The sequence below is a fragment of the Pelophylax lessonae genome, assembly GCF_965119305.1.
Source record: "Pelophylax lessonae genome assembly, chromosome: 6".
NCBI lineage: Eukaryota > Metazoa > Chordata > Amphibia > Anura > Ranidae > Pelophylax > Pelophylax lessonae.
Window position 1 is genome coordinate 246,468,182 of NC_138773.1, and position 72,089 is coordinate 246,540,270.

The following is a 72,089-nucleotide window of genomic DNA, read 5'->3' on the forward strand; positions in this document are numbered from 1 at the left end:
TCAAAATGTGAGAGCGCTGAAAACTGAAAATTGGCCTGGGCAGGAAGGGGGTGAAAGTGCACTGTATTGAAGCGGTTAATTACCACCAAAAGAAAGCTCTAGTTGTGTGAACAAAATGATAACAATTGAGTTTGGGTACAGTGTTGCATGACCACGCCATTGTCATTCAAGGTGCGACAGTGCTGAAAGCAGAAAATTGGCCTGGGCAGGAAAGGGGTAAAAGTGCCTAGTACTGAAGTTGTAAAAATGTGAATTTCACAACAAAAATAAATTTAAAGAAAGACTCCAATAATCACTAAAGTAAGCAATGGACAGAAAATATACCCTATTTTCTCTTTAAATATTTTTTCCTGGTTTTGGAAGTTTCATGCCATAAGAGCACAAAGCTGGCGGGTTTTATCCAACATATATACTAAAGTTCTTACAAGGTTGAACTATTTATGGAAATGCCTTTTTGTTTTTTCAAAAAGACAAATAATTATATTGCGAGAAATAAATGAGTAGAGGCAATAGTTAAAAGTTCATCTATTAGACATGTGCAGTTTGAGAGTCAGCAGTATGCACAGTACTTGAACCAGCAGGAAACCATTTCTGTTATAGCGAGTTTTATTTATGGACATTCCACTTACACACCCCCTGACGCTACGCAATTTAATTTCATAACAGGACCAGAATAAACAACTGACTTCTTCACATTTAACATGTATGTATATTTTTCCAGGTAGAGATTCATCGTCAACTTAATTTATTCTTTCTTGATTATTCACAGCATGAACCAAAGAGATGTCCATCCATAAGGAGTAATGAAATATTCGACAAACAAGGCATTTTAATCTGTACCTCTGACTGTAAGTTGAACAAATAGGTAGCTGTGTATTTTAACATCTTGTTCTTTGCTTATTAAAGTGGACTGGGTAAAAATCGACGCAAGTGATTGTAAGTGAACTGCTATTAGAAATGCTTAGAAACATTTTATTAAATAATATTAATAATATGGTGCAAGTTATTAAAGTTCCTGATATATTTAAAATAAAATAAAATAAAAAAAAGGTTGATTTCAGAGATACCTCTTTCAACAGGAACTGCTGGCTAAAAGTCAGGCTTTACCTATGCTTACTCAAAATATAACTCCACTTTGTTGGGGGAAAAAAAAGCAAATAAAGAAAAAATAATATAGCGTATACAGTTGAGACAAGTCATATTGTAATAAAATGTTATTTAAAATTACCTTCACTTTTCTATCTGCAGTCACTGTAATATTCTGAAAATGCAAGGCAATATGGCTACCAGGAGTTGTTCTGTACTCAAAATATGTACCGAACACACCCCGAAACCCTCATTTCCTGCTTGTGTGAGTGGCTCACCCATTTTTCCAGATATAAGTCAGATTTCAGGCATCCCCTGGAACAAAAATTTCATTTTTGGTGAGATACTTCCAATAGGAACACGTCTAAAGGGATGTAGGCCCAGCAGATTTCTTCATTAGTGCTCTGCAGGTGCCACAGCTGATTGATAATTATGAAACCACTCCCATTAGATTCATTTTCCCACAGGGGCACAGAGAAACGCAGAGGGATTTCTTCAGAATAACAAAAGGTAGGAATCTGCAACAAAAGTTGTTATAATCCTTGCAATGTACTATAGACCACCCAGAGGGGAATGCTTTTTCCTCAACAAAAGTGTTGCTTTAAGAGCTGGTTTACAACTGTACACATGTACGCAATTCTGTATCTTGGCTTTGGCCAACAAGGCCCAGGCCTAGGGCGGTACTTTGCAGGAGGGCAGCAAAAAAGCACAGAAAAAAAATAGCCTCCTTCCGGCTCCCGCACGAAAATGGTCCCCTCCGGCTTGCGCTACACTTTTAGTGTAGTGCCAGTCTCACGGGACGAACTCGGCCAGAGGGTAGGGTCTAGGAGGCAAATCAGTCTGGCACCCCCATAAAGCGGTCGCACTGCTGCCTGCTGGCATGATAATACCGGCCGGTCAGGACATTTGGACAGACCGCAGGCCACCAACTACACATAATACAACTGGCCCAATGCTAATAAGTGTGGCACTGCAGCCTAATGCTCCGCCTACCCTCCTCCGCTCCCAGGTATGGCAGGCATCATGTTAAATATAATTTCATTTCTTTAAACATCCTTGTCCTTGAGCGAGCATATTGAATTGCAGCATATACTATTAAGACTTTTAATTGTATATGATGGCGATAATATTTTGGACCTGCTCACCTCATATGTGTTATTGCTATATGTATACAGGATTAGTAAGATTACTCCTATCTTAGAAGATATTTGGACTTGTGTTTGCTGCCACTGATTATTTCACTTATTTGTATAATGACTATGGACTTTATAATCATTATACAAATAAGTGAAATAATCCAATGATTACAATCAGGGGCAGCAAACACAAGTCCAAATATCTTACAAGATAGGAGTAATTTTAATAATCCAGTGACATAAGGCTGCACTAATGGGCACAGATAAGGTTGCACTGATGGCCACTGATGAGGTGGCACTGAAAAGGCAGCACTGATATGCTGCACTGATTGGCACTGATATGCTGCACTGATGGGCACTAATAGGCTGCACTGATGGACCCTGATGAGGCGGCAATGGTGGGTACTGATAAACTGCACTGATGGGCACTAATGAGGCTGCAACGATGAGGCTGCACTGATGGGCACTGATGAGGCTGCACTGATGGGCACGAGGCGGCACTGATAACTTGCACTGATATTCTGCCCTGATGAGCACTGATATGATTCACTGATGGGCACTGATAGGCTGCACTGGTGGCCATGGATGGGGCTGCACTGATGGCCATTGATGAGGCCGCACTGATATGCTGCACTTATGAGGCTGCACTAATGGGCTGTGATGAGGCTGCTGTGATTGGCACTGATAAGGCTGCACTAATGGGCACAGATGAGGCTGCACTGATGGGCACTGATAGACTGTGGTTGTGGTCTGTGGTTTACAGATGACAGGCAGGTCATAAACAGGAAGGGGTGTGGCCTTTACAGGAAGGGGTGGGTGATATTTAAATTAGGGGGTGCACCTGTTGTGGTGCATGGTACTTTTCTGTATGCTACCCCCTTTTCTATGTTTTACTATTGTACTGTTTTGTTTAAACTCAATAAAAAACTATTGAATACTAAATTAGGGGGTGCACAAGTTTAGCCAGGCCTAGGGCAGCACAAAACCTAAATACACCACTGCATGTAGGTGCATGATAACATGCATTAAAGATAAAGAAAAAAAATGTGTTTTATATAATGTATAAATTGCTACCCCATCATTAGTGCACCTTTCAAAGATTGGTTCCGCAAGCCATAAGACAATCTCTTGGGGAATCTGCATCAGCCTGGTGAAAACACTAAGATTGCCATCTTAGCTACCATGCTTGCTCCTATGGAGACCACTTTCTAAAAATCATCATTCTGCCAAAGTGATTGCCCTTTGGGGCTGTTAAGCTCCTAATTAGAATGCTGTAGAGTCTGCCAGTGTCCCTAGAAAATTACTTGTAGGGATTCCCACTCCTAGATCTGTTCGCAGTCCTCTGCAGGTCAGTCATGTGACCTCTGTTACAGGTTACAAGAAAATGACAGCTCCTATTCGCCTCCCATGGGAAACTGGTTCTCTGTTGTTCCATGCCAGAATCTTCTCTGTCAGAGGCTTTATTGCTAAAATAGGAAAAAGTGTTGCTCACAGGCATGCTGGCAGAACGCCTTTGAAGTCATCAAATGGACGCCTAAATTCTCCTCTTTATATTGTATCATTCCCTGAGAAAAGATTCCTGTTGGTCCTTATGAATCAGTGTTATCCACTATTCTGCTATTGCGGGTGCCCCACCTGCTTGGATCTTGGCCTTTTTTCAGATGGCAATCTAGCTTGATTTTTTTAAGTTGCCTATCAACTGTCACCAGTGGGCAAACTCTGCTAAATACTGAATGTTATGCAGCTATATCTATACCTTCTGGGGATTACTAGCAAGGGCCTGGCACTCCCTAGATGCCACAGTTCTGCAGAGCCCATGTCTACCACTGTGGAAGAAGGTATACCTTATATGCACAGCTCCATCCTGGATGCCCTGTAAAAATAATGGGATCACCCTGTTGGGCAATTGTTCCCTACCATCAGAAACAGAAGAATTCAGAAGGATGTATTTTGATAAGGGAGACTGCACTCCATAGGATAACTCAATAAAGTATATCTTAAATTTTCTTTTCAATCAAATATGGAATAAATAAGACACTTTTTTTTTTGCTCTCACTACTGTATTTAAATAGGGAGTTTCTTTTTCATCTTCTGTCTTAGAACCCAACTGGGCATGAGAACAGAGAAAGAGAAAATCCTCTCTTAAGCTGGTAATAGAGCGTTAATTTTTGTAGCCAGTGGGCTGAATTAAAAAACACTAACAGATTCATCAATCTTCAGAAACAAGGTGGATGGAGTAAATTCCCTACTAGGACATTGTATTCTGACAGCGGCACCTGTTTCCAACACATGTGCCGATCAAACAATCAAATTCTGTTAAGTGGGGACGAACATACACTAATTGAAAATTCAACTGGTCCCTGCTGAACCAGCTAAATTTCAATCAGTGTATGGCCAGATTTACACAGTTGTCACCAGAACAAGTGTCCAAATTGGATGATTTCACCTCCCCCCTGTTCCAGTCAAAACTCAGTCTAGGTCATAATTGCCAACAGGACAAGCAGAAAGGAATGTCTGCAGAAGGCACACAGATGGTAAAAAAAAACTAACAGAGATTCCAACCCTTGCCTACTGAACTGAAAAAAAATACCTTCCAAGGTCTTGGACGATGTCTAGCTAAAGCCCCGTACACACGCACAGATTGTTGGCCGTAAATTGTCGGCCAACGTCCGATTGGCCAATTGTAGGCTTGTTAGTATGATGCTTCCGACAACCAACTGCGACTTTTTGGCCAAAAAAAAATCTGGTGTGCAGGCTATAAATTTGTTGGCCAACAACAGAACGGCCGATTGTTCCTCAGTCAGTACAGATTTCGGCAGACAAAAATCAGATGAGCAAGACTGGGCATGCTCAGAGAAGAAAAAACACACGGAAAGTAAACCATCACATGACATCACTTCTGAAGTTGGTTTTTGTTGGCCAACAAAAGTCCAATGCAAGTCTAGAGCACATTTCAACCAACAAACAACACTGGACAAAAGATGGCCGATCGGTCGGTCAACAATCTGTGCGTGTGTACGGGGCTTTAAAGCGGAACTTTACACATAACAACTTGATAAAAAAGCCAGGAACATTCAATCCTTATTAATAATTATGCTATCAAAATTAGTGTGTGCTGTAAATTGCCTCCAGCATTACTCCTGATTCTTCTTGCTGGAGGCTGCCATTTTGCTGAAGCCTAAATCCCCTGAACAGCAGTAAATCATAAAGTGAAACTAAACACATTGATTTAACAGTTCCAAATGTCAGGATTGCATATTTGCTTGTGTCCTCAACCAAACTGTCAAACCATCAAATGGTCGGTGCCATAACTAATCACATGTACATCACCATGGCAGTTGCAGATCAAACATAAGCAGCTTCGTTGGTTGCAAAGGAGGGTATTGCATCTTCTATACCTAAGCCACCTGGATACTGCTGGGCGTAGTCTTGGGATGCTAGTCAAGCAGGATTATCCAGCAGGGTGTGTATAACAGAGGGCATAATTTCACTTTAAGGCCCCTTTCACACACGGAGTCCGTTCAGATCCGCCTGTCAGTTTTTTTGACGGATCTAAATGGACGCCCCATGCTTCTCTATGGGGCATCGGATGTCAGCGGAGACATGTCTGCTGACATCCAATCCGATCCATCAAAACCGGACGGATTGAAACCCTATTTTCCATCTGTCTGCCGGATCGGATCGGATGAGAACGGACAGACGATCCGTTCCCATCCGATTCCCCCATAGAAATGCATGGGGACCTGACAGCTGTGTCAGCTGTGTCTCCGCACCGTATTTTCCATCCGTCTGGCAGATCGGATCGGATGAGAACGGGCAGACGGTCAGTTTCCATCCGATTTCCCCATAGAGATGCATGGGGACCTGACAGCTGTGTCTCCGCACCTTATTTTCCATCCGTCTGGCAGATCGGATCGGATGAGAACGGGCAGACGGTCAGTTTCCATCTGATTCCCCCATAGAGATGCATGGGGACCTGACAGCTGTGTCTCCGCACACAGCGCGGAGACACAGCTGTCATCTGCCTGCTCAGCGGGGGATCGGCTGATCGATCCCCCGCTGAGAAAAACTGAGTCTGCCTGACGGACTCTGTGTGTGAAAGGGGCCTAAGGCTTTTAGCCGATCAGCCTCTACAAATTCGGCAGTGCCTAAAAATAAAGAGCAACTGAGAATGTGCAAAGCAGAGTAAGACAGTGCATTACTGGATTTTTAACAATATAGACATTTATTTTTAATGTTTTACATAGCCATACCTGCAAAAGGGATAAGCCTGAATTAATCTAGCAGGACTTAGTTTTCTGACTAAAGTTCCACTTTAAGAAAGAGGAAACTAGGTGGATATGTACTGTTCATTGATTGGTGCGGTTTCAGAAGCAAAAATCTTTGCGTATTGTAGCAATAGAGTCAAGCTATGTTCTGCAAATGATCGCTTATACTGTGTTCTGTTGAGTTCTCAGCAGTTGCTCCAGAGATCAGCAGGAGTAACATTACTGTCTGCATGATACAGTAATGATCTTCTAAATGAGCTGATATCATTAACCATTATTGTCCAGGAATTTACTGCTAGGAAAGGTTATCGTAATTATAAAAAAAAGAAATCCAGACTGTCCAATTATTGCAGCAGAGCTGCACAGATGTCCTTCTAATGAACTTTCTCCAAATAATTTATAGTACAACATACAGTTTTGTTATACATTATGGGCAGTAGCTGTACATAAGAAGGGTGATCATACATAATTAACATTGCAGGGCTTTACCGCTTCTTATGTATTGCCACAAAAATATAGTGATCTGCATTTCTGCATTTCATGAGAGGCCTGGTCTGCCAGCAAGGAACTGATACCCTTCAAACTATGTTCACCAATTGAGACAAAATGTTTCCAACCCCAACATTTCATATTTCTGATATGTTTCCCTTGTACAATGTATTTATATGAGAAAGTATCCTGTTCTCCTTGTATTGCTTTCTTTATGTGAAATCCCTGTTGTTCCTGCCAGCTCTTCTGCTTTCCTATTAGAAACTGACAACACTAGGCATTAGAGCACAGCATAGTCAGTTCTCCAGCCTGCTTTCCTCCAATCATGAGACTTGTCATGCACAGCCATTCACTGGGAAGTTCAGTGTGCTGTTGCTTCTCCTCCCCCTAGCTCTTATGCAGCTGAGAACAGAAGGAACAGAGGGAATGTGATCGCGTATAAATAAAGAGAATATAAATAGTTATTTATAATTTTTTTTTTTTTTTTTTTATCTATACAGAAATGTTTGGTCTTTCATTCCACTTTAAAACTGAATGGGTTGTTCTACAAGGTGATCGTTTACAGTCACTTAAAACAAAATCGCCATGTGAGCCTAAAAGGTATAATGTCAGAGTGATTTAGAAATTGTATTGTTTTTATTGTGGGTTTGTTCTGAACCATATCCAGTAAAAGTTCAAGAAAAGTCAGAAATCCTAAATAGCATACTTGTTTCTAGTTAGTGCTTCAAAGTATAGAAACCATATGGTCAAGATGGCAGCCAGGTAACCAGGATTTTTTAAAAAGGTAAAAAAAAAACGCTTCTCTCATGACAGGTTCTGTTTATCAAAATTCCAAGCAAGTTTAGAATCATTCCTAAGCTCCACCTTCGAATTCAAATTTAAAGAATAGAAAACCTTGCAGCAGCTCTTTAGGTGGCCTCAGGTGATGGCACAATATCCAAATATTCCTCCATCCAACAGTACACCTATCAAAAGTGGCGTAGATTACTATGTTATGCACAGTTTATCATGAGGACGTGAAGGTATGCTTTGTATGGCTCCACCCACTTCTTTTAGTGTTGCCATAGTAACATGCAAACACCATGGAGGCACACAGGAACCAAGTAGGCCTTAAAGTGAATGTAAACCCTCTCCTATACCCAGTGAAGTGAACAGCCTCAGATGATACACAGACATGAAACAAATCCTACATAAGTTTTACATGTATATCTGCGGTCTTCAGCTTTCTAGACTCTTTAGAAAGTGCACATCGTGTTAGAAATTGTGTTCCTGTTTCAGCAGTGGGAGGGGGGTCAGGGCATACACTGTGTCTGAGCTGATTGGAGGAAAGGCAAATGCCCCTTCTCCACATAAGGAACTAAGAAAACTGCAGAGCTGTGCTGTGAGTAGACAAGCTCTCTGCTTATCTGTCTCTAAGTTCCCTACCCAACACAAATTTTCAGTTGCTTTTATCTTCTGTGTTGGAGAACTTGTCAGAAATTATCATGCTGATAACAGAGAAATTGAGCAGGGGACTTAAGTGGGGTACACACTAGTAGAAAATCTGCCGAAAACTGCCGTCTGAGGTAAAATCGTACGATTTTCGGCTACTGTGTACACAACTTTCAGCAGCCGATACCAACATTTTCAACGGAAAAAAAACGGAGGGACAAACACCAAAATTTTTATCGTCCGTCCCCAAACGACCAATTTACCTTTAATGTGTATGCAGTACGTCCGTGAAAAATCGGATACGAAAGACCGTGCATGATCTGAAGTTGCTGACAACCCGGAAGTCTAGGAACAAATGTCCCAAAAAAAAAATTGGACGAGAAATTTTGTGAACATTCATGCACTGTCAACTAAAAACGGTAATGAACGCTGAGAGAAATCGGAGGATATTTAGTCCGATTTCCGTCAAGTGTGTACAGGCCTTTAGGGCTTTAGGAGAGATAAGTAAACACCACAGATATATGTGCCCAGGTCAGATTTAATGAATGGGGTTTATATCAACTTTAAGGTATAAGTTAAAAAAAAAAAACAAAAAAAAAAAAACAGGCCACCGCCATTAATTTAAGCTATAACTCCACTCTGGCGTTTTGTCATGACTCCTTAATAAATCCCCTCAGATTTGAATAGAAATGTACCCCTAGTATTTCTCATTCTGGAGTATGGCCCAATTTAAATCTATTTGCAGGAGCAGCCAATATGCCATTTTGGGCCCAAGGCTATAAAGATTGGAGAAGGCTGCTTTTGTCATGGAGAGATACTGTTAAAAAGGAAGCACCTGGTGGGTTTGTTCTAGTAGAAGGCTAGAGAGTGTGAGCTGATTTCTTTTTGTTACGCAAACTTGTCCAATCCATTTCCAAAATTCACTAAAACAGGGGCAGATTTAGCCTGTCTGATCTGAAGGCCGGATTTAGCCTGTCTGTTCTGAGGGTCGGATTTAGCCTGTCTGATCTGAGGGCTGGATTCGGCCTGTCTGATCTGAGGGGTCCAAATTGTTTAATAACTTTTTATTAATTTTCCAGTATATACACATCACAAAAACAAGTACACATCAAACTCAACATAACAAATAATACCTAACACCCAAAAAAAAAAAAAAAAAACCCACCTGGCAGGGTGATATTAACCCAAAGTTTACTTATCAGTTTTCAGTTTCTACTTGTTTTCTTTCCACACATCATATCATCATGTCTCGTACCCTTACAGCAATATGTGTTCCCTGTCACCACCATTCAAATTGCCCTCTGCTTTAAATTTTTTCCATTCATCCCATATTTTGTTTCCTTTATCTATCCGTCCTTTTGAAATGTAAGTAAGGTCCTCCATGAGTGCTATAGTATCCACTTTAGAGCACCACTCCTTAAGAGTAGGAGGGTCTACTTCTCCCCATCTTGTAGGTATTACTGCCTTCGCTGCATTTAATAAATGTGGTACAATAGAGCGTTTATAGGCCCTCAGGGGTTCCATAGTGTAGTGAAAAAGAACTCTCCATGGGTCTCGTGTTAGGTCAGAGCTTGTTATCTTATTTATAATGAATAGTATTTTATCCCAATACACTTGTATAGCCGGGCAAGTCCACCAAATATGGGCATGTGTTGCCACCTGTCCACATTTCCTACAGCACAAAGCTGAACGCGTGGGGTACATTGTGTGTATTTTTGCTGGGGTGTAGTGCCATCTCGACAAAAGTTTATAATTAACTTCAGCTATTTTAGAGGATTGTGATGATGACATGGCCACCTGGAGGATTCTCCCCCTCTGACACTCCGTTAGTTCACTCCCCAAATCCTTTTCCCATTTAGCCAAATAATTTGGCTCCTCAGGATAAAACAGTTTTAATAAAATATTATAGAAAACTGAAATTGCGTGTTTTAGTGGCTGTTGAGTCTGAAACATTTCTTCCACTGGGTTGAGATCCGTTTCATTCCGTATGAGTTTGGGGAGTGCGTTCAAGAAACTCGCTAGCTGGCCATGTCTCCACACATCCATCCTAGATGGTAATCGTGGGTATAAGATTTCATTTAATGGTTTAATATGGTCGTCCCTATAGACATGGCCAATACGAAGGTCTTCTTTCAAAGACCAATGTTTAAACCCAGAGTCTGTAAGGCCCGGCAAAAACAACGCATGTCCGAATAATGGCATAAGTGGAGAATTGAAAACCCATTTGAGTTTCTTATGAATTGAGTCCCATATAGATAACGTCGATATAGTAATTGGTGAAACCAAAGGGCCGAAGGATCTATATTTATTTGGTATCCACGGGGATCTAGAGATATCTACCCCACTTAATTCTCGCTCAACCTGTACCCACAGTTTGCCCTTATTCCCCTGCACTAAATCTAGTATTCTTGATAAAGCTCCTGCATAGTAATATAACTTAATTTGGAGTAAGGCCAGGCCTCCTCTCGTTTTAGTATGGTACAAGGTTGTCCCCGCGACCCTGGGGGGTTTCCCTTTCCAAATATATTTAGATAGCAGCCCTTGTAAAACAGAAAAAAAATTAGAAGGGACACCCAGTGGCACCATCTGAAAAAAAAATAATATTCGAGGTAATATTGCCATCTTTATCACGTTAATCTTCCCCACCCATGAATGTGAGGTAGTAGCCCACCGACGAAGGAGATCCTTGATCCCGTTCATTAGTGGTATGTAGTTATATCGAAAAAGCTTAGAAATTTTGGGCATAAGTTGTATCCCCAAATATCTCAGACTCTGTGTTTGCCATCTAAAAGGGAACGCAGGTTTAATTATGGCTATCTCTGAGGGGGGCAGATTGATATTCCTTATTTCCGATTTATTCATATTCATTTTGAAGTTGGAGACTAACTGATACTCCTTTAATGCAGAGATCAAATTAGGCAAAGAAAAAAACGTTTTTTGTAGAAAAAAAAGAATATCATCTGCATAGGCTGCATATTTATGTATATATTCACCTATCTGTATCCCTTTAATATCTATATTATTTCTTACTGTGGCTAAAAAAGGTTCTAAAGAAACTACAAACAATATAGGTGAGAGGGGACACCCCTGCCTAGTCCCATTATGCAAAACAATATTATCACTCAGGACACCATTTATTTTAACCCTAGCTGTTGGGGAGGAGTAAAGAGAAAATATCCGCTCCATCATCCTGGGCCCTAGCCCAAAATGTTGAAGAGTCGCTTTTAAAAAGTCCCAGTCCACCCTATCAAACGCCTTCTCAGCATCCGTGGAAAGCAGGAGGGTGGGCTGGGACTTTAGTCTTACATAATGAATCAGGGATATAGATCTCAGTACATTATCTCGGGCCTCACGACCCTGCACAAAGCCAGATTGATCCGAGGCTACCTATCGGGGTATCAAGGGCAGGAGACGTGAAGCTAAGACCTTCGCCATCAGCTTTACATCTACATTCAACAGAGAGATAGAGCGATAACTGGAACTACAGGACGGATCTTTCTCTGGCTTTGGCAGGACCATAATTTGTGCCTCTAATGTCTACACGTAATTTGCTCCCATTTGATGTTGATTTTGCATATACGGTTAGATGTGATAGGATTTGGGCAGAAAATGTCTTATAATAGTTTACTGATAGACCGTCTGGAGCTGGCGCCTTCCCTCCCTCCATGGATTCTAAAGCTGCTTTAAATTCTTTCTCTGTCAAATCCTCCTCCAGAGATAGCAGCGACTCAGGCGGAATAGTCGGTAATTTAGCCTGTTTAAGATATGTGTTGATCCTGTCCCCCTTAGCTTCCTTCGACAAATGGGACAACCCCCCTTTTACATGGTAAAGATCCTCGTAATATTCCTGGAAAACCCTGGCAATCTCCGGGGTAGAATGAACCATAGTTCCCATTGATGTTTTAAACTTAGATATAAAGGAGGCCGAATTTCTCACTTGTAAGGAGCGTGCCAGTTGCCTTCCAGGCTTATCCCCCCATTCATAAATCGAATGAGCTATTTTCTGTGCCTGTCTCTTAATATCAAGATCTAGGAGGGCACAAAGCTCCTCCCTTTTTCTTTCCAATTGCTCCTGATATTGAACCTGTAGGGAAAGTTTATGCTTAGTCTCAAGTGTCTTGATTTCAAACATAAGATGTTCCTTTTGCTGACCTCTTTCCTTCTTCCTCCTAGCCCCAAGTTCTATCAAAACCCCAAAAATCAGGTGCACTCTTTAAAAGTATTAAAATGATAATAAAATATTAAAATATTAAACTCTTCTAGAGTCCACTAGCGGCGCTTGTCAGTCTATGTTCACCATATACTGTGTATAGGTAAATGCAAAGAAGAGAGTCCAACACCAGATGTGTAAGGGTAATCCAAATATTCACAGTCCGGCCGACAGCCAGTTGCAGTATGACTGAACTCCTGAGGGGGATAAGATGTCAAGACCTCCACCTCACCACGGTGCACACCCTGAAGGAAATGCACTTACCAGACGTAACTGAACAACAGGCTCGTAGTGATAAAACCCTGTCAGGTCCTCCTCAACCCGAGATCTCTCCGACTGTTAAGTAGGCTGGTTCAACCACTCACAAGGTGTACATGCAAAAATAAAGCGTCATAGGCACATAGCGTAACCCCATTTTCACTTTATTGTAAAGGTATGCATGACATCAAACTCTTAAGACTTGCACTCACATGTTAAAACTTAATCATACACATAATCATCATAGATGTGTGTCCGTTACCGTGCAGTCGTTCGTCCAGCACCGATCGTGGAAAAGCCGCCGGGTACCGAGGCGGGGAACTTCCGGGTGCGGCGTCTGACGTGTACCGGTAACTATGGAAACCGCATGCTCACGCCCTGACGCGTTTCGTCATCACGGACTTCAACTGCGTGAGCACGCGATTTCCATAGTTACCGGTACACGTCAGACGCCGCACCCGGAAGTTCCCCGCCTCGGTACCCGGCGGCTTTTCCACGATCGGTGCTGGACGAACGACTGCACGGTAACGGACACACATCTATGATGATTATGTGTATGATTAAGTTTTAACATGTGAGTGCAAGTCTTAAGAGTTTGATGTCATGCATACCTTTACAATAAAGTGAAAACGGGGTTACGCTATGTGCCTATGACGCTTTATTTTTGCATGTACACCTTATGAGTGGTTGAACCAGCCTACTTATCAGTCGGAGAGATCTCGGGTTGAGGAGGACCTGACAGGGTTTTATCACTACGAGCCTGTTGTTCAGTTACGTCTGGTAAGTGCATTTCCTTCAGGGTGTGCACCGTGGTGAGGTGGAGGTCTTGACATCTTATCCCCCTCAGGAGTTCAGTCATACTGCAACTGGCTGTCGGCTGGACTGTGAATATTTGGATTACCCTTACACATCTGGTGTTGGACTCTCTTCTTTGCATTTACCTATACACAGTATATGGTGAACATAGACTGACAAGCGCCGCTAGTGGACTCTAGAAGAGTTTAATATTTTAATATTTTATTATCATTTTAATACTTTTAAAGAGTGCACCTGATTTTTGATGTCAATACATTTATAGTGGCAGCTATTTGACATTTATTGTCTCGGAGTACACTTTAGTGTGTATTTTAGGGTATATGGTATGTACCCAGTGACAATTTATTTTATTCTGTTTTTATCTTTTTGTGCCCTGGGTGAGCAGAATTTTATTCTTCTCTTAGTATAATTCTATCAAAACCCCCCTAATTTTGGCCTTATGGGCTTCCCAAAGTACAGAGGGGGAAATACCATTATTTGAGTTTTCAACAAAATATTGCTTTAAAGCCAGTGAAAGAGAAGTAACATCCGCCGGGTTTGCCAACAGCGCATCGTTTAGTCGCCATTGGTATGATTTTTTCGATAAAGATGGAAATAAAAGCTTAATCTGAACTGGTGCGTGGTCTGAGATTGAGAGTTGGCCTATAGAGGCTTCTTTTACCAATGGCAAAAAATGATGATTAATAAATATTACGTCAATTCTAGAATAAAGATTATGTGTTTTTGAAAAATACGAGTAATCGCGTTTTTTAGGGTTCATAATACGCCATACATCTATTAACTGTAGCTCATATAATTTTTTTCCTGATAAATGTAAATTTTTTAATCGACACACTAGACCGTCCTAGTGATGTATCCAGCAAAGGATCCAGAGACACATTAAAGTCCCCTACCAACACAATCACTCCTTTTGCAAAAGTTGATAATTTAGTGAGAATCTTAGACATAAATGAAATTTGCTGTGTGTTTGGGCATATGGAATTACCAATGGACCCTCTCAAAAATAAGTATCTCCCTGAATCATCTGCTATAATTTCATCTAATTGAAAGGCGACATCTCTACAGAAGCCTATTTGGCCTTATTATTATCTGATAGCCCATAATACCATTTTGGGTAAAAAGGGGAGTGTAGGCGAACCGGGGTTTGGTGAGTGAGATGTGTTTCCTGCAGGCATGCCACAGAACATCCTGGCTTCTTTAGCTCCCTCATAACGATATGGCGTTTAGTAGGGACATTTAATCCCCTAACATTATATGACAATATTTTCAAAGTGGCCATATCTTCATTAAATGATGCCCAACTTTAATATATATAGAATACCCCCCGCCAGGGGAACATACCAAAAACCCATACCCAGCCCAAAAAAAAAAAAGGCAAAAAACCACCGAGCACACATACCCATCCTTCGTTCTTCCCCTCCATGCACCAATGTGTATGCCTTGGTCCCAGTAGGGGATTGCGGCCCGCGAGGCCACCACTAGACCACATAAATCCTTGTGAGCCCCTGTGGCGGGCATCGCGGGACACCCTCCCCCACCTGGGCCAGGGCGTGGTGCCCCAGAACATGCTGGAGCAAGCAAGATCTCATAGAGGCATTGGCCCTTATCGCCCAACTATCTCGCCTGTCCCCTCTCATATGCGCAGCATGTGCCATCTGTGCCATTAATTTCAAACATCAAAACTATCTTGCACATATTCTTGTACATAATTTTTTCTCATCAACTTTACCCAATCTTTAAAGCAATTTGAGAGAAAAAGAGAAAGAAAAAAAAAAAGGGGGAACCCCATCAAGATGGGGGGCTAGAAAACTGCTGAGAGAGAAAAAAAAAAAGGGCCCCCACATGGATAAATAAGCTAGTTACATAACTCAATGAGCCTATTGCTATTATCTCTAATGGGCATTTCCCATGTAACCCATGGCACACCTGGCATACCCACCATACTGGGAGAGGACAGACTTTTATAACATGCCATCCCTTTTTAAAAAAAACCCACAAAAAAAAGGGGGGGAAGGGGAAGAAATAAAAAAAAGAAAAATGTTTTTCCCGGAAGGGGGCGTGGTTATCGTATGTCGCGGAGTAGCCGCGTCTAAGCGGGATTCCAGCGAGGCGGCTGTTCAAGCGAGGCTATGCCATCTCAGGCGGGGAAGAGCTACGCTACCCGATCCTCCCGCTCCACACGATCGACACGGTCCTCTCGGTCTGCGCACTCTGCTCATCCCAGCGGCACCCCGGCGGTGAAGAAGCAGGGGAAACAGCCACCGCCAAGACCATTACCAACGGGGTCAATAAGAAAGTACCTGGCAGCGGCACCGGAGGCTTCGGGTAAGCACAACTGCCTGTACAAAACAGTGTGTGAGGACACAGTAACAGAGGAAGCTGTGTGTGATCCTGATAATAGTGGGTCCCCCTCTGCACACTCAAGCCTGCATACAAGCGCTAGCATGTCTCCAATTACTTCAGGATCTGGCCCAGAGTTTATGGGAGAGTCAGGAGAGGACACAGGAGCACCCAGCAATGTAGAAGTGCCAGCTTTTATGAGAGAGTTTAAAAAGGAAATTGCGGGGATGTTCTTCAATATGGAGAAATCAATAAAAAAGGAACTAGGCGCATTAAGATCGGATCTAACACATATGCTGCGTAGGGTGGAAGAATCAGAGAAAAGGCAAGACGCTCAGGAGGAGGCTATTAGAGATCTACAACACTCCGTGGTGGAGCTGGCCACAATGCACAGAGCCACTATATTTAAAATGGAGGATATCGAAAACAGGAATCGCCGTAATAATTTGCGGTTAAGGGGGGTTCCAGAAAGTGTAAAAGAGGAGGATCTCCTAAGCACAATCCAAAATATCTTGAATAATATTTTGGGGAAACCAGCGGAGGAACCCCTAAGGTTTGACCGGGTCCATAGGATACCCCACCCGAGTAACCTACCGACAGACTTGGCAAGAGATGTAATATGCCGTATGCATTATTTTGAGGACAAGAATAATATTATGTTGAGATTACGCAATGCTAAGCCAATAGATTTAAATGGAGCCTGTATTAATATTTTCCCAGACCTGTCTAAGGGAACATTAGATCGCAGAAGGGCCCTAAAACCCTTATTGGAGGAGCTGAAGGAAAAGGGGGCCACTTATAAATGGGGTTTCCCGGCACGCTTAATTGCGACTAAGGAGGGTAAAACACAATCGCTGCGATACCCCGAAGAGTTACAAGCCTTTTGTCAGTCCCTCCAACTAAATTCTATACAGCTACCAGAGTGGAAGGAAGGTTTACCTTCTTTTCAGGTTAAAAAAGACATGTCATGGAAGAAGGCCTCATCAAAGAAAACCTAGTAGGATAAGCAGGATAAGAAGAAGGAAGGATATGCTGTAGCTATCTTTATTTCCCCCTCCCTACCCCTAATTTTTTTTTTTTTTTTTTTTTTGGGCATGGTGTTTTTTTTTTCCTTTGCTGCGGAGCTTTTTGAGCTGAAGGAACTGAAAGAAAAGAAAAGGGGTCAGCTACAGGTGTTACCCCTTTGTCAATGGAGAAGGGAAGGGGGAAAAAAGATCAGGACTCCAGAGTAAAAAAAATTTTCTGAGGGGTCCAAATACTTTCATTTTATCCTTGTCCCTATTGCACCATGGTGGTTGGGCTAGGCTGCAGTGCCTCATTATAAGGTCCGCTCTGCAGATGCCACTGGACCTGGGGGGGGGGGGGGGCAAGAACAAAATCTGGGGGGGGGGCACAGCCCACCTCAGCACCCCTTTGGCCCTGCACTAAAACCTTCATGTTTGGAAATACCTATTACAGAATCCATCTACCTATTCTCCTCTTCCAGAACAAAAAAAAAAAGGGAAGAAAGGAGGTGCCTCTAAGTGTAGTAGTACAGGATTTATTGGAGATAAAGCATTAAAACCACTCACAAGGAGGAGTATAAAGGCCTGAACATGGGTGTCCTGTGTGAACCGTCATATGTTCCTCTGGCCACGGCAGGATGCGGAAGAGGGGGTCAATGCTCTGTGAAGTCTGTCCTCGCTATTGAAGAAGGAGCGTCACTGCATATGTCATCGCAACCTGCCAGCTCAGAAACGCATTGCGCATTGTTGACATCACTTCCCCCTCCAGCACGTTGTTTGCGGTACAGGCTTCGATCTCGACTTGTCCTCCAACTAGCCAGCATCAGCCAGGAAGTCCCTGCAACCTTACAGCCGGCCGATCCATCACAGAGCACGGACCCCGTCTTCCACATCCTGCCGTGGCCAGAGGAAGATATGACGGTTCACACAGGATGCCCATATTCAACCTTCTCTACTCCTCAGATCTTGTCATTGGTTTTAATGCTTTATCTCCAATAAATCCTGTACTACTACACTTAGAGGCACCTCCTTTCTTCCCTTTTTCCTTTGCAGCATTTGGGATTTCACTTCAGGTCCCCATGAATGGCTGTCCTAACCTTCATGGACTTTTGATTTTTTGGACTTATAATTTACTGTTGCCACATTTATCATTGTTCATCCTTGCTCACATATGCTTAAATGTTATTCCTTAGGGTTTATATCATGGTCCTGAGCAATTGCACTCTTTTCCTTGTACTTTCCTCTTCCAGAACGTAGGGGTTTATTTACTAAAGGCAAATCCACTGTGCACTACTAGTGCACTGCAAGTGTACTTGGAAGTGCAGTACTGTAGATCTAAGGGGAAGCTCTAAAATGAGGGGAAGCTCTGCTGATTTCTATCATCCAATCATGTGCAAGCTAAAATTATGTTTATTATTTTACTTGCATGTCCCCCTCGGATCTACAGCAACTGCACTGCCAAGTGCACTTGAAGTACACATGCAGTGCAAAGTGGATTAGCCTTTTGTAAATAAACATTGTTTGTTAGCAAAGTACAGGTACATTTAACCGCTTGCCGACCGCCGCACGACTATTTACCGCGGCGGTCATCCCCTCACAGGCAAAGCGACGTAGGGCTACGTTGCTAGCCTGTGAGGGTCTAGGGAGCGAGCGCGCGCCGCCGGAGGTGCACTCCCGCGTGGTCACGGACCCCCCCGCGCGTGTGCCCGGCGGACCCAATGCCCGCCGGTCACTCACGATCGTCCGTTAGAGCAGTAGAAAGGCAGACGGCTAATGTAAACAAGCCGCCTGTCATTCTCCCGTGTAAGAATAGTGATCATACGGTTCTACTATGTAGGACCGTTGATCACTGTTCCTACACCTCAAGCCACAGGCAATCACAGTTAGAATCACGCCCCTAGGGACACACATAGCCCCTCCCTCTCAAAAAAAGTTAACCCCTTCACTGCCAGTGTCATTTTACAGTAACAGTGCATATGTATAGCACTGATTACTGTAGTAATGTCACTGGTATCAAGAATGTCAGGAATGTCAAGAATGTCAGTCAAGGGTCCGATCTGTCTGCCGCAATGTCGCAGTACCGTAAAAAAATCGCAGATCGCCGCCATTACGCGTTTAAAAAAAAACAACAAAAATGACAAAAATCTTTCCCTTAGTTAGTAAACGCAATAACTTTTGCGCAAACCAATCAAAATACGCTTTTTGCGATTTTTTTTTTTACCAAACATATGTAGCATAAAACAAATTGGCCTAAAATGTTAAAAAGTTTAGATTTTTACATTTTTTTGGGGGAATTTCATATAAAAAAATTAAAAAAATATTGTTATTTTTGCAAAATTGACGCTCTTTTTTTGTTTATAGCGCATGATCAAAAAATCGCACAGGTGATCAAATACCACCAAAAGAAATCTCCGTTTGTGGGGAAAAAAAGGACATCGAATTCGTTTAGGTACAGCGTCGCACGACCGGGCAATTGTCCGTTAAAGCCACGCAGTGCCGAATCGCAAAATAGGCCCTGGTCAGGAAGGGGGTAAAATCTTCCGGGGCTTAAGTGGTTTAGAAAGCATAATGTACGTTATGGTTAGGTTTTTTTTTTTTTTTTAATTTATAGAATAAAGCTCTGTTTACCGGAATAAAATCCAATCTTGAATAATTCTGAAACATTACTTCTACAAAGATAAATATCATGGCACTGGTCTATAGGATATTGAATAAGTACATAAAGCAAAAGGTCAGTGGGTCAGCCAGGTGGTAGGTGGATAGCTGTCCTATGGTCTGCTTTGGTCATCATAATAAGAGGTTGTTTGTCATGTACAGCTCCAAGTTCTGGCTAGAATGGCGCTGTGATCATTACTAATCACCTGATATCTAGGCCAGTAAGATTAATTCAACCCTTTTCACAGAGACCATGCAGTGAGGTGCCGTGAATAAGTGAGCATTCCCAGTAAAGGGCAAAGTTGTCTTTAGTTTAGTTTGTACTATTAGTATAATCATTTCACTCCAGTTGCATGTTAAAAAAAAAAAAAAGGTGAGGTCAAGCAGTCTTTTTTTTTTATTTACTTTTTTACATTCGCTCCTTCTGTAGCTACTGAATTAGTGGCACAAATAAAAGTACATACTTAAAACAAAAGAACAATTACTTTAATTAGCTATTATTGCACTGCGGAGATCTGATTAGCATTTTCACTTCATAATGAGAAAACCTAAAAAAAAATTCTCAGCATGTAAGACAATATTTTAATAAAGTTTTCTTTTCTTTTTTTTTTACATCTTACCAAGCCATTAACTTCATGCTTTTCACACTGTTAACAGAATTTCTGCAGAACTAATTCATAAAACATTAACTTGCAAATGACCATATTTTAGAAGTGTACCACTTAGTACATAGGAATTGTATACCTGTTGTCTCATTTACATTCACTTACTAGTATCAGTTAGGATAAGTTAAAGATAAAGTACCGTATCGGCGTATAACACGCGCCAGCATATAACACGCACCTAAATTTTAGGGCAGAAATTTCAGGAAAAAAGCTGAAATTTAAAATAAACAGCTTTGAACTCAGAACATTTTTTTAAAATTAAATGTAGTCTTACCAGTGCCCACGAATGCAGCCTCATCAGCGCAGTGTCCTTAAATGCAGCCTTGCCAACGCCAGTGCCCATACATGCAGCCTCGCCAGCGCCAGTGCCCATAATTGCAGCCTCGCCAGCACCAGTGCCCATAATTGCAGCCTCGCCAGTGCAGTGCCCATACATGCAGCCTCGCCAGCGCAGTGCCCATACATGCAGCCTCGCCAGTGCCCATACATGCAGCCTCGCCAGTGCCCATAATTGCAGCCTCGCCAGCGCCCATAATTGCAGCCTCGCCAGTGCCACTATACAAATCACTTGTCCAGAAAGCAGCGCCGAGAGGTAGAAGGGGGCGGGCGGGCAGCGCTGAGGAGAAGGAAGGACGCGCTGTCATCGGAAGTCCCGGCGCCTATGATTGACGTCGGCATAGGAGGCGGGACTTCCGATGACAGCACTTCCTCCCTTCTCCTCGGCGCCGCCCGCGCCCTTCTACCTCTCGGCGCTACTATTGCTTTCTGGACTGTTTTTTCTTATATCGGCGTATAACACGCACTGCTACTTTTTCCTCCATTTTTAGGAGGAAAAAGTGCGTGTTATACGCCGATAAATACGGTATATTGTATTTTCAGCACATACACCTATCAGCCATAGCATTGCGACCGCCCACCTAATATTGAGTATGGTCCCCTTTTGCTAAAACAGCCCTGACCTATTGAGGCATGTACACCAAAGTAACATCCATATGAATGGCAGGACCCAAGGTTTCCCAGCAGAACATTGCCCAAAGCATCACACTGCCTCTGCCGACTTGCCTTCTTATACCACATCCTGGTGCCCTCTCTTCCCCAGGTAAGTGATGCACACGCACCCGGACATCCACATGATGTAAAGGAAAATGTGATTCATCAGACCAGGCCACCTTCTTCCATTGCTCTGTGTTCCAGTTCTGATGTTCATGTGATCATTGTAGAAGCTTTTGGCTGTGGACACGGGTCACCGTGGGATTCCCAGCTCCATACACAACAAACTGCAATTTTTCTGTTTTTCCACATTAACTTCATGGAAAACATGTTCACTCCCTGCCTAATAAATGCCACCAATTTTCAGATGCCATTGCAACAAGATATTCCCTTTACCTGTCGGTGGTCATAATGTTATGGCTGATCAGTGTATTATGGCAGTGTTTACCTTCACCAATGGAGTCTAAGTTTAACACAGTACATGGAGAGCAACTACTTGTCACAGTGCTGTTTCAAAACGCCAGTGGGTACTGCATGTGCATGAGTCCAGAGTTAACGTAGGTTTATAGGCAAAACTTTTATTTTCATTTTGGATAGAGTAAGGTAGTGTTATAACCCTTTATAACATTTAACATTTAAAAATTTTTTCGTCATATGTGTCCCATTGAGGAGATTTCCCCTTCACTTCCTGTCCCATAGCCAAACAGAAAGTAAGAGAGTATCCTTGAAAATTAAGGGAATTCCTTGGGGACGCCCTGGTCACCAGAACTAGTGTCCTTATTGGAGGATTTCCCCTCTATAACTTTTCTGGAGACAACCCAAAATTTGGGTTTTGTTTTACTTTCACTTTTAATGATAATTGTAAACAGGACAAATAGAGAGAGTGAATCTCCTTAATGGAAGCTTTTAGTAATAAAATGAAGGTCAGACATACTGTATATTGTGGACATGTACTGAGAATGATTGTTACCTGGAGTTCTGATTTAAAGAAAAAACATACTTACATGGGCTAAATCTTTGTTGCGATATTTGGGTATTCGGCTTACTGATCGCTTTGACACCTTGTACGTGGCCAACTACCTTACGTTGCTGAGCGCCATTAAACAGGACTTTCTACACTGGACAAAGACTGCTTTCACTTGGCTAGGGAGGGTGAACATAATTAAAATGAATATCATTCTGTTCTATCTGCAGATGTTACCTATGCCCTTACCACGAGGCTTCTTTACTCAACTTTCTAGCATGATCTCAGCGTTCGTCTGGAACACGCGGTGGCTGCGAGTAGCTATGGCGACTTTGAAGCGATCGAAACACTCAGGGGGCTTGGGAGTACCAGACATACAGAGGTACTACAGGGCAATTGTACATCAGAGGATACTGAACTGGGCTTTCCACACTCATTCTAAGCTCTGGGTCTTGATGGAGAAGCATAGGGCGGGCAGGAATTTGTCATACTCCCCGTGGCTTTCTCGGGAGTACAAGGGGCAGTCGGAAAGTACGTCCCCCTTCTCGATTCATGCACTTAAAGTGTGGGATCGGATGAACCGGCTCCTGCACTTGGCACTACCGGTCTTCCCACTAGCTCCTCTTGGAGGTTTCCTCTGGTTCCCTCTGGGCCCTGGGTGGATGATGGAAATGCCAGTTGGGGCAAACTCATTGAGGGGGGTAGGCTGTTACCCTATGAGACCTTGAGACACTGACATGGAGACTCCCCAATGAACTTTTGGAAATAGAGACAATTACATCATTTTTTTACGGTTCATGGCCCCTCCATTAGGCCGTCTTCTTCCTTCACACCCTTTGAGCGCCTGCTTATACAGGACGCTCCCATTCCCCACATGGTTTTTGAGCTCTATCAGTTGTTGGGGGCAGCGACGTCAGTTACGAACCCACCTATGTCCACATCTGGGAGAGGGACCTGGGGTTGGAGTTTACTGCTTCCCAATTGCTCCACTTGTATCGACTTACCCACTTGAGTTCCGTCGACTCCAAAATGCTGGAGACAAATTAACAGCTTTTAACGCGTTGTACCGAGTGTCGGCTGACTTAGCTCGCATGTACCCCTCGACCTCTGCGTCCTGTTGGAGGGGCTGCGGAGGACGCAGTACCCTTATGCACCTGTGGTGGGATTGCCTGGTAGTTGCCCCATTCTGGGAGGATGTGAGGGCTCAGATTAAGAATGTCTTAGACCTGGACATACCCTTTCATCCACACCACTTTTTGCTGCATGTTCCATGCATGCCGATTAGTTGCTACCGACGGAGTGTATTGCCTCATCTCCTAAATGCAGCCAGGCGATTGATTCCTATATATTGGAAGTGACCACAGATACCGAGCAGAGTGGAGTGGATGGGCAAGGTGAATGAGATTAGGGAGGCTGAGGACTGGATTGTCTTCTGTTGGGGTACCAGGGAACACAACGATGTGCTGTGGCAACCTTAGCTGAGTTACATGGGCTACCCGGCTCAGCTGCCCTCGAGCTTAGATCAGGCATTGTTGGAACTGGCAGTCCCATCCCTTGGTAGGCCAAGACAGGTGGATGCCCCTCCCATTCCCTAGAATGTGGTGGTGGGAGACCCTCGTTCTACATTTGAGTGACGACGAGAACAGTAATGGAGGGCGGCGGCTCGGCACGGCAGCCAGTGAACTTTGTGCGATATCAGGTACTATTTTTCTACTGTTTCTTCCTATTCTCTTCTTTCCCCTTCTTTCCCGGTTTCTCCCTTCTTCTCCTGTATTTGATGCTCTTGCACTTTTATGGAAGTTATGCCAATGCAACCCTGTTTGGTTGATTGTTTGCCTTACATCCAGCCTTGACATATGCTGTGAGAGGTCGCTCAGTGGGTGGAAAAGCCCTCCCCTTGTGGGGGTTGCTGTTGCTGGTCTCCCTCCTGCTGCCCAACCTGGGGGGCGGGGGGTGTAATTGGAGGGGGGCAGACACACTTATAATGCAAAGCGTTTCCAGAAACTGACTTTCATGCTGTTGTATTTCCATATTTTTGGCCATATCCGGCCTTCTCTCTTTTCTTGTTGTATTGTGTGATTTGTACTAACTAAAATAAAGATTATATAAAAAAAAACATTTATAATTTATTCTGTAGTAATTAGAATGAAATTAAAAATAATGTCTTCTTACGTAGCACAGAACCCAAACTGGTCTGGCTGTTTGGTCCCAGGTTCCATTCCCTGCACACAACAGCCAGGCACCTGGTATCTTCCAATTACTCAAGTCAGAGAACAGGCTGTGCATGTCTTTTTTTATGGTTTTTATTTTATTAGAGAGAACTGAAATAGGGTGAGGGTGAGTCTAGGGATACTCCAATAAACTCTAGAAAATTGCAGTAGAGGACACTGAATTTGAACTATTCTTTAATAATAACTGGTAATGGCCAGTGATGGAAGTAACTGTGTTTAAGTAAACAGCGTTACTTAAAGCAGTTACTTTAGAGGGTAATGAGTAATCAAGCTGATTACTCGTCCCCTCAAGGTAATGTCGCTCTTTTTTTGTTTATAGCGCAAAAAATAAAAATCGCACAGGTGATCAAATACCACCAAAAGAAAGCTCTATTTGTGGGAAAAAAAGGACATCAATTTTTGGGTACAGCATTGCACGACCACGCAATTGTCCGTTAAAGTAATGCAGTGCCGAATCGCAAAATAGGGTCTGGTCAGGAAGGGGGCAAATTCTTCCGGTCTTAACCAATTTAGCCCGGAAGATTTGGCTGCTCAATGACCAGGCCATTTTTTTCAACTTGGCACTGCTCGACTTTAACTGACAATTGTGCGGTCTTGCAATGCTGTACCCAAACAAAATTTACGTCCTTTTTTTCCCACAAACAGAGCTTTCTTTTGGTTGTATTTGATCACCTCTGTGCTTTTTATTTTTTGCGATAATAATAAAAAAATAGTAAAAATCTTACGAAAAATTGACATTTTCTACTTTGACTGTTAAAAAATATCCAATATATTCAATGTTTGTCATATATTTAGGCCAAAATGTGTTTAGCTACATGTCTTTGACAAAAAAAATTCTCAATGAGCGTATTTTTATCCACTTTAAGAAGATTTTACCCCCTTCCTGACCAGGCCATATTTTGCGATTCGGCACTACGTTACTTTAACGGACAATTGCGCGGTCACGCGACGCTGTACCCAAATGAAATTCATTTTTTTTCCCCCACAAAGAGAGCTTTCTTTTGGTGGTATTTGATCACCTGTGCGATTTTTAATTTTTGAAAAAAAGAGCGACAATTTTGAAAAAAAAAACAATATTTTTCACATTCTGCTACATAACATTGCCCCAAAAAAATGTATAAATCAAAATTTTTTAACATTTTAGGCCGATTTGTTTTCTGCTACATATTTTTGGTTAAAAAAAAGTCGCAATAAGCGTATTTTGATTGGTTTGCGCAAAAGTTATGGCATTTACTAACTACGGGAAAGATTTGTCATTTTTGTTGTTTTTTTGGGGTTTTTTACTAGTAATGGTGGCGATCTGTGATTTTTTTGCAGGACTGCGACATTGCGGAGGACAGATCGGACCCTAACTGACATTTTTGACACTTTTGGGGGGACCAGTGACATTACTTCAGTAATCAGTGCTAAAAATATGCACTGTTGCTGTAATAATGACACTGGCAGGGAAGGGGTTAACACTGTTGGTAATCAAGGGGTTAAATGTATGCCTCATGCTTACTGACGTGTGTGGGGGGGGGAGGGGGTTCTTTGACAGAGACAGAGATGCTGAATCCTGTGATCTCTCCCTGTCTCTAACAGAGAAGATCTGCCTGCTTTGTTTACACAAGCGGGCGTATCTTCTCACACTTTCCCCGATGATCGGGGAAGAGAGGCGAGAATCACCGCCTCTCCTCCTCCGGCCCGACTCCCGCTGTGTCTAAACACAGCGGGACCGAGCCTCCAGTGGCACGCGCACACCGCAGAGACAGCTAGGAGTCCAGCGACATAGGTCTAGGTCGCTGGACACAGGGCTGCCACTATGCCGCAGTAGCAGCACAGTGAGCAGTCCTAATGTGGTTAAAGTGGTTAATTGACAGCAGTGGGAGCCAATGGCGCTGCTGCTGTGTCTCAGCCAATCAGGAGGGAGAGTCCCAGAATGATAAGGGGCCAAACTCACTGACACCATGTGAACTTCCCACAAAACCTGGGATCCATGGATTAGAAATTTATGCCCTCAGACTTTGACCACCGCCTTTTAGAGCTGTTAGTGACCACCTAACCTCCTTGTAGCAGATGGATTGCCATCCACTCTTCCACAATGCTCCTCCCCTACCTTCTGAACCCCTCCTACTCTCTTCTTCTCCATTCCCTTCTTTTCCCTTTCTTCTTCCACTCAATCCTCCTTCCTTTTTATTTTTTTCCCACTTGTCAACTACAGCCTTTGTTGGCTTGGGACATGATGCCAAATATTGGTTAAATAGCTTGTATTATTTTGTGTACATTTGTTACCTTTTATCCTGCAATATGTCATTGGCCTGCGAACCTTGCCAAAGTAACATATTTATCATTTTGGAATGTTATGTGCAATGTTATGAAAACAATAAAAACAACTGAATCAAAATAATACCAATATCTTCTGTTTGTTATGAGAAAATTCTATTATTTAAAAATAGTCAATAGGATTGGCACCCCTAAATATTTGAAGGAATCTATTATCCTAATTTTAGAGGCATTAGACGGGACTGCTTGAGATATGGGGACTAATAGTAAAGGGTTTGCCCAGTTAATTAAAAATACAGAAAGTGTGCCCCAGAAAAATAATCTTCTGCATTTAGTACAATCCTATCTTCTCACTCCTCTACCCAGAAGCCCACAATACATTTTTACTGTTGAATGTCCACTGAAAGAGACTCCACTACTAGCTGAGACGGCAAGCAACCCTGGTGTATTCCCTGATATGATCTAAGGTGCTCAGATAGTATCGTTAAGTTTCATATGGGCAGCCAGACAGGAGTATAGAATTTTGATCCACTTGATAAAAAAATGTCCCATGCAAGTATGGAGAACCTCGCATAATAGAGATAAGGTAATTCCGATAAGGCAGTTCGGAGTTATGAAACCTCTTTGTGGGGTCTAATGACAAAATGGCTCTTTGGCCTATAATGTCCAAGAGGATTTGCATAATAACAAACAGGCATCTAATACTAATAGCTGTAGATCTAGTTGGAAAAAAGCCTGTCTGATCTGCATTAACCAATACAACTTTAGTCAAACTGGGTCCAAGAGTTTTTACTACAATTTTGATACCAGAAGTGAGAAGGGAAATCGGCCTCTAGAAAAAGAGTGTCTTTTCCCAGATCACTACAATCATGGCATCTCTCATAACAGATGGAAGGGGGCACGCATCATACAGATTCCATTTCCAAAAGAGGCTCCAGGAGAAAAATATAACTGCATTTTCTAAATATTGCAAATGGAAGTTTATCTAGTTCTGGTGATTTGCATCATTAATAAAAGATGCCTTTCCCTTTCGTATCTTATTCATAAAATAATGTTTTTTAATGGCCCCTTCAGAAATGCTATTCAAAGACTGTTAATTGTTCTATAAGCCACTTGCATTGTTAAGACAGATCTGGGCTGAGGTCTTACATCATTAATGCCAAGTCTAACAATTCATCAGTCTGCATGCTATACCATCCTCTTTCCTGGGACTGTACCCGATTAGCTGACTATCTGATGAACAGCTGATGCCCCTCAACTCTTTGGAAAATTTTGTATGCAACATATTAGGCTGAACTGTCAGCTCTTGAACTCAGAAAATATTTATGTAGCCTTCATGTCATCTCAACATTTTAGTTAAGCATAACATTTTGTTAGTTAAACAGATTTAGATGTACAATTTGAGTTTAATAAAAAAAAAAATAATATTACAAGCTCAAACCTGTGGCCATTTTAGTAACAGAAAAGCAGAGCGCTTGATAGCACAGACACCTTATGACGCCCTTATACATTATTATTTTAACTGTAAAACATACAAAATAATGAAAAAATAGCCAAGTCTCTTTATGATTGTGGTAGAGTCAACCCCTTCTAGTCTCCCTATTCCCTACAGAGTATGATAGGCAATTAAGGCAACAAGGAGAGGAGGAATGAGTAAACTACACATCAACCAACACAAGACCTGGTCACTTTTTGCTGATATATATTTTCAGATATTTTAGGTAAGCATGGTGTTTTACAAATAACTATCTGCATGTGGGGACACTGGGAGGTGCCCTTTCTATCACATATTTTCTTTAACCACTTCAGCCCCGGAAGGTTATTTCCTATTAATGACCAGGCCATTTTTTGTGATTCGGCACTGTGTTATTTTAATGGAAAATTGTGTGGTCGTGCGACGCTGTACCCAAATACAATTGACATCCTTTTTTTTCCCCCACAAATAGAGCTTTCTTTTGGTGGTATTTGATCACCTCTGCGGTTTTTAGATTTTGCGCTATAAGCAAAAAAGAGCGACAGTTTTGAAAAAAATGCCATATTTTTTACTTTCTGCTATAAAACATTCCCAATAAAAACATTTTAAAAATTACATTCTTTTTATCAGTTTAGGCCAACTTTGTATACTGCTACATATTTTTGGGAAAAAAAATCCCAAAAAGCGTATTTTAATTGGTTTGCGCAAAAGTTATAGCGTTTACAAACTACAGGATAGATTTTTGGACTTTTTATTTATTTTTTTTTTTATTAGTAATGGCGGCAATCTGCGATTTTTAGCGGGACCGTGACATTGCAGCGGACAGATCGGACCCCTAACTGCCATTTATGACACTTTTTGGGGACCAGTGACACTAATACAGTAATCAGTGCTAAATAATATGCACTGTTACTGTATAAATGACACAGGCAGGGAAGGGGTTAATACTGGGGGTGATCAAAAGGGGTAAATGTATGCCTAATATGCTTACTGACTGTGTGCGGGGGGGGGGGTTCTGTGACAGGCACAGAGAGATCACAGTTTCAGCTGATCTTTCCATGCCTGTCTGGCAGAAGGTCTTCTCTCGCGTTCCCGGACGATCCTGCGGCCCGCCTCCCGCTGTGTCTAAACATAGTGGAAGTGCAGGAGCGTGGGAGCGCAGCTCTGGCGGCGCGTGTGCGCCGCTGAGACTACATGCACTCCAGTCACGTGGTACTACATGACTTGAAGCAGCCGAGCAGCCCTGCCGCAGTAATATTACGGCGGGGCGGTCGGCAAGTGGTAGAAGAGTAAAGCTCAACTTCAGGCAGATATAAAATGCATATATCAACAGCCCATACCACACATCCTCAAGCATTAGATGTAAGGAAAGTGGAGAGTACAATTTGTCGTAGTGTAATATGGGGGTATTACCAAGGATTTGGTTAACAGCAATGTACAACCTAATGTTTACTGAATTAATTCAGGATAAATTAACAAACAAAATGATGAAAGGGTTTGCAATAAGCACAGAACAAAGAATAACAGGCAATTGTGGTACTAGAGGCTGCCAATGAGCAGTTTCCCACTAAGGGTGCTAGGTGGCAGTGTATAGCAGAAGCACCGTGGCTTTAACAGTACAATACAGTTCGGTCTAGTACAAATGCAGTTACTTGCTGTTCACTGGGGGTAACCAGGGCTACTGATAGAAATCACGGGGCTCTGTACAGCCTACATGACAGGGCCCCATTTGTCCATAGATATGGAATGACCATGATGCTAAGCTTTACAGCCATGGCAGAAGACCAATTCAAGTGAATAGCAGCACAGAGGTAATATCTGCACCCCCCTACTCACCATCCTGAAATAAACCAATAACCCTCCTGTGTGCCCTCAGCAGCTGCCAGCAGGAGGGGAGAGGAGGGAAAATGGCAGCACTGCAAGGGAAAGGGGTACACAGAGGTCCCAGACAGCAGGGAGAAGGGGGGTGCAGATACTAGAACCGATTCCCCTGGGTGCAGCTGGAGGAAGAAAAGAAAAGTAGAAGCTAGCAGCACTGCACAAGAGTTACAAATATCGGCAATAAAGCAATGCTACTGGCCCTCCTGCTTGGCAGGTTTCCGGGCCCCCTTTTGAACTGATGAGGCCTGGGCCCAGTTCAGGTGGGCTGGCTGTACTGCCTTATCAGCGGCCCTGTGGGGTAACACCTCTTTCACAAGGAGGTTGGCTGCAGCTGGTAGGCCAGGTGTTCAGCCACAGGGATCTCTCTCCACAAACTACAGGAGGAGTCTCTGGTCTCTCTGGTACAGGTGGGCAGCTAAGAAAGTCAACGAATAGAACAGCTCCCATATATTTATTTAACCTGTGTATTTAGATATACAAAATTTAAGACATATGGCATTGCATTCTTTATTCATATCCTTATATATTTGTTTAATGCAACTGGTGTAAGTATCTGAATTTGTCTTCATACCGGCCCCCTGAAATGCCCCGCACAGAAGCACTCAACCTGGGAGAGTGAAGACCAGCACTCCAAGCACTCTAAACCAAAATAATATCCGCTGCAACGTATATTTGCTGACAATAAACATGCAAACAAGAGGAAACAGAAGTTATCAAAGTTGATGCCCTTTTAGGGTGCTGCTGCTTTTTTATGGTCCAAACAGCAAGGTTACAGGGGTTTTCCTGACCAAACTGTGCTGCTACTACTGCTGCAATGGAGGTCAAGGATTCCATTGTTGGCAAAGCGTCTTGTGACCACAGTTTGCTCGTACATTGTGGTATGTTTAATAAACTGTTATAATTCTACCTTCTGAAGAATGGTGTTATAAATTTGCTCTGGTACAGCACCTTTTTCCAAATTTTTGCCTTTTACTAATCTCACTGGTTTTTGAGTTTGGGACAGCAGCGACCTGTTAACAGACTACACACTTTCCCCAATTGGGACAGCAACCTAGCGCCTAGACTTTCTTGTTTTTGGATATCAAGGATTTGGCTGCTCTGACTGGCTGGGGTGCCTGGATAACAAGGTTGAATTACAAATCTTTTGGCAGATAAAATAATCAATAGTTTTTCAACTGTGAATTTAAATATTTAACTACTATTGATGGTTTAAGAAACATGTTTTTTTTCTTTTTGCTCTGATCTATAGCTGATGGTTTACAACAGCTATTTTCACAGAACATTGAACCATTCACATCAGTTCCTGCTCTCCAAGGACCTTAAATTGTAATTCCCCCACACTGGTTCACATATAATAAGGCCATGTTGGGTAGAAGCCAATTAACCTATAATTACATAATTTAAAAATGCTTGATAGTTTCATTTGAAGGCTTAGTTCACATTGGGAAAACAATGTACACATTAAAATGTATTGTTCTCTGTTTGTCAAATGGGCAGTTAATTCCAGATCAATATAGCCTAAATAAGGGCTTTTTTAAAGAATAATGCAACAAGCAATGAAGTATCATTCTTCCAGACACTGGATAACGAGCACCATTAATGGTGTTGATATGTTGTTAGAAGACAGAAATACATGCTTAGAAACATCTGAAGCAGATAGATTGCTTGCAACAAGCTGTTCAATTGTGCACAAGAGGAAAAGATTGAAAATCTGATTTTACTCATTCAGCTAATCAGGGCTTGAATGAGGAACTTGCTTACAATCACTGCATGAAGTATAGGGAAAATCACAAAAGCCTTTGTCTTTTCATCACAAAAACCATTTACAAACCAATTAATTGTGAAATAAAAGGTGAGCTATTATCAGAAAGTCCCCGTTAAAAGGATACAACAAAAAATATTCTTTATTTGCCTGTGATCTGCAATACACTATTGTAATATATTGAAGCTGATTTAACCACTTTACCACCGGAGGATTTTGCTGTCTTCCGTCCAGGCCACTTTTTGCGATTCGGGCTGTGCGACTTCAACTGACAATTGCGCGGTCGTGCGACGCCGTACCCAAACGAAATTTACGTCCTTTTTTTCCCACAAACAGAGCTTTCTTTTGGTGGTATTTGATCACCTGTGCGATTTTTACTTTTTGCGCTATAAACAAAAAAAGAGCGTTTATTTTGAAAAAATAACAATATTTTTAACATTTTTTTATATGAAATTCCCCCCAAAAAAGATGTAAAAACCAATCTTTTTAAAAAATTTTTGGCCAATTTGTTTTCTGCTACCTATGTTTGGTAAAAAAAATCGCAATAAGCGTATTTTGATTGGTTTGCGCAAAAGTTATTGCGTTTACTAACAAAGGGAAAGATTTCTGTCATTTTTGGTGTTTTTTTTTTTAACGCGTAATGGCGGCGATCTGCGATTTTTTTTGTGGGACTGCGACATTGCGGCGGACAGATCGGACCCTTGACTGACATTTTTGACACTTTTGGGGGTACCAATGACATTACTGCAGTAATCAGTGCTATATATATGCACTGTTACTGTAAAAATGACACTGGCAGGGAAGGGGTTAATTTTATTGGAGAGGGAGGGGTTAATGTATGCCTGGTGCTTACTGACGTGTAGGGGGGGGAGGTGACTGAGTGAGTCATGGACAGATCGGATGTCCAGCTATGCTGAACAGTCCGATCTGTCACTCCCTGTCACTATGGAGATCCGCCCGCTTGTGTTTACACAGGCGGGCGGATCTCCACACTAGATCCCCGGCGATCGGGGCAGAGCAGCGGCGATCGCCGCTGCTCCTCCCCTGGCCCGACTCCCGCTGTGAATGAAAACAGCGGGAGCGAGCCTCCGGCAGCGCGCAAGCGCCGCCCAGAAGGGGGAGTGTCTGACGACGTTAATACTACGTCGTCAGACGATAACGAACCACTTTGCCGCAGTACTATTACCGTACTCAGACGGCAAGTGGTTAACAAAGGAGTAAAAATTCTCTTCATTTATCCAATCATATAGGAAGCAAACCCCTGGTCACTTTGAATACCCAATCATAGGCTAAATAAATTATTAAACAGTACGTACTGGATAATTAAAGTAAATATTCACGGAAATTGTTGAGTGAAGATTCTCAACTGTCAACTTTTAGTTAATCAGCCCAAATAGATTGCTTGAAGGGCATTTTTGCGCCTATGCAAATGTTTGCTCCACAAAAGCCCATACATACCCTCCTTTCTCGTTTTCCATGTTCCATTTGTGGTAATGAAGATAGAAAGGCTGATGAAAGCTTCAAATCCATAGGACTGAGGGTGCATTCACACTGCCACATTGGTGGTTCATCCACTTGCTCGAGTTGGTTTTTGTAGCATGGGTGCTCCGAACCTCGCCGAAAACAGTTAAAGTGTTACTAAACCCAGGACCCTGCATTCACTTTATCTGGTCTCCCACAGTACACAGAACATGGAAATGCAATATTTAGTAAATATAAACAGCTAAATACCATTTCTCATCAGCAGTATATAGAAGTCTTGTGACTTCTATCAGTTCCTGGTAAAGTTTGTAGGAGTTTTCATACGGCACTGAGCTATCCTATCAGGATCCAGGACACCTGATCCTTTGTCTGGACAGTGGTGATTGGCCCTGTGCTGATCACATGCACCCTCTGAAGAAAAAACTGAAGAAAAAAAAACTCTTTAGCAATATACACAAAACTGAGCATGTGCAACCTGACTCCAAAGGCTCTTTCTTATCCGGACTTGTTCAGGAGTCAGTGGGAGAAGAGGAGGATCTGTGCATACAAGATCAATCAGCCTTTTTACGCAATGCAAAGGATTAACCCCGTAGGCTTCACAGTAAGTATAACAAGCATGCTTTACTGCATATACAGTTGTGCTCATAAGTTTACATACCCTGGCAGAATTTATGATTTCTTGGCCATTTTTCAGAGAATATGAATGATAACACAAAAACTTTTCTTTCACTCGTGGTTAGTGTTTGGCTGAAGCCATTTATTATCAATCAACTGTGTTTACTCTTTTTAAATCATATTGACAACAGAAACTACCCAAATGAGCCTGATCAAAAGTTTTCATACCCCAGTTCTTAATAACATGTGTGACGGTGTTCACCGTCACTGGAATTTAAGGACAGATAGGGGATGGTTTGGATTGCTTCATATTTGTCAGCAAGGTCTCCATGTAGAAATATTGAGATTTGTTCCCATTTGCCATGAGGTCTTTGACCAGGAAGTACAACTGACTGACTGTCTAACAATGTTGCTTTTGTCTGAGGTGGCTTTCCATTCACCTATAGAGATGTATAGAACTGTTCGCCGGCGAACAGTTCCCGGCGAACTTAGCATGTTCGCGTTCGCCGCTGCCGGCGAACATATGCGATGTTCGGTCCGCCCCCCATAAGACATCATTGAGGCAAACTTTGACCCTGAACTTTACAGTCAGCAGACACATTTCCAGCCAATCAGCGTACCTCCCTCCCACACCCTCCCACCTCCTATAAATAAGCAAGGGCAGCATCCATCTTAGATCATTCTGAAGCAGTGTGTGTAGTGAGAGTAGGGAGAGCTGCTGCTGCTGCTGCTGCTGTTAAGCTAGGGACAGTTAGTCAGTGTTCCTGGTCTTGCAGTGTTCTTGGTCCACTACTGCTGTAATATCAGCACCCCAAAAAGCCCTTCTAAGGGCTGGTATTTGTGTTTTTTTTTTTTTATATATATATATATATATATATATATATATATATATATATACCTAGCGTCCCCAAAAGCTCTTTTAAGGGCTGGTAATTGAGTTGTTTCTTCATATATATATATATCTATATCTATCTAGTGTCCCCAAAAGCCCTTTTAAGGGCTGGTAATTGAGGATTTTTTTATTTATATATATACATATATATATATATAGTGTCCCCAAAAGCCCTTTCAAGGGCTGGTAAGGTAATAGATTTTTTTCTTTATATATATATATATATATATCTATTGTACACTGCAGTTGCCTGCCCGCTGTGTGTGAGAGGCCACAGACCTACCACAGACTGTACTGTGTGCACACCACACTCATTTCGGGTGGCACAGGCACAGTACCTGGCATTTTAAAAAATATTTTTTTTTCCTCTGTCATAATTGCAGTGAGTGCTGTGTCAGGTCCACAGAGTGCACTGTACCCACTGCAGTGCACTGCCCACCACTGATATATATACGTTGGCACAGCATCTTGTTGCAATAAATTGAAAAAAAAATATTTTTTATTATTGCAGTTGCCTGGGCTGCCAGTGACTGTCAGGTCCACAGAGTGTACTGTGCCCACTGCAGTGCCACTGTGTGCCCACCCACCACTGATATATAAGGTGGCACAGCAGCTTGCAAAGTAAAAAAAATATATATATTTTTTTAAATTGCAGTTGCCTGGGTGCCAGTGACTGCTGTCAGGTCCACAGAGAGTGTACTGTGCCACTGCCCACCCACCACTGATATATAAGGTGGCACAGCAGCTTGCAAAGTAAAAAAAATATATATATTTTTTTAAATTGCAGTTGCCTGGGTGCCAGTGACTGCTGTCAGGTCCACAGAGAGTGTACTGTGCCACTGCCCACCCACCACTGATATATAAGGTGGCACAGCAGCTTGCAAAGTAAAAAATATATATATATTTTTTTAAATTGCAGTTGCCTGGGTGCCAGTGACTGCTGTCAGGTCCACAGAGAGTGTACTGTGCCACTGCACACCCACCACTGATATATAAGGTGGCACAGCAGCTTGCAAAGTAAAAAAATATATATATATTTTTTAAATTGCAGTTGTCTGGGTGCCAGTGACTGCTGTCAGGTCCACAGAGAGTGTACTGTGCCACTGCCCACCCACCACTGATATATAAGGTGGCACAGCAGCTTGCAAAGTAAAAAAAAATATATATATTTTTTAAATTGCAGTTGCCTGGGTGCCAGTGACTGCTGTCAGGTCCACAGAGAGTGTACTGTGCCACTGCCCACCCACCACTGATATATAAGGTGGCACAGCAGCTTGCACTCATAGTACAACAGTAACAACACATTAAAAAAAAAATGACAGGCAGAGGCAGGCAACCCCGCAAGGGCCGTCGTGGTCGTGGTGCTGTGATTTCCTTAGGCTCTAGAATAATGCCCAGTGTTCAGAGGCCACCACAGCCCCTGAACTCAAAAAATTCTGAGGCCATAGTTGACTGGCTTACACAGGACACCCAATCGTCTACAGCTTCCGCTCGGAACCTTAATGCACCATCCTCCTCCAGCTCAGCTTCGGGCACCTCTCAATTTACCACTCGCCAGCCCGCCGGCACCACCACCAACACTAGCACCACAGCCGCTTCACTTGATCCGTCAGAGGAGTTATTTTCACATCAGTTTGAAGAAATAAGTGATGCGCAACTATTAGTGCCAGAGGATGTAGATAACGGGGATATGTCTCAGTCAGGCAGCATTATACACATGGACGTACATTGTGATGATGATGATGTTGTACCTGCTGCTGCTGCCTTTGCTGAGTTGTCAAGTGAAGCGGCTGATGATGACGATGTGTCTGTGGATGTCACCTGGGTGCCTGCTCGAAGAGCAGAAGAAGAGGGGGAAAGTTCAGATGGGGAGACAGAGAGGAGGAGGAGACGAGTTGGAAGCAGGGGGAGGAGGTCATCGCAAGGAGCTAGTGGCGCAGTCAGACAGCATGTAGATTCGGCACCCGGGGTCAGCCAGACAGCACGCCAATCAACGCAAGCTGTTGCCACCACCAGAATGCCGTCCTTGCAAAGCTCAGCAGTGTGGCATTTTTTTTGTGTGTCTGCCTCTGATATCAGCGATGCCATTTGTAACCTGTGCCAAAAGAAACTGAGTCGTGGGAAGTCCAACACCCACCTAGGTACAACTGCTTTGCGAAGGCACGTGATCTCACATCACAAACGCCTATGGGATCAACACATGAGTAAAAGCAGCACACAAACTGAAAGCCACCATCCTCCTCCTGGTCCAGCATCTTCAGCCACGTCAACCACTGCTGTCCTCCATGCCCCCTATCAACAACCCGCCCCTCCGCCTCTCACCTTCAGCAGTTCCTGCTCGTCACCTGCCCACAGTCAGGTGTCTGTGAAGGAAATGTTTGAGCGCAAAAAGCCAATCTCGCAGAGTCACCCCCTTGCCCGGCGTCTGACAGCTGGCTTGTCGGAACTCTTAGCCCGCCAGCTTTTACCATACAAGCTGGTGGAGTCTGAGGCCTTCAAAAAATTTGTCGCTATTGGGACACCGCAGTGGAAGGTACCCGGCCGAAATTATTTTTCACAAAAGGCAATCCCCAACCTGTACTCTATTGTGGAAAAGGAAATCATGTCACGTCTGGCACACAGTGTTGGGGCAAGGGTCCATCTGACCACTGATAGCTGGTCTGCAAAGCACGGTCAGGGCAGGTATATAACGTACACTGCGCATTGGGTAAACCTGCTGGCGGCTGCCAAGCATGGAATGCGTGGCTCTGCTGCAGAGGAGTTGGTGACACCGCCACGACTTGCAGGCAGGCCTGCTGCCACCTCCTCTACTCCTCCTACTCCATCCTCTTTGCTAACCTCCTCGGCTGAGTCCTCTTCTGCTGTTGCGTCTTGCTCCACACCAACTGCACCCCCCCAGCTCCCCAGGGGCTATTCCACATGCCGGATACGACAGTGTCACGCTGTCTTGGGGTTGACTTGCCTGAAAGCAGAGAGTCACACCGGACCAGCACTACTGTCCGCCCTGAATGCACAGGTGGATCAGTGGCTGACCCCGCACCAACTGGAGATCGGCAAAGTGGTGTGTGACAACGGGAGCAATTTGTTGGCGGCATTGAATTTGGGCAAGTTGACACATGTGCCGTGCATGGCACATGTGTTGAATCTGATTGTGCAACGTTTTGTGCAGAAGTACCCAGGCTTACAGGACGTCCTCAAGCAGGCCAGGAAGGTGTGTGGCCATTTCAGGCGTTCCTACACGGCCATGGCGCACTTTGCAGATATTCAGCGGCGAAACAACATGCCAGTGAGGCGCTTGATTTGCGACAGCCCGACACGTTGGAATTCAACACTGCTAATGTTCGACCGCCTGCTCCAACAAGAAAAAGCGGTCAACGAGTATTTGTATGACCGGGGTGCTAGGACAGCCTCTGCGGAGCTGGGTATTTTTTTGCCACGCTACTGGACGCTCATGCGCAATGCCTGTAGGCTCATGCGTCCTTTTGAGGAGGTGACAAACCTAGTGAGTCGCACTGAAGGCACCATCAGCGACATCATCCCATATGTTTTTTTCCTGGAGCGTGCCCTGCGAAGAGTGCTGGATCAGGCCGTAGATGAGCGTGAAGAGGAAGAGGAAGAGTTGTGGTCACCATCACCACCACCAGAAACAGCCTTACCATCGATTGCTGGACCTGCGGCAACACTGGAAGAGGAGTGTGAGGAAGAGGAGTCAGAGGAGGAATGTGGCTTTGAGGAGGAGGAACACCAACCACAGCAGGCATCCCAGGGTGCTCGTTGTCACCTATCTGGTACCCGTGGTGTTGTACGTGGCTGGGGGGAAGAACACACCTTCAATGACATCAGTGAGGACGAGGAATTGGACATGAGTAGCTCGGCATCCAACCTTGTGCAAATGGGGTCTTTCATGCTGTCATGCCTGTTGAGAGACCCTCGTATAAAAAGGCTGAAGGAGAACGACCTGTACTGGGTGGCCACGCTACTAGACCCCCGGTATAAGCAGAAAGTCTGTGACATGTTACCCAATTACCGGCAGTCGCAAAGGATGCAGCAGCTACAAAATAAGTTAAAAACTATGCTCTACACAGCGTATAAGGGTGATGTCACAGCACAACGGGAATCCAACAGGGGAAGAGGTGAAAGTAATCCTCCTCCTACCACCACAACCACGCCGGCAAGGACAGGACGCTTTACAGACGTCTTGTTGATGGAGGACATGCGGAGCTTTTTTAGTCCTATGCATCGCCACAGCCCTTCGGGGTCCACCCTCAGAGAACGACTCGACCGACAGGTAGCAGACTACCTTGCCTTAACTGCAGATATCGACACTCTGAGGAGCGATAAACCACTTGACTACTGGGTGTGCAGGCTTGACCTGTGGCCTGAGCTATCCCAGTTTGCCATTGAACTTCTGGCCTGCCCCGCTTCAAGTGTGCTGTCAGAAAGGACCTTCAGCGCAGCAGGAGGTATTGTCACTGAGAAGAGAAGTCGCCTAGGTCAAAAAAGTCTTGATTACCTCACGTTTATTAAGATGAATGAGGCATGGATCCCGAAGGGACTGACAGTGGGGGATGCATTTGACTAAAAAAGGCCTGGTGATGACTGAGATGCCTTGGCCTAAAAATGGTCCACACGCTGCTGTATATAATCATTCTCTGCATGCCGGATGACTTACGTGACGTCTCCGCCACCAACTACGGTTCAAGCAGCAATGTTTTAGTGCACTTTCTGCCTTAAAACCTCAATTTTTCAGGCCGCTGCTACAGCAGCGGCTGCAACAATACCTACTTTTTCATGCATGTGTACATGCCTAATTTTTCTGGCCTCTGGTGCTACACTGTGGCTGCAAAAAAACAAAAAACAAAAAAAAAGGCACATACATGTGTCAATTCCCCTTCGTGATCGTTACCTTGTCGTGGTGAAGGGGCTTGCGTATCACAATGAAGCGATCACCTCTAGGATTGTGTTGGCACACCCCAGATGATAAGGTCGTTGCTTCATTGTGTACAGACCAAAAGCGATCCGCAGGATAATTTTTCATAAAAAAAAACATTCATTTTCTTTCATTCTTTCTGCGGAGCTGGGTATTTTTTGGCCGCGTTACTGAATGCTCATGAACAATGGCTGTAGGCTCATGCGTCCTTTTGCGGAGATGACAACCCTGGTGGTCAGTCGAACCCAAGGCAACATCATCGACCTCATCCCATATGCGTTTTTTCTGGAGCGTGCCCTGCGAAGAGTACTGGATCAGGCTGTAGATGAGCATGAAGAGGAAGAGTTGTGGTCCTCATCACCACCAGAAGCAGCCTTGTCGTTGTCAATTGCTGGACCTGTGGCAACGCAGAGAGAGGAGTCTGAAGAAGAGAAGTCAGAGGAGGAAGGTGGCTTTGAGGAGGTGGAATACCAGCCACAGCAGGCGTCCCAGGGGGCTTGTTCTCACCTTTCGGGGACCCTTGGTGTTGTATGTGGCTGGGTGGAGGAAGAGACCTTCAATGATGTCAGTGAGGACAAGGAACGGGACATGGCTAGCTTGGTATCCAACCTTGTGCAAATTGGGAGTTTGCGGTTGTGCAAATGGACTGACTGACTGTTAAACGGGGAGTTTGGTCTGTCAGAGTTTGGTCTGTCACTGTGAAGCGGGCGACGGGCGTAACCCTTACACTACTTGACCGATAAAACATCATACCTGATCGTATTCACACACTGGATGTTTTAGTGCTGGTTTACACTGCCGCTACCACTAAAGTAGCGTCGCTTCCAGTGCGACTTTGGCGCGACTTAGCGCGACTTTGGCGCGACCTCATCGCGAGGTGACTTTTTATTTGGCCAATCACAATATCATGTTTTGTGACCGTCAACTAATTTCCTTTTCCTGTTTTTTGTTTTACATATTTCCCCATGTGTGCAGTGTTGTCTGTGTCATAGCTCAACTGATAGGCATGTTTGCCTTGGCATATCATATTTCAGCTTGCCAGAAAGAAAAAAAGACAGCTGGAAAGACACTGCATTAGTTTTCTACTAAAAATCATAAGAAAAATGCTGTTTTTTTTGGGTTGTGGACATACTACAGAGCTGAAACTTGACAGGTACACTTTTGTGACCCCCCAGACACTAAATACAAAAAATGACATGCCTGCCTAAAAAAATGCCCGATAAATGCCTGCAAGAGAAAAAGACAGCCGCAGAGAAGCCGTATTCCTGAAAATATAAGAAAAATGCTGTTTTTTAGGGGTTCTGGACATGCTACAGAGCTGAAACTTGACAGGTACACTTTTGTGACCCCCCAGACACTAAATACAAAAAATGACATGCCTGCCTAAAAAAATGCCCGATAAATGCCTGCAAGAGAAAAAGACAGCCGCAGAGAAGCCGTATTCCTGAAAAATATAAGAAAAATGCTGTTTTTTAGGGGTTCTGGACATGCTACAGAGCTGAAACTTGACAGGTACACTTTTGTGACCCCCCAGACACTAAATACAAAAAATGACATGCCTGCCTAAAAAAATGCCCGATAAATGCCTGCAAGAGAAAAAGACAGCCGCAGAGAAGCCGTATTCCTGAAAATATAAGAAAAATGCTGTTTTTTAGGGGTTCTGGACATGCTACAGAGCTGAAACTTGACAGGTACACTTTTTAGACCCCCCAGACACTAAATACAAAAAATGACATGCCTGCCTAAAAAAATGCCCGATAAATGCCTGCAAGAGAAAAAGACAGCCGCAGAGAAGCCGTATTCCTGAAAATATAAGAAAAATGCTGTTTTTTAGGGGTTCTGGACATGCTACAGAGCTGAAACTTGACAGGTACACTTTTGTGACCCCCCAGACACTAAATACAAAAAATGACATGCCTGCCTAAAAAAATGCCCGATAAATGCCTGCAAGAGAAAAAGACAGCCGCAGAGAAGCCGTATTCCTGAAAATATAAGAAAAATGCTGTTTTTTAGGGGTTCTGGACATGCTACAGAGCTGAAACTTGACAGGTACACTTTTTAGACCCCCCAGACACTAAATACAAAAAATGACATGCCTGCCTAAAAAAATGCCCGATAAATGCCTGCAAGAGAAAAAGACAGCCGCAGAGAAGCCGTATTCCTGAAAATATAAGAAAAATGCTGTTTTTTAGGGGTTCTGGACATGCTACAGAGCTGAAACTTGACAGGTACACTTTTGTGACCCCCCAGACACTAAATACAAAAAATGACATGCCTGCCTAAAAAAATGCCCGATAAATGCCTGCAAGAGAAAAAGACAGCCGCAGAGAAGCCGTATTCCTGAAAATATAAGAAAAATGCTGTTTTTTAGGGGTTCTGGACATGCTACAGAGCTGAAACTTGACAGGTACACTTTTGTGACCCCCCAGACACTAAATACAAAAAATGACATGCCTGCCTAAAAAAATGCCCGATAAATGCCTGCAAGAGAAAAAGACAGCCGCAGAGAAGCCGTATTCCTGAAAATATAAGAAAAATGCTGTTTTTTAGGGGTTCTGGACATGCTACAGAGCTGAAACTTGACAGGTACACTTTTTAGACCCCCCAGACACTAAATACAAAAAATGACATGCCTGCCTAAAAAAATGCCCGATAAATGCCTGCAAGAGAAAAAGACAGCCGCAGAGAAGCCGTATTCCTGAAAATATAAGAAAAATGCTGTTTTTTAGGGGTTCTGGACATGCTACAGAGCTGAAACTTGACAGGTACACTTTTGTGACCCCCCAGACACTAAATACAAAAAATGACATGCCTGCCTAAAAAAATGCCCGATAAATGCCTGCAAGAGAAAAAGACAGCCGCAGAGAAGCCGTATTCCTGAAAATATAAGAAAAATGCTGTTTTTTAGGGGTTCTGGACATGCTACAGAGCTGAAACTTGACAGGTACACTTTTTAGACCCCCCAGACACTAAATACAAAAAATGACATGCCTGCCTAAAAAAATGCCCGATAAATGCCTGCAAGAGAAAAAGACAGCCGCAGAGAAGCCGTATTCCTGAAAATATAAGAAAAATGCTGTTTTTTAGGGGTTCTGGACATGCTACAGAGCTGAAACTTGACAGGTACACTTTTGTGACCCCCCAGACACTAAATACAAAAAATGACATGCCTGCCTAAAAAAATGCCCGATAAATGCCTGCAAGAGAAAAAGACAGCCGCAGAGAAGCCGTATTCCTGAAAATATAAGAAAAATGCTGTTTTTTAGGGGTTCTGGACATGCTACAGAGCTGAAACTTGACAGGTACACTTTTTAGACCCCCCAGACACTAAATACAAAAAATGACATGCCTGCCTAAAAAAATGCCCGATAAATGCCTGCAAGAGAAAAAGACAGCCGCAGAGAAGCCGTATTCCTGAAAATATAAGAAAAATGCTGTTTTTTAGGGGTTCTGGACATGCTACAGAGCTGAAACTTGACAGGTACACTTTTGTGACCCCCCAGACACTAAATACAAAAAATGACATGCCTGCCTAAAAAAATGCCCGATAAATGCCTGCAAGAGAAAAAGACAGCCGCAGAGAAGCCGTATTCCTGAAAATATAAGAAAAATGCTGTTTTTTAGGGGTTCTGGACATGCTACAGAGCTGAAACTTGACAGGTACACTTTTGTGACCCCCCCAGACACTAAATACAAAAAATGACATGCCTGCCTAAAAAAATGCCCGATAAATGCCTGCAAGAGAAAAAGACAGCCGCAGAGAAGCCGTATTCCTGAAAATATAAGAAAAATGCTGTTTTTTAGGGGTTCTGGACATGCTACAGAGCTGAAACTTGACAGGTACACTTTTTAGACCCCCCAGACACTAAATACAAAAAATGACATGCCTGCCTAAAAAAATGCCCGATAAATGCCTGCAAGAGAAAAAGACAGCCGCAGAGAAGCCGTATTCCTGAAAATATAAGAAAAATGCTGTTTTTTAGGGGTTCTGGACATGCTACAGAGCTGAAACTTGACAGGTACACTTTTGTGACCCCCCAGACACTAAATACAAAAAATGACATGCCTGCCTAAAAAAATGCCCGATAAATGCCTGCAAGAGAAAAAGACAGCCGCAGAGAAGCCGTATTCCTGAAAATATAAGAAAAATGCTGTTTTTTAGGGGTTCTGGACATGCTACAGAGCTGAAACTTGACAGGTACACTTTTGTGACCCCCCAGACACTAAATACAAAAAATGACATGCCTGCCTAAAAAAATGCCCGATAAATGCCTGCAAGAGAAAAAGACAGCCGCAGAGAAGCCGTATTCCTGAAAATATAAGAAAAATGCTGTTTTTTAGGGGTTCTGGACATGCTACAGAGCTGAAACTTGACAGGTACACTTTTGTGACCCCCCAGACACTAAATACAAAAAATGACATGCCTGCCTAAAAAAATGCCCGATAAATGCCTGCAAGAGAAAAAGACAGCCGCAGAGAAGCCGTATTCCTGAAAATATAAGAAAAATGCTGTTTTTTAGGGGTTCTGGACATGCTACAGAGCTGAAACTTGACAGGTACACTTTTTAGACCCCCCAGACACTAAATACAAAAAATGACATGCCTGCCTAAAAAAATGCCCGCTAAATGCCTGCAAGAGAAAAAGCCAGCCGCATAGAAGCCATATTCCTGAAAATATAAGAAAAATGCTGTTTTTTAGGGGTTCTGGACATGCTACAGAGCTGAAACTTGACAGGTACACTTTTGTGACCCCCCAGACACTAAATACAAAAAATGACATGCCTGCCTAAAAAAATGCCCGCTAAATGCCTGCAAGAGAAAAAGCCAGCCGCAGAGAAGCCATATTCCTGAAAATATAAGAAAAATGCTGTTTTTTAGGGGTTCTGGACATGCTACAGAGCTGAAAATTGACAGGTACACTTTTTAGACCCCCCAGACACTAAATACAAAAAATGACATGCCTGCCTAAAAAAATGCCCGCTAAATGCCTGCAAGAGAAAAAGCCAGCCGCAGAGAAGCCATATTCCTGAAAATATAAGAAAAATGCTGTTTTTTAGGGGTTCTGGACATGCTACAGAGCTGAAACTTGACAGGTACACTTTTGTGACCCCCCAGACACTAAATACAAAAAATGACATGCCTGCCTAAAAAAATGCCCGCTAAATGCCTGCAAGAGAAAAAGCCAGCCGCAGAGAAGCCATATTCCTGAAAATATAAGAAAAATGCTGTTTTTTAGGGGTTCTGGACATGCTACAGAGCTGAAAATTGACAGGTACACTTTTTAGACCCCCCAGACACTAAATACAAAAAATGACATGCCTGCCTAAAAAAATGCCCGCTAAATGCCTGCAAGAGAAAAAGCCAGCCGCAGAGAAGCCATATTCCTGAAAATATAAGAAAAATGCTGTTTTTTAGGGGTTCTGGACATGCTACAGAGCTGAAACTTCACAGGTACACTTTTTAGACCCCCCAGATGCTAAATCCAAAGAAATTTTTTATTTTTATTTTTTTTTAATTTTTCCAATAATTGGCTCTCTATCAAAAAATTATAATTTTTAAGAACTTTTTTTTGCGTGATCCCTCTCCGGCATGCCACAGTCCAGGTGTTAGTCCCCTTGAAACAACTTTTCCATCACTATTGTGGCCAGAAAGAGTCCCTGTGTGTTTTAAAATTCGCCTGCCTATTGAAGTCTATGGCGGTTCGCCCGGTTCGCCGGTTCGCGAACATTTGCCGATGTTCGCGTTCGCCGTTCGCGAACCGCGAATTTTAGGTTCGCGACATCACTATTCACCTATTGTCGGGTGTGCTAATGAACTCACCTGTTGTCTGCTAAGGGATGTATTGACACTCAGAGTAATGTGTATTAGGGGGGCTCGTTATGGAACCATTGTTCTGTGTCTGGCTATTGTGTACAATGATTGTCCCCTGGGGGCTTCTGTCATTACACATAACAGTCCTTAACCAATCCCTGCTGACTCATTTTCAAGTCCTCATTTGCATGGCTAAGGAGGACCTGAAGGAGAACGGCATGTACTGTGCAATTGACCAATGGGAAAGCGGTTGTTGGGGGCAGGATGTTCCAACTTCTGTATAAAAGTGTGCTGTGTGCTTCCAATAAATGGTCTTCCTGTTTGAACTTACAAACAGCCTGCTTGGTGTTTGTTCTAATGGATTCCGAACGGCACATAGCTGTAGTTCGTATCCCGGAGCCTTGGTTGACCGAACCATCAGACGTTGCGATCTGCAAGCTGACTCACTAGAAACAGAGGAGTGTCGGGAGAGCGGAAGCGAGCGAGCAAGGGTCTCGTTACATCATGTATTGCCCCCTTTAACATCAATGACAGCTTGAAGTCTTTTGTGGTATTTGTGGATGAGGCTCTTTATCTTCTCAGATGGTGAAGCTGTCCATTCTTTTTGGCAAAAAGTTCCTGTAAATTATTGGGCTGTCTTGAATAAACTGTACGTTTGAGATCTCCCCAGAGTGGCTCAATGATATTGAGGTCAGGAGACTGAGATGGCCACTCCAGAACCTTTACATTATTCTGCTGTAGCCAATAACAGGTCAACTTGGCCTTGTGTTTAGGATCATTGTCATGTTGGAATGTCCAAGTACGTCCCATGCGCAGCTTCCAGGCTGATGAACGCAAATTTTCCTCCAGTATTTTTTGATAACATACTGCATTCATCTTGCCATCAATTCTGACAAAATTTCCTGTGCCTTTGTAGCTCACACATCCCCAAAACATCAGCGATCCACTTCCCTGTTTCACAGTAGAAATTGTGTACCCTTCATTATAGGCCTCTCTAAATGTAGAGTTTATGGTTGTGGCCAAAAGCCCAATTTTGGTCTCATCACTCCAAATGACCTTGTGCCAGAAGGTTTGACGCTTGTCTCTGTGCTGTTTGGCGTATGGTAAGCTGGATACTTTGTGGCATTTGTGTAGTAATGGCTTTCTTCTGGTGACTTCACCATGCAGCCCATCTTTCTTCAAGTGCCTCCTTGATGTGCATCTTGAAACAGCCACACCACATGTTTTCAGAGAGACCTGTATTTCACCTGAAGTTATTTGTGGGTTTTTCTTTGCTGAAATTTTAGTTGGTCTACCTGACCGTGATTTGGCTTTAACAGAACCCCTCATTTTCCACTTCTTGATTCGAGTTTGAACACTGCTGATTGGCATTCCCAATTCCTTGGATATCTTTTTATATCCCTTTCCTATTTTATGCAATTCAACTATCTTTTCCCGCAGATCCTTTGACAATTCTTTTGCTTTCCCCATGACTCAGAATCCAGAAACGTTAGTGCAGCACTGGATGAAAGATGCAAGGGTCTGTCAGGAGTCCAGAAACTCATTGACCTTTTATACACACACTCATTACAAGCAAACAGATAACAGGTGAGGATGGTTACCTTTAATAGCCATTCAAACTCCTTTGTGTCAACTTGTGTGCATATTATAAGGCCAAAATCACCAGGGTATGTAAAGTTTTGATCAGGGTAATTTGGGTAGTTTCTGTTGTCATTAGGATTTAAAAAAAGAGTAAACACAGTTGATTGATAATAAATGGCTTCAGCTAAACCCTAACCATGAGTGAAAGAAAAGTTTTTGTGTTATCATTCATATTCTGGAAAAAAGGCCAAGAAATCACGAATTCTGCCAGGGTATGTACACATATGAGCACAACTGTACAGACTGATTTTACTGTTGTGGGTTTAGTAACACTTTAAGCATAATGTGTCTGAAACCACTTTGAAGAGGCTCACTTGTGGGTCTCTACAGTTCATATCAGAGTGAGTGCAAACCATGCCTGAGCACAGAACTCTCCATAAATGATAGAGCACAGAAGCCAGGATTACTGTGGCTTGGTTGGCAGAGCTGATGATGTAAGTGTGCCCGGGAACACTTGCCTATAGCCCAGTGTGAATGCAGACCAGTGGGGGAGTGGGGAGGGGGGACAATCAAATTTAGGAACAGTTCAGTTTAACTGTGCCTAGTGTAAGTGCACTCAAAGACTCTCTCTCATCCTCATGTGACAGCACTGGATGCCTGAACAGCCACACACAAATCACCAGTGTTGTCATATAGGAGGAAGAGGTACAATATTTTTCTCTTCCATGCTGAATAGAATGGCAGGATAGCAAAAGAAAGCTGAAACAAAACTTCTCCAGAAGCCTGCATTAGATCTAACCTGTGGCTTTAGCCTTGCATGGGCAAAGAACAGGTTAATTTAAAGTGTAAAAAAAATACTACAAAATGTGGCGCTACCAGAACACAGTTATTGGTCTGGTAACTTTTATTAAAGACATAATAGACCAATATAACATAAAAATGCTTAAAAAGACTGGTCATCTTTAGGCCTCTTGCACACTGCAGCTTAAAAATGCTCAGTACAGCTTTTTTTTTCTGAGCTAAAATACAGCCCATTCATTGTAATGTGCCTATGCACACAGGCGCATAAATGAGCGCCGTGTATTCTTCAGTAAAAACAAAATAGAAAAATCTGCATTTTTGGACAGTAATTTACACCTCATACGCGCAAATGCGTGCAAATACGCGCAATTGCGCACAAATGAACGCAGACGAACATACTTTTGATCTGAAAAATGCGAATTGGCATATTTAAAAAAAAACGCGAGAATACATTTGTGCGAAAAGACGTGAATTTGCGCAAACGCTTATGTGCGAAAATGTGTGCATTTCAATTTACGGCTGAAAAAGGAGATGCTCTAACAGGAGTTGGTGAGGTCTCCAGGAGTGCAGAGATGGGAGAATACAAGATTGAGCGTATTAAACCATTATTACAATTGGAGTAAATGTAAGTGTGTGTCCATTGGGGTAGGTCAAAAGATGATGTTAGGTTGAGAAGTTGAGCTGTAGCTGGTCTGTTAACATTGACAGGGATGTTGAAGTCACCAAGAATAATTGCTGCAATCCTCAGAGAAATGTGAGAAAACAGACAAATTTAGTGCATCTCAAAAGAAAGGGATAGAGAGGGAGGGATAGGAAGGACTTGGAAGGTGCTTTGTGGTGATAGCAAGAATCCAACTTCACCTCCTTTCTGTTCGTTGGGTCTGGAGGAGTGAATCCAGTGGAGGCCACCATGGGGGAAGGGAGTAAGAGAAGCTGAGTCAAAATTTTGAAGCCAGGTTTCAGTTATGGTGAGTATGTTAAAGCCACGAGAGATAAAAAGGTCATGCACAGATGTGAGCGACTGCCGGCAGCAGAGATGCAGTCAAAAAGACACGATTTTCGGGGTCACCAAATGTTAAGTTGAAATAACGGACATCTACGCCAATCAGGTTTGCATTCGTCTCCATATGTTTACTTAGAATATACGCCATACAGCGGGTCCACATCTTCCAACAGATATGTGGCCCAGATTATATTTTGGTTACAGCTTTTATAGTACATAAACGGGCACGGGCCCAAGTTACAGATTACACAAAGTTTCACAATATTTCACAATACAGTCTAGGCGGATGACAATACATTCCTTGTGGAAAATCCCAATTACACATCGGGTCATTTTGACCCAGCAAGGGCGTAGTGACAGGTTAGTCTGACAATTATAAAAGATTGAATATGTTAGGGAAAATAACATTTTACGGTAATAAGGGGCTTGTTTTCATAAACAACTCTTTCCGGGAATCTTATCATATCTTTGGCAGAACATTTCATACCATCTAGAACGCAACTGGGACACAGCTATTAAATACCAACTAGAGTTCAAAACATTTAAAAGAATATATTCTTTAATATATTAAAGGGGACTCTTTGACTATATAACGATATATAATGATAGGCTCTTCATATCTTGACACAAGGAGAAGTGTCCCCTGAGGCTAGGGGAAGGAGGGTGAGAAAGGTAAGATTGGAGTGGGATGTGTATGAGCACACATGTCTAACTTCCCTGGTGTTTAGGTCAGCATGCGGGTTCAGCAATTGAAGGAGGTGATGGGTGTAGTAGTAGGGAGAGGGTAGGAGTGAGGGTGATATGTTTATACTGTGGAGTAGAGAGGAGGAAAAAAGTAAGGATAATTTCAAGATAGAAAATACCGATGTCAGAAGTTAGAGTAGAAGGACCATGTTAGTGGATAGAGAGTGGGAATCAGACTTCAAATAAATTAAAGGTCAAATGCTGGTTTGCTTGCTGTCTTTCCAGAATGGAGCAGAGTTCTAGCTTTAATTGTTCTGCGGCAGTGAAACTGTGCAACACTCGTGACATAGACACTCAGTAAAGAGACATGGTGTCTGCACCTTACCCCTGTCTGCGCCTCCTCATAGGCCGCTTTAAAATTATAGAGAGATTGAGTAGGCAAGTATTTGTTAATTGATCAATATAGAATCTAATTTCAGACCCATGGATATGGGAGAGGAGATTGACAATACCAGACCAGTCACATATACAGGCTAGGGTCGTAAAAGGTAATTGAGTCTCTTGATCACTCAAGCCAAATGGACTTGAGAATCAATCACCAGTTATGTTGCTAATGCGGTGTATTTGTTATAGAGCTAGCATTAAATATACTGTATAAATTTAAAGATATGGCAGCAGAGGATATTACCAAAAATAAAGAGCAGTGTCAGAGTCAGGCAGAGTAGGGTGTACATATGGATAGTAGGGAACATTTACCTGTAAAAAAAAAAGACATGATCAGAATTGATAGCTGTGGCAGTGAAACTGTGCAACACTTGTAACAGAGACACTCAGGAATGAGATACGGTTTCTGCGCCTTGCCCCGGTCTGCGCCTCCCCATAGGCCGCTTAAAATTTATAAGGAGATTAAGTAGGCAAGCATTTGTCAATTGATCAATATAGAATCTTATTTGAGACACATGAATGTGCAGACATCCTACAGGTCAGAGAGATGGTCAGAGACTGCCTACATACTGCAGGAGATGGTAAGAGACTGAGAACATGATACAATAGATGGTCAGAAACTGCAGACATGATACCAGAGATAGTCGGAGACTGCATATATATTACAGGAGATGGTAAGAGACTGCAGACATGATATGAGTTGGTCAGAGACTGCAAACATTATACACAAGATCAATGCATCAATGCAGCCTCACCAGTGCCCATCAAATGCAGCCTACCAGAGCCCTTCAAATACAGTCTCATGAGTGCCCATCAATTGCAGCCTCTTCATTGCCCATCAAATGCAGCCTACCAGGGCTCTTCAAATACAGTCTCATCAGTGCCCATCAATTGCAGCCTCTTCCCCATCAAATGCAGCCTCATCAGTGCCCATCAAATGCAGCCTATCAGTGCCCACCAAATGCAGCTTATCAGTGCCAATCAAATGCAGCCTACCAGTGCCCATCAAATGCAGCCTCATCAGTGCCCATCAAATGCAGCCTACCAGTTCCCATCAAATACAGCCTCATCAGTGCCCATCAAATGCAATCTATCAGTGCCAATCAAATGCAGCTTATCAATGCCCATCAAATGCAGCCTGCCAGTGCCCATCAAATGCAGCCTTACCAGTGCCCACCAAATGCAGCCTTATCAGTGCCCATCAAATGCAGCCTTATTAGTGCCCTTCAAATGCAGCCTACCAGTGCCCATCAAATGCAGCCTACCAGTGCCCATCAAATGCAGCTTATCGATGCCTGCCAAATGCAGGTTATCAGTACCCATCAAATGCAGCTTATCAGTGCCCACCAAATGCAGTCTACCAGTGCCCATCAAATACAGCCTACCAGTGCCCGGATCACAGAGCGGCAACCTCCTGCTGTGTCATTGAGCTATTGAATTACTCAGGCAGCCATTGTAACAAAGTCCTGCCTCCTAGACTGGCTCCTATGATACACATCACACTGACTCAATTTCCAAGCATTGGATCAGTGTGGCGTCTATTAGAGAAGCCGGTCTAGTAGGCAGGACTTTGTTACAGTGGCTGCCGAACATTTCAGACCCAAGGTCTGTGACACAGTGGGAGATACCCCCCTGTGTGTGACACACACAAGGAGAGGAGGAGGGAGGGAGCTGAGGACTCTGGCACTTGCGCTTCCGCGCCACCCCCCCTCTGGCTCAGCTCACGACGCCTAGGCGTGGTGCACCATGTGCAGCCACCCAAGATCGGCACTGTAATTACACTAATACCTTGCAACAATAAAAACATTTGAAAGTGCACACTGCCTTTGAAGTGACATTACAAGCAATTTTTTCTTAAAATAACAAACATGTTATACTTACCTGCTCTAAGTAGCGGACCCCTTCACGGGTCCCCCACCGGCAATCTTGGTCCCTCCCTCCTGCTCAGTGCCCCAGAACAAACAGCTTGTTATGGGCTCACCCTTGAGCTGCTACTACTACGCATGTCCATTCACACACAGAGCCGTGGCTTGGCCCCTCTATCCTCACTGGCTGGGATTGACAGCAGCGGGAGCCAATGAGGAGTGAGAGGCCCCTTAAGACCCGAGTCTCTCGTGCAAATCGCTGCATCGCGAAGGGGCTCAGGTAAGTATTAAGGCGGTCTGGGAAATAAAAGCAGATGGAGTTATAGGACTTTTCACTTGACATATTGCTGAAAGTTGTGGTTTACTTGCAGTTGTAGTGTGCCTGTACTGGAATATTATAGTTATATTTACAGCCTTGGTGGAATACACAAGGAATAACAGAAGAGCCTGCACTTTTATTTAGAAAAAAAACAGTTCTATACTGTAGATTGCACCAATTTTAATAAATTGAATGCAGATTAATACCTGCTTTTGTTCTGTAGATTATGCAACAAGCCAGTCCAAGCTGATTGATAAGTGGAATGATCTTCTACAATAACAAAATTAATCCATATGTAAAATAAAAAAATCTGCATCTTCGTAACCCTGTAAATTTGTAATATAGCCAATAAATCAACCAAGGTAAAAGGCTTACTGCAGTAAATGTAAGGGCACAACTGGGTTTACTTAACATTTTACGTCATGTTCTGTGCAGACATCTGGGAAATGCAGTCAATCACATGAGAAGGAATGAGATCTTTGGTTGTGTTATGTATTGAAATAGAATACCGTTGCTATGGCTTTTGGTAGTTTGAGGAATTCATAGCTGGCTATAGATCAAACAGAAAAGCAAATTTTAATAACACTTGCATTTTGAATAACTTATATATGCATTATATATATTTTCCTAAATAAGTGTAGAGTGTTCCTTTAAAGGAGATATAAAGTTTCTTCTCTTTGTCTCTTTCGTTCTGAGCTGGAAAAAAAAAAAACAATATTTTTTTTTTTTTTATCGTAATAATAACATATGCATAGTACTATTTTATATTTACCTTTATGTCCAGCAGGTGGGGCTCTATGCATCTTTTCTCATGTTTACCAGGCTTTACCACAGTTAAAAAATGCTGTTGTTAAGAGTGCTTAAACACAACTTAAAAAGTCAGAGAAGAGACTGATCCCCACTTCCTCTCACTCCATGCACAATCTTCCCACACAGTACATGTCATATAGATGTTTCAGTTAGAGAGGGTCTTTGATGTTATCTCTTTAAATGTTTACTTGTAAAATATTTATTTCATACAAATAGGTAGAATAGAGGTTTCATAAATAGATAGAGTTGAGGCCCACTGGAGAGGAGGTAATCGAAAAAGGGCTATTTCCCAAAACGAAACACAGTGGTTCCATTGTTTGGGAAATATGAGCCCTTTAGGGTTAAATATTGAGTTGCATTTAAACTGTTTTCTTTCAAATTGGTGAAATAACATTGTGTAATTTAGTATCTTGTATAATTCATTTTTTTTATGTCATTTTAGTTCCTTTTTTGTTATTTATTTATTTTTTATATATATTTTTCACATTCTTATTCTTATCTTTATTTTCAAGCTTATTTTAAATTTTTATTTTTTTACTTTCATTTTCACTTTCATTTTTTTTATATATATTTTGTATTTTTATTTTTCATTTTATTTCTATTTTAATTTTCCTTTTTTTTTTTACTTTTATTTTTATTTTTTTCATTTTTTATCATGCTTAGGCATTTACTTAATTAGTAAAATTCAATTATAAGGTATTATCCATTTTGGTGCTTTGTAGAGAACATAATAATGTTTATATGAATGATTTTTTACAGTAAAGTTTTTAATTAATTTATGTGCATCAAGTTGGAACTGACGTCGCTGTAACAGACTTATCCTTTTTGAAAGTAATGGGAATCGACGGTATACACCTAAAATGGCTGCTATTTAATCTGATTGGCCACCAAGAAGGAGGCTGCTCCCCTCAGGTATAAATTCAAGATCATCGTATACCGGAATTGAGGTCCTTGATGACGCCCTGTGGGAGGGCAAAACGCGTTGATGCAATTTCCAGTTCTGAGTCCTAACGACATCACTTTCTGTTGCAATGGTTACCGCATTCCCGGAAATATCCTTGCATTTTACATTCCCATTTTTATCCTCTGGTTTGTAAGTATATTTTATTACTGCGCAATTAAACATCAGCCTTACAGAACTTCACTATTGGCGCCCTTCCTTATTCTGAGCTTGGGGAGCATCTGGAATGTCTGAGAGCCACATTGAGGAGATTTTTATTGGATCCCTGTGACCTGCCATTCCTTATATCAGAGCCAAGCCTGTTTGATCCCCAGACTGAAAAGCTGGGAGTCCATTATCTCTGGTAAGTAGGGACACAGACAGGAGGGGTGTGTGTCACCCCTGTAGAGTAAATATTATTTGGAGCACTTCAGCACTTAAAAGAATATTGGAGCAAAAAAGCAGTTTATATGGAAATGTTTTTTTGAATATTGATCCTTATTGGACATTCTTGAACTTTCTATATGGTTTTATATATGCTGTATATGATTCAAGCGCTGTATCGTTGTATTTTCATGTTTACTAGTGATTAGCACTTTGTGCACAGCAGCTGCAGACATTTTACACTTTTATTTAGACATTCACAATAGTGTGAGTATATATTTTTATTTACTTGAATTTATGGCTGTCATTATAGGAAAGGATCCTGATTTTTAAATTTTTGCACAATTACCCACTTAAGGACCGGAAGGTTTTACCCCCCATAATGATCAGGTCACTTTCTGCGATTCGGCACTGTGTTACATTAACGGACAATTGCGCGGTCGTGCGACGATGTACCCAAATAAAATTGATGTCCTTTTTTTCCCACAAATAAAGCTTTCTTTTGGTGGTAATTGATCACCTCTGCAATTTTTTTTTTTTGCTATATAACATTCCCAATAAAAAGAATTTAAAAATCTATTTTTTTCATCACTTTAGGCTACTTTATATTCTGCCATATATTTTTGTTAAAAAATCCCAATAACTGTATATTGATTGGTGACATTATCCTGTATTTAGTTCTTTTTAAATTGTCCAAATATGAAGAGCAAGGAGTACGTTCGTGTAACATTCAACCTTCAAGTGTATGAGGCCTTTGAATCCAAATCCCCCCCCCCCCCTTCATTCTTCTATACCACCCAGTGAAAACAATGCCTTGTGGCTTTCCACCTTGTGAACTAATGAAGAAAGAAAAGGTTAATCGTTTCCAGTTTTGTGCCTGTGTCATCGACAGGTCACTACTGGATTTTCTCTCAGCGACACCCAGTAAGCTGATCGTTTTCTGTTCAAGAAAGAGACTCTCATTTCACCACCTTGTTGAACAGCTCCCAATAATTCCAACAAGTTTTTGCTGTAGCGGAAGTTTAAAACAGGTGAAAATTTGGTATCTATCCACAATTCACCTCTTTAATTAACTCTTCAAAAATCAGACCAACCTCCCGCACACACAAAGAAAATGATTTATTTGTTCCTTGCTTCCCCGCTTCGAGGACACTTGGGTTTATTGCATTCTAAAAGGTCATTAGCACTTGTACCTCTGATTAAATAGACATGAACAAAATTATTGAACACAACTGAGAACAAAGATCTAGGCTAATCTTTATTTATTGCTCTACGTAATCGATGCTGTTTTAATTGTGCGTTTGGTCCTGAACCTCTGAGTTAGAAATGGAATTCTCATTGGATAATCAGCTAATTGGAGTCAAATAAAAATCGTTTTAATGGTTACTCAATTAGAACATTGTATCAAAATAAAGCAGCATGCATTCTGATGTTTGAAATCTGTTGTTCCTCTGTCCGCCTTTTCTTGTGAATTCCAAGATTTTTTTAAAACTAAATATTTTTCTTCAATCATTTTAAATTTTAAAAATATTCAAAACAATGCCATGGTTTTATTAGTTTAGTTGAATTATCTCTGGTGTAAAAAAAAATCTTGTATTCTGAGTCACTGGCAAGGATCTGTTACGGACTCTTGGGAGAACCATCCTGGTGACACCTTAAAGTGTTACTAAACCTACAACAGTAAAATCTGTGTGTATATGCAGTAAAGGATGCTTGTTATACTCACTGTGGAACCTAAGGGGTAATCCTCTGCATTGTGTATAAAGGCCGTGTGATCCTGTCTTCTTTGATCCTCCTCTTATTTAACTGGCTCCAACCCATCTCCTGATAGAACAGAGCATTAGGAGTCAGGCTGCACATGCTCAGTTTGGTGTGTATTGCGAGAGAGTTTTTCTATTTTCTTGGGAGAGTGGATGTCATCAGTACAGGGCCAATCAGCACTGTCCAGACAGAGGGTCAGGGGAGAATTAAAACTCCTCCTACAAGCTTTACTAGGAACTGATGCAAGTCACCGGAAGGCTACAGTATATACTGCTGATGAGAAAAGGTAATTATCCGTTTATATTTACTAAAATAATTGCATTTTCATTTTCTGTGTACTGTGGGAGACCAGATATAGTAAATTCAGGGTTTAGTAACTCTTTAAAGCAGTATGTAGTGAAATGTAAATTGATTTTTGTTTGGTCAAACCTACCAGAGACAGCAGCCAAAATGTGAAAGATCTGAAATAACCCTGCTGCCAGTCTGCTTCATTACAGATATAAATATCTTCTCATTATATGCTTATCTGTGCTCTCTATAATCCATTGACGGAGATAACCATGAATCGTACTTATCAAAAATTGGAAATTGTGTAGAAATTAGAAGAGCTATGTCTCTATATTCCTACTCCGGTATAACAGTTTTGGATTTCCCATTATGTTCAGTTCTGCTAACAATGGTCACCAGAGAGGATGATTCGTCCCAGAGACAGAGACAGCAATAAAAACCTGACAGAGGTTCTAAAATCTGACTGGGTAATATGAAATACAAATAGTTTGCCAATTTGAACATTAAAGCTGGGCTTCATGGGAAATAATCTGAAATATATATGGGTGCTACCTGCTAAAGGATTTGTATTTCAATTCTCCCAAATCTGAGATTTACACAGTCCTGCCATACAATACAGCCAGCCTGATTATCAGTATTTCCTTTTCTGCAGCATACCCTCAGCCGGTGACTTGACAGTAAAGGAGCAGCAAAAGTTTGATGAGGTCATCTCCCTATTCTTTCCCATCAGTTTGTTTCTTGTCATCACATGTGCATGTAAGACACCTGATTGGCCCCATGAGCTTCCCTCTTTCTGAGTGTTGTTATACAGAGGATTTTCAGAGGCTCAAATTAAAGCAGCCCTTCACTCTAAATTAACATTATTTTTCCCTGTCTTCACCCCCCCTCCCTCTTTCAAATTTAAATTAGGTATTATTATTTTTTTTTTTGTTTTAACAACGGTTTTTGTACTGTGCCTAGATGAGCCCTTTGGCACATCTGCGCATGTGCCCCGAGTATGGTGGTACCAGAGGAAGGACGATATTTACAAAGAAGATCGAAGTTCCTCTATAAGTCAAACTTGGGTACTTACAGTAGTAGCATTTAAAATAAATAGAATGGTTTATTTAATTGTAGCGGACCCCCCAAACCTCCTAGGGCCTGGTGGTGACCCTCAGAGGCAGTGAGGGCCTACATGCCTCCTTTGGGTGTGGATTGTTCGGCATGGTGGGTAATGAACAAGTAAAGAAATGATGGGTGCCAGTCACTTTTATGCTTGAACAACAGAAGAGCTTTATTTCTTCTCAACAGGACAAAAATAAGATAAGGGAGAGAGGGGTAGGGCACAGGACACCCTTAGAAAACAGTCAAATTGGCAGACTCTGTTTACAAAAATGACAGGCACTTAGACAGCGGTACAGGAAAAAAGACCCTGAGGTTCAGACTGACCTGGGAGGCAACTCTTCTCCCCTGGATTCAGTCCCTTTCAATAATCTGTGAAGCTTCAGATTGACCCGGGAGGCAACTCCTCTCCCCTGGGTCCAATCTCTTTCAGCAATCCGTTCCGTACTGGCTGGACAGCTGTCTTCTATATCAAAAAGACATGTAACTCATACAAGGTTGTTGGAGCTCTGTGGATGCTTACTTCCATGCAGAACACTGGCTCTCCTCCAAAGAGTCTCAGGCATGTGGCTAGGCCCCAGGCTTCAGGCCTACCCAGCAGCAGCATAGTGGCACACACCCACCCCAGAGGGGGTCCGGGTGGCAAGAGAATGATCATTGGACTTTCCCCCCAGTTAAATAGCCTCTCCCAGCATGCACCAGTTGCAATGTAACTGGCTAAGAGAGACATAAATATTCATAGCCTGTTTAACTGTATTTCTCTCTCTAATGTCAGAGGCAACAGTGCCACCTACTGACAGAAGGGAGAACTACAGCCAAACCCAGATTAAGAGGAAGTTCAATTTACCACAGTGCTATAAATCAGCCAAGCTAGTTACTGCCCAGCAAACTAAATTTACCAGCAACCCTGCTTATGACAAGGGTGCTATATAATATTTTTATTTAACTACCTCAACCTCAGCTCTTATTACCCCCTTATTATAAAAAAAAAGAAATATATATCTATATCTATATATGTAGATATATCTATATATATAGATATAGCTATATATATGTATATATATATATATATATATATATATATATATATATATATATATTTTTTTTTTTTTTTTATTTTTTTTTTTAATATATATAGCAAAATACAAATACAAGTTAAACGTCAGATACATTTTTTGTTAAATTTTACAGTAATAGCTAAAATGTGTGGTGACTAAAAATACACAATAATTTCCCTCTAAGAAGAAAGATGCAGACTTTTTAAAATAGAATTAGGTGAACAGTTAGACAAACTGGCTGAGCCAAGTCTGTATCAGATGAACAGCTTTCCAATAAGACAGACTGCTCTGGAATAACCCATTTAAAAAGGCTCAGAGGAAGAATATGGGTCAAAAGAGACCAAACTGTTGCTTTATTCTGCTGCCCATGCAAGCAGCCCATAAAACAAAAAAGATTTGTCTGTCAATTTTAATTTGAACGTTTTTACGAATAAGCGTTTTAACTTCCCTTGCCAGCGCAGTTCAATTCCACAGCTATCTGGCTCTGCAATACAGCAAAGTCATAAATTACTGGACAGTATGACAATATTTTGATCTGAAACCAAGCAGTGGAACATTATTAACTAAAAGCAGCATGAGACAAGCCATTTAGACTTAGGTACTGATAGCACCAAGAAATACAGCTGTACTGCATTCAGCGCTCAACTGGCCCAGACGACAAATAAAAAATAGCTATGCTCTATTAGCCTTTTGCCCTACAACTGCACTCTCAGTAGCTTAATCTGGCTATGTTTTCAACTTAGAAGTGTAAGTGTAGGCAAACAGCTAAGTACAAAGCTGAACTACATACCTGTGAACTATAGCACCTGCAAATAAAATAATAATAATTGTTCAGCCAGTTTTCTAATCTAGGCAACCCGCCAAACAATTTAGGAGGTCCTCGCCATTTAGCCTTCTCAGAGTGATAAAGTAAAGTCAAGACTATGGGGGTTGATTTACTAAAGGCAAATAGACTGTGCAGTTTGCAAAGTGCAGTTGTACTCTGCAAGTGCAGTTGCTCCAGAGCTAAGTAAATGAGGTAAAGCTTCACTTTGCCAAAAATACCCAATCACGTGCAAGAAAAATTAAAAAAAAAATGCATTTTTGCTGGCACATGATTGGATGGTGGAAGCTAGCAGAGGTTCTGCTCATTTACTAAGCACTGGAGCAACTGCTTTTGCAGAGGGCAACTGCACAGAACTACTTATAAAGGGAATAACTGTCTTTTAAACTTTGGGTATTTTTTGCCATCATCCCATAGAAACAATTAATACATTTTTTATCCTCTATTTTGTGGGATTTTAAAGGCAACTATTAATTACAAGAAGGACATTTAAGTACTATAAGTGTTTAAAAGGCAATTTTTCTTTATTTATACATATAAAATGATCCTTCCGGGTCTGATATACAAAGGATCCAACATATCACTGTGTATCACACCATTAAGTGAACATTTGTAACAGTTACATCAAATAAGTGAACTTGTATGGATCCTTGTTTTATTACGAGTAAGATGACTTATCCCAGTGTGGTGATTCCAGTTATTGTAGAGCAGGGGTATGCAAACTGTGGCCCTCCAGCTGTTGCAGAACTACAAGTCCCATGGGGCATAGCAAGATTGACTGCCACAAGCATGAAACCCAGAGACAGCGGCATGATGGGACTTGTAGTTTTGCAACAGCTGGAGGGCGACAGTTTGCATATCCCTGTTGTAGAGGGTATTCATCCATCTTGCATTAGATAGAGTGGATGTTACAGTAATACTGGAAATCTGATTTTATTTAAAAGTGTATTTTTCTGTTTTAGATAAGCAAGTGTTAAAATATAATTAAAGGCAAAACTTTATTTTTTTCTAGTTTTGGATAGAATGGAGAGGGGTTAGAATACCTGTCAATTTGTATTGCTGACTGTGCCCCTTTAGGGAGATTCCCCCTCTCAATTTGTCCTGTTTACCATTAAAGTAGAACTATAGGCAGATTCTTATTTTTATTTTGGATAGAGTAAGGAAAGTTTATAACCCCTGTCAGATTTATTTCTTCTCCATCTGTGTCCCATTTCAGAGATGTCCCTTCACTTCCTGTCTAATAGCCAAGCAGGAAGTGAGAGGAAATCTCTTTCCAATTAAGGGAATTCTTGGGGACCTCCAGGTGACCAAAACTAGTGTCCCTATTGGAAGATTTCCCATCTATGACTTTTCTGGGGACAAAATTTGGGGTTTTCTTTTACTTTCACTTTCAATGATAATGATAAACAGAACAAATAGAAAGTGTGAATCTCCCGAACGAAGGCACAGACAGCAATAAAAACTGACAGGTTTTCTAATCCCTCTCCACTCTATCCAAAACAAAAAAATAAAGTTTTGCCTTAATTATACTTTAATGTCAAAAGCAAAAGTAAAAGAAAATCCCAAATTTTTGGTTGACATCAGAACACTAATAGAGGGGAAATCTTCCAATGGGACCCTAGTTCTAGTGGCCCTGGTAACGCTCTGAGATTCCCTCACTTTGGAGGGATTTCCTTTCACTTCCTCTTTTGGCTGTGGGACAGGAAGTGAAAAGAAAATCTCCCCTTTTGGACAAAAAAAAAAAAATGATGAGGATTATAACTCTCTCTTCCTCTATCAAAATGAAAACAAAAAGTTTTGCCTTTAGTTACACTTTAAGGCAGAACTTCTTTGGAAGTGGAGTCCATTATGGCGCATGCACAGGTGTACCCAAAGGTTCTGTCTGGCCTTCAGGTCCTGGCAGAGCCTGTCGGCACATCTGCACATATGCATGTGATTTTCTGCGCACAAACTGGTGGCAGTCTTTGTGTGTGTGGGAAACCCAGCATGTGTGCAGATGCCTGGGGAGCCTGGCGCATGCACAGATGAGCTGCAAAGTTCTCTCGAGAGTTAAGCCCTGTGGCACATTGGCACATGCACAAGGGCCAAGGAGATATTCTGGTTTAGGTGAAAAATAAAGTACTTTGTGCAAAAATAAAAAAGTCAATTTATAAGAGGGGGGGGGGGGGTGGCAGGACAGAGCAACATAACATTTAGGCCCCATGCACACGGGGCGTTAGAAAAAACGTACGTCAAAGTTAGTTCTGACGCCGGAAAAAGCAGCTGTAAAAACGTGCTTTCAGTAGCTTTTTCCATTGGCGTTATTGCACGTTTTGCCACGTTGCTTTTAGCAGCGTTTTTTTTCTTCCATTCAAAATCAATGGTTCCCTATGGGAGCCTATTGATTTGAATGGAGGTCGCACCGCAACACCGCAAGTCGGATCCGACTTGCGGGGCGACTTGCGCTGTGAAAATCTTGAGGGGGAACTCCACGCCAAAATGGGAAAAAAACGGCGTGGGGGTCCCCCCCAAGGTTCCAAACCAGGCCCTTCGGGTCTGGTATGGAATTTGAGGGTAGCCCCATGCCGAAAAAACGGCGTGGGGTCCCCCCCAAAATCCATACCAGACCCTTATCCGAGCATGCAGCCCGGCAGGCCAGGAAAGGGGAGGGGACGAGCGAGCGGCCCCACCCCCCCTGGACCACACCAGGCCACATACCCTCAACATGGGGGGGTGTTGGTGCTTTGGGGCAGAGGGAGCTCTGCACCCCCCACCTCAAAGCACCTTGCCCCCATGTTGATGAGGACAAGGGCCTCATCCCCACAACCCTGGCCGGTGGTTGTGGGGGTCTGCGGGCAGGGGGCTCATCGGAATCTGGAAGCCCCCTTTAACAAGGGGCCCCCCAGATCCCGGACCCCCTCCCTATGTGAATGGGTATGGGGTACACTGTACCCCTACTCATTCACCACATAAAAGGCAGTGTATGGAAATAACGACAAGAGACGTTTTGGTAAGTTTATTAAAAATCTTCATCCGACTCTTCTTGTCTTCTCCTCTCCGGGGTCTTCTGCTCTTTTGCTGTCCGCCCTTCTTGTCTTCTCCTCTCTGGGGTCTTCTCCTCTCCGGGGTCTTCTGCACTTTTGCTGTCCGCCCTTCTTGTCTTCTCCTCTCCGGGGTCTTCTGCTCTTTTGCTGTCCCCTCTTCTTGTGTTCTCCTCTCCAGGGTCTTCTGCTGTCCACTCTTCTTTTCTTCTCCTCTCCGGTCTTTTGCTGTCGGCTGTCGACTCTTCTTCCTCCGGTCCTCCTCCGACGACGTCTCCGCTGATTATGCCTATCTCCGCTCTCTGCAGCTTATTACATAGCCATTAGGGGCGGGGCCTCCCGATGACGTCGTCGGAGGAGGACCGGAGGAAGAAGAGCCGACAGCCGACAGCCGACAGCAAAAGACCGGAGAGGAGAAGAAAAGAAGAGTGGACAGCAGAAGACCCCGGAGAGGAGAACACAAGAAGAGGGGACAGCAAAAGAGCAGAAGACCCCGGAGAGGAGAAGACAAGAAGGGCGGACAGCAAAAGTGCAGAAGACCCCGGAGAGGAGAAGACCCCGGAGAGGAGAAGACAAGAAGGGCGGACAGCAAAAGAGCAGAAGACCCCGGAAAGGAGAAGACCCCGGAGAGGAGAAGACAAGAAGAGTCGGATGAAGATTTTTAATAAACTTACCAAAACGTCTCTTGTCGTTATTTCCATACACTGCCTTTTATGTGGTGAATGAGTAGGGGTACAGTGTACCCCATACCCATTCACATAGGGAGGGGGTCCGGGATCTGGGGGGCCCCTTGTTAAAGGGGGCTTCCAGATTCCGATGAGCCCCCTGCCCGCAGACCCCCACAACCACCGGCCAGGGTTGTGGGGATGAGGCCCTTGTCCTCATCAACATGGGGGCAAGGTGCTTTGAGGTGGGGGGTGCAGAGCTCCCTCTGCCCCAAAGCACCAACACCCCCCCATGTTGAGGGTATGTGGCCTGGTGTGGTCCAGGGGGGGTGGGGCCGCTCGCTCGTCCCCTCCCCTTTCCTGGCCTGCCGGGCTGCATGCTCGGATAAGGGTCTGGTATGGATTTTGGGGGGGACCCCACGCCGTTTTTTCGGCATGGGGCTACCCTCAAATTCCATACCAGACCCGAAGGGCCTGGTTTGGAACCTTGGGGGGGACCCCCACGCCGTTTTTTTCCCATTTTGGCGTGGAGTTCCCCCTCAAGATTCCCACAGCGCAAGTAACTCCGCAAGTCGGATCCGACTTGCGGTGTTGCGGTGCGAACTCCATTCAAATCAATAGGCTCCCATAGGGAACCATTGATTTTGAATGGAAGAAAAAAAAACGTATAACGTGGCTTAACGCACGTTAAGCAACGTTATAGCAAAGTTATTCAGCTTTTAGCAGCGTCAGGCGTTTTTAACGCTGTAACACTGGTCCTCAGAACGCGCAGGTCGTGGGTTCTTGTTGCAGCTTAAAAACGCCTAGGCCACTTACAGCTCAAAAACGTCTGAGTGTGCATGAGGCCATAGAATAACATGGAGGGGCGTTTTTAGGCTGCAAAAAGAAAACGCCTGACGCTGCTTACAGCTGCGTTAAAAACGTCCCGTCTGCATGGGGCCTTAGGGTGAAGGTCTGCTTTAAGCTCGTGTCAGTTTATTTTTTGCTGTCTGTGTCTAGTTGGAAATATGTCCATTCACTTCTGTCCTGAAGATGCAACAAGGAGAGAGAGGAAATCTCTTCAAAGTGTTGGGGAATCCCATCTTAGACAGATGCTGCTGTAACAGGAATAGGACGTTTTCCTCTTTGTTCTGGAGACAATTTAGACATTTTGAATTTCTCATCACTTTTTGGCTTGATGACAAGAGCCATCAGCACAAACAGAGAAACTAGATTCTACTTAACTGAGACATGGGGGTTGATTTACTAAAGGCAAATAGACTGTGCACTTTGTGAATTGCAGTTGTACTCTGCAACTGTAGTTGCTCCAGATCTTAGTAAAGGAGGTAAAGCTTCACTTTGTAAAGAATACCCAATCACATGCAAGGAAAATAAAACAACAGTATTTTTGCTTGCACATGATTGGATGATTGAAGTCAGCAGAACTTCTGCTCATTCGCTAAGCTCTGGTGCAATGGCATTTTGCAAAGTAAAGTGAAAGTAAAGTAAATCAACCCCATAGTAGCCATGTACAATTGACAGGAAATTCCAATCCTTTTACACTTCATGCAAAACCAAAACAAAAAAGTTTTATCTATACATATACTTTCCTGGCAGCATACAGGTGATAGAGCTCCGCCTCGACTCCTCCCTCAGGACCAGTGAATAGCATAAAAGAAGACCTGGCCCCCTATCCCCTTTGGCAAAAACTGAGGAAAAGAGGCAACCAGCAGAACGTTAGCCTCTTGGGTTGTGAAATTGATTCAAAAAGCTTACAAGTCGAGGAACATGATCCCTCCGGCGCGGGTGAACGCTCACTCAACTCGAGCAGTCTCGGCTTCTTGGGCAGCAAGGGCTAACGTTTCCTTGGAAACGGTATGCAGGGCCGCCACCTGATGTTCTCGCCACACATTCTTGAGACACTACCATATCGATCCAGGTGCTCTCACAACTGTGGAGTTTGGAAAGAGAGCAATCCAAGCGGCAATGTCTATAACCAATTAAAATACTTTAAGTTCAGCATTATCCCACCCATCTGAGCTAGTTATTTATCACCTGTATGCTGCCATGGAGGCACCAGGAAAACGGAAATTTGTATCATATTTACCGTAATTTTCCTTTCCTGGTGCCTATCCATGGCAGCATACGCTCCCACCCTGCTATTCTATATTACTGAGAATGATGGGATAGGGAGCCAGGTCTTCTTTTATGCTATTCACTGGTCCTGAGGGAGGAGTCGAGGCGGAGCTCTATGACCTGTATGCTGCCATGGATAGGCACCAGGAAAGGAAAATTACGGTAAATATGATACAATTTTCCATTTTATGTGCTTGTAATGAAGAGATAGCTAGATAAAATAGAGGAGTCTTTATGCCAGTCAATATGTACACTTTAAGTACTTCAATACTGGGTACTTCCACCCCCTTCCTGCCAAGGCCAATTTTTAGCTTTCAGTGCTGTTGAATTTTGAATGACAATTGCAGCACATATGAAACTGTTCTAATTTTTTTCACACAAATTGAGCTTTCTTTTGGTGGTATTAAATCACCACTGGGTTTTTTATATTTTGCTAAATAAATGAAAAAATCCTGAATTTTTTGTAAAAAAAAAGCGTGGTTTTCATTTCTGTTATAAAATTTTGCCAATAAATATCTCTCTTCATACATTTAGGCCAAACTGTATTCTGCTACATTTCTTTGGTAAAAAAAAATAAAATAACCCAAACCAGTGTTTATTATTTAATCTGTAGGAAAGTTAGAGGGTCCACAAACTACGGTACACCATATAGATCTGAAAATGGATCAATCCTGATGTACTGACCGCCTGTCTCATTTCTTGAGGCCTGAGAACGTCAGGCCAGTACATATACCCCCCAAATTACACCTTTTTGGAAAGTATACAGTCCAAGATATTTAGTAAGAGGCATGGCGAGTGTTTTAAAGTTATTTTTTTTGTCACAATTTTTTGGAAAATGTAGAAATGAAACAAAATGTTCACACATGTTTTTCCTTAAAATTTTCCATCACCTATGCAGTGCAGCATCATCATATAATTTGTGTAGTTGTGATCAGGGACATTGAATAATGACATTATATTAAAAAAAAAACTTAATTAATTATCTATTTTTTTTAATGACTTTAACACACTGTGACCAGAGCAAAACAGTGTTACCATGGTAACATTGTACTACTCTGGGTAAATGATCAGGATTTTTTTCTTTACACACTATGATTGCTTATACCAGGGAACTTCATTATTATAAGCAGTGTTTACTATTGTGGTTAGATGTGATTGGCCCTGTCTGTACCATGTAATCACTGTGACCAATCACAGCTAGCAGCACAATTGTACACAATAAATGCCATGAATCGAAGCCATTTGTTGTTTACAATTGTCATGCGATTTGCTATAATTGAACGCATTCCTCCATCCACACAAATGAAGTAGATGAAAGAATCCCCCCCCCCCCACTGAGATATTTTATTCTGACATCGGGACTATCTTCTGTCAGAATATACTGATCAACGTCTGCATCTAATTGGCTGCAGCCACTGATTGACAAAAGTTTTCCAAGATTCCCATTCGACAGGAGTTGATCTACTGATTCATTTCTGGTGAAGAGGGACACCCACACATGGTTAGAAATTTCATCGGTCCCTGCTGAACCAGCCAAATGTTCATCCATCTATGGCCAACTTAAGTTCCCGCTACTTTTTCTCATTCTCTTTCGCAAGATTTTTATTTTGTTTTTTTTATGGAAATAGGAATTACACAGGGTAAATGCAACACAACCTGAACTTTACTTTAGCGGACAAAAAAAAAAAATTGACAGGGGTTCAAATCCCTCTCTACTATTTTAAAGACTAAAAATACAAATTTGGATATGTAAATAATAGTGTGTGGGGTAGGCGCTACTCCCTGGATAAATATATTCCAATGGTGGAATGTTACAATATATAAAATATGTTACATATCAATATTTCAATATATAAGGGTAGGCATCATATTCATAAAAGCAGACAGAAAGGAATATACGGTGACCAGTGCTCTAGTGGTGTGGACCTTCCACCTAAAAAGTGCTATAAATATTATGAAAGTGCTGAAAACAGTGCTGTGTTAATGCCTTGTTATAACACTAGAGGGAGTGTTATATTCCTGATACACACTATAGAGTGTATATTTCTGATGCACTGTGTATATGGCAATGATATAGAAAATGATGAAACCATAAAGTGCCAGATGTGCATATCTATATCACTGCCATATACACAAGGTCCACACCACTAGAGCACCGGTCACCTTATATTCCTTTCTATCTGCTTTTATGGATATACATATTTTATATATTTCAACATACCACCATTGGAATATATTTATCCAGGGAGTAGCGCCTACCCCACACACTCTATTGGCGCTTTTCCACTGCATGGAACCGAACAGTTTGGCTCGCTTTTGTGCTTTTCCACTGCTGGTACCGCATGGTATGGTGTAGGAACGGTACGGTACGGTACGGCGGCGCTTTTCCACTGCATGGAACCGAATGGTACGGCTCTCAAAAACAGTACCACCTCGATTGTGCCAAGAGGTACCATACCCGGTACCATATCCCACAATCCTTTGCATGCAGTCACTACTAGCCACTGATTGGTCAGAGAATCCCACCCACCCCGTTGTTATCCCACCCACTTAACTTTAGTACTACTTTAGTGGAAAACAAACCATACCGTACCGTACTGAACCGTTCCAACACTATACCATGCGGTACCAGCAGTGGAAAAGCAAACCGGGCCAAGCAGGGCCGAGTAGAGCCAAGCCGGTACTTGCAGTGGAAAAGTGCCATATTATTTACATATCTAGTTTCCCTCTTGGGAAAATTAGGGGTGGCAGCAACTCCAATTTATTACATTTTTCAATTTACACTTGATTCTACAAAAATTTTCCATGGCGCGGGATAATTTTTAAATCTTTCAAAAATGTGAATATACTTGCACCTTAAATTTCAATGTATATTTGTATCCTTTTTTCAGATTGCCGTGCATGGCATCTGAATAGCACACATTTCTTCTAACATTCCTACAAAATGCTTTTCATAAAACTAGGACGTGAATACATACAATACCATGAAAGCAATGGTCATAGGGTTCCCGGAACTCTAAGGCCCCATGCACACGGGACGTTTTTAACGCCGCTGTAAGCAGCGTCAGGCGTTTTCTTTTTGCAGCCTAAAAACGCCCCTCCATGTTATTCTATGGCCTCATGCACACTCAGACGTTTTTGAGCTGTAAGTGGCTTAGACGTTTTTAGGCTGCAACAAGAACCCACCACCTGAGCGTTCTGAGGACCAGCGTTACAGCGTTAAAAACGCCTGACGCTGCTAAAAGCTGAATAACTTTGCTATAACGTTGCTTAACGTGCGTTAAGCCACGTTATACGTTTTTTTTTCTTCCATTCAAAATCAATGGTTCCCTATGGGATCCTATTGATTTGAATGGAGGTCGCACCGCAACACCGCAAGTCGGATCCGACTTGCGGGGTGACTTGCGCTGTGGGAATCTTGAGGGGGAACGCCACGCCAAAATGGGAAAAAAACGGCGTGGGGTCCCCCCCCAGGGTTCCAAACCAGGCCCTTCGGGTCTGTTATGGAATTTGAGGGTAGCCCCATGCCGAAAAAACGGCATGGGGTCCCCCCCAAAATCCATACCAGACCCTTAACCGAGCATGCAGCCCGGCAGGCCAGGAAAGGGGAGGGGACGAGCGAGCGGCCCCACCCCCCCTGGACCACACCAGGCCACATGCCCTCAACATGGGGGGGTGTTGGTGCTTTGGGGCAGGGGGAGCTCTGCACCCCCCCACCTCAAAGCACCTTGCCCCCATGTTGATGAGGACAAGGGCCTCATCCCCACAACCCTGGCCGGTGGTTGTGGGGGTCTGCGGGCAGGGGGCTCATCGGAATCTGGAAGCCCCCTTTAACAAGGGGGCACCCCAGATCCCGGACCCCCTCCCTATGTGAATGGGTATGGGGTACACTGTACCCCTACCCATTCACCCCATAAAAGGCAGTGTATGGAAATAACGACAAGAGACGTTTTGGAAAGTTTATTAAAAATCTTCATCCGACTCTTCTTGTCTTCTCCTCTCCGGGGTCTTCTGCTCTTTTGCTGTCCGCCCTTCTTGTCTTCTCCTCTCCGGGGTCTTCTGCTCTTTTGCTGTCCCCCTCTTCTTGTGTTCTTGTCTCCGGGGTCTTCTGCTGTCCCCTCTTCTGCTGTCCTCTCTTCTTTTCTTCTCCTCTCCGGTCTTCTGCTCTTTTGCTGTCGGCTGTCGGCTGTCTTCTTCCTCCGGTCCTCCTCCGACGACGTCTCCGCTGATTATGCCTATCTCCGGTCTCTTCAGCTTATTATATAGCCATTAGGGGCGTGGCCCCGATGACGTCATATGGAGGCCCCGCCCCCCTCATGTCACATATGACGTCATATGTGACATGAGGGGGCGGGGTCTCCAGATGACGTCATCGGGGCCACGCCCCTAATGGCTATATAATAAGCTGAAGAGACCGGAGATAGGCATAATCAGCGGAGACGTCGTCGGAGGAGGACCGGAGGAAGAAGACAGCCGACAGCCGACAGCAAAAGAGCAGAAGACCGGAGAGGAGAAGAAAAGAAGAGAGGACAGCAGAAGAGGGGACAGCAGAAGACCCCGGAGACAAGAACACAAGAAGAGGGGGACAGCAAAAGAGCAGAAGACCCCGGAGAGGAGAAGACAAGAAGGGCGGACAGCAAAAGAGCAGAAGACCCCGGAGAAGACCCTGGAGAGGAGAAGGCAAGAAGGGCGGACAGCAAAAGAGCAGAAGACCCCGGAGAAGACCCCGGAGAGGAGAAGACAAGAAGAGTCGGATGAAGATTTTTAATAAACTTTCCAAAACGTCTCTTGTCGTTATTTCCATACACTGCCTTTTATGGGGTGAATGGGTAGGGGTACAGTGTACCCCATACCCATTCACATAGGGAGGGGGTCCGGGATCTGGGGTGCCCCCTTGTTAAAGGGGGCTTCCAGATTCCGATGAGCCCCCTGCCCGCAGACCCCCACAACCACCGGCCAGGGTTGTGGGGATGAGGCCCTTGTCCTCATCAACATGGGGGCAAGGTGCTTTGAGGTGGGGGGGTGCAGAGCTCCCCCTGCCCCAAAGCACCAACACCCCCCCCATGTTGAGGGCATGTGGCCTGGTGTGGTCCAGGGGGGGTGGGGCCGCTCGCTCGTCCCCTCCCCTTTCCTGGCCTGCCGGGCTGCATGCTCGGATAAGGGTTTGGTATGGATTTTGGGGGGGACCCCATGCCGTTTTTTCGGCATGGGGCTACCCTCAAATTCCATAACAGACCCGAAGGGCCTGGTTTGGAACCCTGGGGGGGACCCCCACGCCGTTTTTTTCCCATTTTGGCGTGGAGTTCCCCCTCAAGATTCTCACAGCGCAAGTCGCCCCGCAAGTCGGATCCGACTTGCGGTGTTGCGGTGCGACCTCCATTCAAATCAATAGGCTCCCATAGGGAACCATTGATTTTGAATGGAAGAAAAAAAAACGCTGCTAAAAGCAACGTGGCAAAACGTGCAATAACGCCAATGGAAAAAGCTACTGAAAGCACGTTTTTACAGCTGCTTTTTCCCGCGTCAGAACTAACTTTGACGTACGTTTTTTCTAACGCCCGTGTGCATGGGGCCTTAAAGATGAAGGTATGAATGCGGGATAGGAACTTTATCTACTTCCACTTCAGAAGGTTCCCCCCCCCCCCCCTCCTTCCTGGCCAGGCCTTTTTTTGTGACATGCCACTGTGCTACTTTAACTGACAAATGGGTGGTCGCGCGGCACTGTCCAAATACAATTTATGTCCTTTTTCCCCACAAATAGAGCTTTCTTTTGGTGGTATTTGATCACATCTGCCCTCTTTTTTTTTTTTTTTTTGCATTAGAAACAAAGAACGACCAACAATTTTTTACAATTTTTTTTTTCAAATATTTAAACAATATTTTTTTTACTTTCTTCTCTAAGCCTCGGTTCACACTAGGGCGACCTGTGAGGCGACCTGGTCGCCTCACAGGTCGCCGCAGGTCGCCTCCCATAGGGAAGCTGCGGACCCGTTCTAATAGGAGCGACACAAGTCGCTCCGACCTAGAAAAAGGGTCCGGAGCTTCTTTGGGGCGACCAGGAGGCGACCGCCATAGACTTCAATGTTATAAAGTCCGTGGCGGCCGCTCCGAGGTCGCGGCGCGCTGCTCGCACCGCGATCTCGGAGGTCACCCCCAGGAAGTAGCGTCGCGGTAGTGTGAACCGGCGCTTAAACACATCCAATAAACATAAACAGATGTAAAAAATCAAATCTCTTCATCAGTTTAGACCAATATGTATTCTGCTACATATTTTTAGTGAAAAAAATCCCAATAGGCCTCTTTCACACGGCCACTCCACTTTTTTTTCTCCGCTCCGGCACTTTTTTTTTTTTTTTTTCACGGACACGGATGACACTTGTGTCATCCGCTCCGTATGTCCGCATATCATCCCATCTGTTTGCGGATGATATACGGACATAATGTATGTCTATGGGGATTGCGGATGTCAGCGGATGACACCGCTGACATCCGATTTTGCATCCGTTCCATTTTTTAAACGGAAGAAAAATAGGGTTCTCTTCCGTTCCAAAAAATGGAACAGAACTGAAAGGACGCAAATCGGATGTCAGCGGATGGTCATCCGCTGACATCCGCAATCCCATTGACATGCATTATGTCCGTATATCCCCCGCAAACGGATGGGGTGATATACGGACATACGGAGCGGCCGTGTGAAAGAGGCCATAAGCGTATATTGGTTTATGCAAAAGTTATAGGGTCTAAAAACTATGGGATTATTTTATTTATTTACTGG